At 33.7% G+C, this 72,089-nt stretch overlaps 4 protein-coding genes across 4 annotated transcripts in view; 3 read left to right on the top strand and 1 right to left on the bottom strand.

Annotated features, from left to right (window-relative positions):
- Window positions 1-5,986: 5,986 nt before the first annotated feature.
- LOC132062538 (uncharacterized) lies at window positions 5,987-6,626 on the top strand. Its single transcript, XM_059455088.1, has one exon. It carries the CDS (start codon window positions 6,109-6,111, stop codon window positions 6,361-6,363), a length of 255 nt encoding a protein of 84 aa, XP_059311071.1. The 5' UTR covers window positions 5,987-6,108; the 3' UTR covers window positions 6,364-6,626.
- Window positions 6,627-31,937: 25,311 nt separating this feature from the next.
- Window positions 31,938-32,722, top strand: LOC132062537 (VQ motif-containing protein 25-like). Its single transcript, XM_059455087.1, has one exon. It carries the CDS (start codon window positions 32,012-32,014, stop codon window positions 32,501-32,503), a length of 492 nt encoding a protein of 163 aa, XP_059311070.1. The 5' UTR covers window positions 31,938-32,011; the 3' UTR covers window positions 32,504-32,722.
- Window positions 32,723-49,813: 17,091 nt separating this feature from the next.
- On the bottom strand, window positions 49,814-58,418 carry LOC132063447 (GTP 3',8-cyclase, mitochondrial). The gene is made up of 7 exons (XM_059455989.1): window positions 58,070-58,418; window positions 55,466-56,086; window positions 54,768-54,935; window positions 54,498-54,689; window positions 51,634-51,702; window positions 51,297-51,430; window positions 49,814-50,122 (listed from the first exon to the last, which is right to left on the bottom strand). Exons 1-6 carry the CDS (start codon window positions 58,112-58,114, stop codon window positions 51,347-51,349), a joined length of 1,179 nt encoding a protein of 392 aa, XP_059311972.1. The 5' UTR covers window positions 58,115-58,418; the 3' UTR covers window positions 49,814-50,122; window positions 51,297-51,346.
- Window positions 58,419-71,869: 13,451 nt separating this feature from the next.
- The window catches only part of LOC132063446 (citrate synthase, mitochondrial), an 8,523-nt gene continuing 8,303 nt past the window's right edge, over window positions 71,870-72,089 (top strand). The window contains exon 1 of the mRNA XM_059455988.1: window positions 71,870-72,018. Coding sequence (XP_059311971.1) covers window positions 71,968-72,018 — 51 coding nt within the window. The 5' untranslated portion in view covers window positions 71,870-71,967. The remainder of the gene's footprint in view (window positions 72,019-72,089) is intronic.

Genomic DNA, 72,089 nt, shown 5'->3' with positions numbered 1-72,089 from the left:
GAAGATTGCAAGTGCTGCAGATTTTATATTTGAGATAAATGCTCATGGATGAGATGAACATGAATAACTTGGCTCAAGACCAACCTGATAATTTCCTGGAATCGGAGGAGCTTGCTGGAGGTTCGTCTTTTTGGACTGATTATGTGGAAAAGATGGATCACAAGGCTTATCTTCTCTGGAGTTCGACCTGGAGCCTTTCACCCTCATTTTTTTCCTTGAAAATCATACATCAAGAAGTATCTCGCGTATCCTTATCTACCTACAATGTCCTAATATCATGAAACACATTTGCAATTCCCGACTTCTCTTTTTTTTTTCCTTCCACAGTTTTCTGAGTTAAATTCGTTACGCAGGAACATGAACTTGTCGATCCGTTCGCATGGCAACCCAAGCTGATGATGCTGTCACAATACTTGTTTGGTAGTTGACTGTCGTTAGTTGTTACCACTAGTTTTTTCTTATTGCTGTGGAGTTCTATTCCTGCACCCTTTTTTCTTTACTACATGTAACTAGATAATGTTTCTATTTAGACAATTACTCTTTCCTCTCTAACTACTAGTATCAGTTAATTGATTTTTGACATATTACCAGCATCTATTATATGGGTAAAAAGAAGTCTCAGCAATCATGAATGCTTGTCTGTCTATAATTATTGACTCTGGTTATCCCAAGTTTGCTATATTGGGGGGGTTTAAAGAAGAAGCAAGAACATGAACCACCATAACATAATAGATACAAATACTCCTAATTGCAGGCAGGTGATTTCACTAAAACACACACCGCGCATATGCAGTAAAGCTAATGGAATTTGGAATCACATAAATACTTAAAAGGACTCCTCCAAGGACGGAACTAGAGTACCAAGTTGAAAGGCATGCATCCCGACAATGAATTTAAACATTTATTTAATACCATTTAAGTATGCGTTTAGCTCTTATATATTTCTTTCAAAAAATTCGTACATAATGTCCTTCGTTTTTGCCGAAGCATGTAAAAAAAATTTAAAAAAACACCATCTGTATCCTCATCTTTCTTGATTTTCCACTCGAAATTGAGTGTTATTTCATTATTTCGGGTCCCCCAAATGGCCAAAGTAATATTTGGAGAATATATTCAAGACCCTTTATTGATTTTTAGCATCTTCACTATTTTCATCTATTAAATTCATTATTTTGTATCCCCTCCAAAGTAATTTTTCGAGAATTTATGGAAAACCCTTGACGGTGTAATTGTGTTTACTCTTGCTTATCCGAGCCGCAAAATTGAAGCAATACAAGTTAATGTCAGGTGTTCGAGTTTTCGGGCACTTGTCCTAACAACTTATCAAGTAACAAATTTCTTTGAAAACCTCATTAAAAACCTTATCGAAAACCCATTGTGTCGGGACAAACCGTACTCCTAAGGAAAAGAGTGCAACACGTGACTCCTGCCCTGTAACGTCGTAACGTATTAGGTTTAGAGAGAGAGAGACCTCAAAAAACGTTAAGAGAAAGAGAGAAATAAAGAGAAAGTTTCCATTAACGGGGTTCTTTAATTTTATTTGGCTAATATTACCGACCTCATGAGGTCGGTATATTTAATAATTTTATTTTTAAGTTAAAATCATACCGACCTCACGAGGTCGGTTTGTTTAAAATTATTTTTAATAAACCGACCTCATGAGGTCGGTATTCTTTTAAATTAAAAATAAAAGTATAATATTTACCATCATATTAAATTTCCCTCGTGAGGTCGGTGTTTATTTTTCAAATTTTTTGATACAAGTCCCCAACTATGGAAATGTTTATTTTTTAAAAAAATTGAAAAATAACTATTACGATTTTACCGACCTCATGAGTGCCGATTTTTTTTTCCGACCTCAACGCGGTTTTTTGAAAGTTCATCCGTGAAAATCGAGTTTTTTTAGTCGCCATGGCCTCAAGATTCCAAACTTAAATTCTTCAGTTCGACATAAACTATTTATTCTATTATAATATATTGTCGGTAGGGCGTGGTTCCCCATCTAATATACACAATTATACGAGTAGTAGTTAAGGTCTCAATTTTCCCCCTTTCTATGATAGGATAATTAAGGTCTATAAGGTTAATAGCAACTCAATAAGGTTTGAGCATCAAACACATTATTTTAATCAAGACATACAGATGGTTGTATTTTTCCCCTCACAAGGAAGATGGTTGTTAATTTGTGACTTTGACAAACAGACTACATATCTCAAAAGGACCACTAATCACCCCCCAAAAAAAAAAAAAAAACCACCCTTGGCCTACAGGTTCTGGTTCTTAGTTAGCAAATGGTAATTATGGAGGTTGGGCTTGTACTAGTCATTATCTCAATTTTTAAAATGTCATCACTATTGAAGTACAATTTGTGTTGGTCTTCTCAAGATTTTTAAGCGTTTAGCATATGTTATATAGTAACTATTTAGCTTAAATGAGAAATAGAAACTCGGATGCGAAAATTCTTGTGGTTAATTTCATGTTACGTGGTAACATATTGCTCTTACTTTTTTGTTGTATTGCAAAACTTTCAGATCTGAATTGGACTGGATTGATTTGTCTTTTAAAATTAAAATTTAGATATTTCTTTACTACATGTTAAATTATATAAGTTGCACCTTTCCTTGAATTATAGAAATATTTTATGATGTTGCAAGGTGTTCACACAAATTTAAATGCACATCGACTTATCAATAGGATAACACCCTAGATACAACTTACAAGCACATGTACCTCTAGTAAACTTCATCATGGTGGCCGAACGAATGGACTCATACTGAGCATAGTAGTTGGAACTTAACTTTGAATTAAGACACAGTGGCGGATCCAGAATATTGAAGTCGTGGGTGCTCAATAGGCGGGCTAACTAAAGTTGTCGCGAGTACAACGTATAAATGTACGACTAATTAAAATTAGACCTAAAAATATATTTTAACAAGTAAACTATAATATTATTATTTATTTATTTTATCCTCAGGATTTGTATATGATAGCTAATATATTATATCATCATTGCTTTCACTAGACTTATTTTTAAAATCAAATTCCACAAAAAATTACATATTAGCTTTAGGTTGAATTTTTTTTTTTTTTGAAATTTTCTATTTATTTACACAAAATAATTTTAAACTATACCCAATTAGCTAGTCTATGTCAGAAGATATACAAAAGAAAATGAATAGGGGCAATTATCTTGGCAAGAAAGCCAAATTGTTGAGACCAAACGAGGAAAGAAGAGAAGTTTTGCTTAAAAAAGAAGCTCTGGGGGAGAATTAGTTTAGTTCTATTATTGCGGAAAAAGTAGTTTTGTCTTTTTGGGAAAATAAGTCTAGGGGGCAAAACAAATAAAGAAAACAAGGAAGGGAAAAGAAGGAGAAAAAACATTTCTGTTATGAAAAATAATGAATACGGAAATTGGAAAGGAAAATCAAAGAGGAAAAAAAAATAAAGACAAAGCAAGGGAGAAAGAAAGCATTAGCAGAAAATGACAAAAGAAAGGTTAAGTAGGATTCGATCCCACATTCTCATAGAAGAATGAGCTCCTGTATCCAGCTTAAAACCAAGACACCCACCAGTCATCTTCTGTCTACGGGTGCTTACGTCTAGTATTTGTTCCTTGGTTATCAATTCTCTGTGTAAAAATATGAATTTCAAGTCAAAGCAATGGGTGCTCAGGTGCTTGAGCACTCATAGAGAGCCACATGGGTCCGCCCCTGCTAAGACAATTTTCTTGCAACAAAAAAACAAAGAATAAATTATAAAATAATAATCAGCTTTACTTATTTGAATATTCTCAAGAAGTGAAAAACGTGAAAGATTTTGAAATAGATGAAATAATTCAAAAGTTGGATATGTTACACGCCTTAATCATTTAAAATTGGATTGATGTGTCCTATTTCTTGTTGTTGATGTTCTGTCCAATTAATATGTTGTGGTTGTGGACAAAAGTTAATTAACACGACTACCATATCACATTCGAAGCAAAGCGCTGGCTCAATCAGGACACCAAAATTGTGACATTGATGAACTACTGACTAGATAATTGGTATAGGACTTTTCTTTGTTCTGACTAGTCAAACAATTAATTTGTCTGCTAATTAATTACCCTAAACCATGTTAGAAGAACGTAAAAAGTACTATTGTATCATAAGTTACTGCCAAACTGCTTAGATCATATATATGAATTAAAATCTATCCATTTCGTTCAAACAAGGAGAATACGGGACTTTTGATAATATTTCTTGGTGTTTTTTTTTTCCTTGACATATATTTTAGATCTGTCTTTGATGCTTGAATTCATCCTCAAATTATTTTGATCCAAATAATAAGCTTTAAATGTTATCGCGACTCTATTCTTGATAGATTCAATTTAACTTTCTAAACTTGACTCGACCACGACAGTATTATGAATTTGTCAATTTTGACCAATAATTTGTAATACGTACATTCAATTTCTCCAAACAGGAGTTGGAGCGTGACATATTGATAGCGTTATGACCCTTAGTTAAACAAAGTTTTGGTTAGTTAGGTCCTTACGTATTTATTTGATCAAATTATTTTATTACGCATATCTAATAAATCGATCCAAACCACTCAATTTCGACACCCATACAATTAAAATAGTAAAATTAGATCATTTGGCCACTATAAAACAATATCTTAAGCTTAAATAATTTGCAGCTGCTGCCTAAAACACGACTCATCTTGATTGTCACGAAATGCATGCAAGTTCATGGAAACTTTCATTTTATCCACTCATTGAAGCCAGACAGTTTTATAAGGTAAAGTATACTCCATATATAACTAAGTTCACGTGATAATTCTTCTGCATAGGTGACACGTAAGATAATTGGTACGCAACAATTTTAAACAATTTGGCAATTAGGTGTTAAAGCAACAAATGTCCGTTAAAAAGTATTATAATAATAAGGGCCTTTCTGTTATTGATTGTGAGGGTCAAGCAATCCAATTTCATCGAAATAACTTGATTTCCCATTCAATTCATTCAACAGTGTAATTGTTTATTTTATTCCCGAAAAGGGGAAGAAAGGACCTACAAACGACATGATAAATTAGTGAAATTGAACTTGCTATCTTTTAATTCTTATTTTTATAATGTGGTTTATTTTAAAGGGAACGGTGCTTGCTAAATTGGATTAATAATTTATGACCAACATGAAGCTAAGCAAACATTGTTTTAATTTCACGAAGTATCCTTTCATATTTTCTTTCTTTTTAGTAGTCCTACTTGGTGTAATAAGGTCCAACCAATCAATTTCTAGATTGTTGATAATTATTGAGATAATTAACAATTTCCAAATCATTAAAAATTTGTAATGTACCAGATAATCTTAGAATCCTCTTTTGGACATCTTCATGTTTCTCGATATTCATATTTTAGAGCCCGTTTGGATGGGCTTAGTTTAAGTGGCTTTTAAGCATAAACCATAAATTAGGATTTGTAGCTTTTGACTTATTTTAATTATTTTGACTTAGAAATAAGTGCTTAAAATACTTTTTATTTTATTCAGACGCTACAAAATGGCTTAAAATCTATTTTGGCTTAAAAACACTTAAAATAAACCAGCCCAAACGGGCTCTTAGTAAAAAATTTATGACAAATCTAATAAACACAATTCACTTATTTCCTGGATTAACAAATTCTCAAAGTTTTAATAAGGACATTTTTTAAGAAATTACGTATAAAAATTTTATACTACTAATGCTCCTCGAATTCATACACAATAAATAACCATGTTATTTTTAGTTAATTAGTAGTATTACAATATTATATGTATGGGCCGCAGAAGTGTGATGAGTACGTAAAACCATAGATGGAAAACTCCATGCAGCCGTTAATTTGCTTGAGAAGTTACTTCTTGAAGCCATGTCAAAGACAAAGCCAGGTGGAAGTGGTCGCCTAATTTGAAAGTCACACGCTTCAATAGCTCTGTTTTGTCTCTCTTTATATACAAGTCTCCCACATAACAAGTTTCTCAAATTTTCCTTTCAATTCTAAAATTCCTCTTCCTTCAACTCTCTCCAAATTCATATATACTCCTACTTTTATTCAAGAACCTAGTACGTACCCTATAGAAATTGAAAAAAGAAATGGAGATTGATGCAAATATGTTGGTAAAAATAGGTCTGTTTGTTTTGGTCCAAGCTTTGGTTTATTTGATTCTATCAAAGTCTTCAAACGTATTTTCCAAGACACAAAGATCATACAGCTTCAAAACGGCTCGTTCAGTCAGCATTCGCCGGATCGCTGCCGCACTCGCCGACTTGCCTGCCGGTGGTGAACCATCTCCTACTTCAAAGGACTTGACATCTTCAAATTCTTTCAAGTTATTCCAAGACAACTAGTTTTTAATGGTCTCAAATATTAATATGGCCTCGATGTTATTTTAGGTTTAATTTTGTGTGCTTATAATATTAGATATTCTTTGATTTGTTGTTGGACATAGTTAAACCAGATTATTTGGTGTGAATTTGATATAGGTTTTTTTTTTCTCCCCCCTTTTACCTCGTACGTGTAGATTACAAAATTCGTTGTTTGTTGTAAATATTTTAATTAATTGAAGGTTTAAATAGATATCTGTTGAACCTATATACTGTATATTAATTGAGTTTTGTCCATATTATTGTCTTGTCAAACCTATATACTGTATATTAATTGAGTTTTGTCCATATTATTGTCTTGTCAAAATTTTTGTTTCAACGTGTTACCCCGTGCGGCTGAGCGAATCCCAAAGGAAACCTGAAATGACAATTTCTAAAACTTATCAAATTTACAGATGGCGAAATTAATTTTTTTTTTTCTTAATCAAATATCCACCACAATGAGGGGGGTTTGACAATGATCTCAAGTTCTCAACCTGTAGATAATGAAAAGAAATAAGCATAAGGAGCAAGACATATATAGAACTTTGCTTCCAGAATATGATGGAGGTTCAAATTATTTTTATGGACAGTTGATCAAGATCGCTACTTGCTAGGTTGGACATACTCCTCCATTACACTTTAAATGCAATTAATTTTACAAAAAGATGTTTCATTTCATTGTTAATCGTGTTGACTATCAGTATTAGATTTTACTACCACATTGAATCTACCCCTACTATTGCACAGTTAATTCCTTGTAACATAATTTTGGCTTCATCAGCCATATTGCTGGATTGGCTTCAGCAAATATTGTAATCACATCACCCAGATTATCTCTAAAGATACTTCCATTCTTAGAGCTTCCTGGGTTGAAGGCGAAAATAATTATTAGTCATCAGTTTCTCTAATTAATTTGTCGAAAGAATAGTTAATCAAAGACGAACATTCACTTTACGATGGATATATAGATGCAAATGATTGATTAAATTTGTGGATTTGAAAACTAACCTCTCAACTCAAAAAACAGTAATCACAAATTGCTACGAGTTTTCCTTTTAGGATAAAAGTGTTACTCTTGCAGAGAGCATTTCCCTTCTATATTTTCCTTTTGGGAAAATAGCACTTTTAGTCCTTGTGTTATTGCGATATTCCTATTTTAGTCCTTGTGATATTCAGTTAAGCGCATTCAACCTTCAATTAAGCAATGCGTGTGATTTTAGTCCTTCACCTAGTAGACATCTAATAACATAACGGTCTGTTAAATTGCAAAGGGGCAAATCTGAGTATTTAAATTTCTAATGTGGTTCAATTCCATGAATTCTTTCTAGCAATATATTCTAGTAGGTTAATCATTACGCATGGCAGAAAGTTGAAAACATCACAAAACACTCTACGCACACTAACTTCCATTTGTTATCTTCAAGATTCATCTATAGATCATGTAGGGTATCGGTATTCTTCTTTGCCGGTTTAATTTATCATTTCTTCTTCGTCGTGTAATGCAACATGTTTCTCATTAATCTCAAATTTCTCTATAAGGGTGTCCTAGTATCGGGGCATTGGGTGCAGGGCTGCACCGTGTGTAAGGGTCCATGCCAAGGCAACTATTAGTATGATAGTAACAACCTTCTTTGCAAGATCCAAAAGAGAAAGAAGAAGAAATGGAGGTTACCCCCACTTGCGGATAACAATCTCAACTGCAAATATTTAATTTTTTCTTGAAAGAAAATGATTGATAGAGAGAAACTGTCCATTGAGGTAGACAACGAGAATCAGAGAAACTGGAGAATTAGAACGCAAAGAAAGTCTTTTTCTTTTTAAGTGTATGCATTCAAAATAACATGAAAGATCTTATTTGCCCCTCTACAATTTAACAGACCGTTATTTTATTTGATGTCCGTTAGTTGAAGGACTAAAATCACACGCATTGTTTAATTGAAGGTTGAATGCGCTCAACCGAATATCACAAGGACTAAAATAGGAATAATTTAATAGGAATAATTTAATAACACAAGGACTAAAAAAGCTATTTTCCCTTAAAGGTTGGCTAGAGATTTCCTGTAAAAACACTAGCCCTGCTGAGTTCATGATGAGAATATTTTTATCGTTAAATCTTTTTTGATTCTATGTATATTATTCTCATTATGCACATAAGAGAGGAACCGTATGAGGTGAAAATCTGACATACGGTTCTGCTTTCCTTTTCTTATTTTAATTTAACTATTATAGAAGAGTCAGCTAGAGGATGAGATCACATGTGTGCTTAAGGACAATATATTTTTTCTTAAGGGTATTTCAGACTTTTTATGTCCCTAAAAATTGAAGAGTCACCGCATCAATCTCTGCATCTCTGGAAATTTCTCCATTCTTCTTTCTCTCTCGGTCATACGAGCTGCCCTTAGCATTAACCACAATGAAGCTTCTGAAAACAAAGAGCAAGAAATTCTGATTCCGATAGAGAAGAAAAAGAGTGATGAAATTTTCAGTGAAAATCTATGATGTAACAAAGAGGAGAAGTGCAAAAGAGATGGGGACGGAAGGAAAGATTGAAAGAAAATAAGATGGGTTTCCTTATAAAAACTGAAGGTATTTTCTCGAAGTCGGCAAATTGAAAAAGATGGGTTTGTCTGGAAGTTCTCTTATAGTTGCATATGTGTAATTTTCTTTCAATCCCCCCCATATCTCTTAAAATCAGGAGAAGTAAAAATTAATTTTATCCTCCATTTATTTTGATTTGCAAGAAAGAATTACTCTTGCTTGTGGCATCAAGAATTACTCTTGCTTGTGGCATCCGCAGCAAGCTCGATACTCATCCTACGTCAAAGTTTCAATTTTGGGCAAGGTAACAATGACGACAACTCATTAGTATAATTAAGATTGTGAAATTGGATTATTTTTGCAGCAACAACTCATTTAGTATCTAGAGATGTTGATCTCCACGTACAAATGTTTTATTATTAAATATAAACTGAGGTATAAGGATGTAGAAAATTTCGTGCTTCAATGATCATGCAATACGAAGTGGGAGCTGAGGAAAAAATTCAATGCTGGCTTTAATGTGTTCATAGGTTTTCCTCTTTTTGTTGTGTTTAATGGTTTAGTAATTAGTCATACATAGCTTAAAGTGCTAGCGTAATCGTGTTACAATGATGGGCTGATGCCTATAACATGACTGTGAGATTTATATAGAAAACTTTCAGGTTAATGAACTCCTCTACAAATTTGTGTATCTGAATCTATCTTGATAAACATGGATTGGTTAATCCCTCTATTGTTTACTTTAGAGATTCACTTGACAATTTTGAGGAAGACGAACGAGTTAACCTTGCCCAATAGTCTTTTATTCTTGATTTGTCGCATTGTTCGTAGGAATTTTTTTTTGGTTGATCTCTTGGTCCTTAATCTTAGCAATTTAGGTATTATTGCTTTAGAATGTTATCAAAGAATAGTTACTAAGTTGCTCTCTGTTTAGCACAGGGATAGCACAATGCCTTCTTTTATTGTCTTCTTGAGCTAAGCATTTGAGTATATAGATTATACATATAGATGATGAGAAGGGCCTTCGAGGGGAAACATGAACAAAAACCAGTTTAAATTTTTTTTTTTTTTTTGGGGTCATGTCTTCACATTGTTTGCTCTTAGTTTTTTGGTCTTACTATAGTGTTTTTTTTTTTTTTTCCTTTTTCATGGAGTTGCTGGACTATTAAACTTCATTTAAGTTATAGGGGCTATATAATTGTATATGTAGCTTGAACTAACCAGAAGTATTTATAGCAGTAATCTAAGTTAAATGTTTTAAAGAGTAAACAATGAAATACTAAACAAGAGCAAGCTATATCTCCAGATTTGGTTTATAGTGTTGTGTTATATGATTTTGGGTCATCTGAACTAAATAATAAATTATTTATGTTGTTGCTATATTGCACCTCTAATTTGTTAAATAAGCTACGTATTTGTGGATACTTATCAGTTGATTTTCAATCTTACATTAACATGAGTTTGAATGAACCATGGCCTATAGTAGTTTCAAGTCTTAGATAATTAGTAGTTTCAAGTCTTAGATAAGTATGAGTTTGTATGAACGATGGACTATAGTAGTTTCAAGTATTAGATAAGCATGAGTTTGAATGAATCATGAACTGTAGTAGTTACACCAACTAAAGGCCGAAATACTACTTATGATGTAAATGAGCTTTAGTTTGCTACTGACAGTTGATTGGCTTTTAGTTCCAACTTAATTGACTGACAGTTGATTGGATTTTTGGCTTTCAACAGAACGGATCAAGTCAAAGGTCGGAAACTTCTGTTGGATTTTCTCAACTGTTTCTGTCGCTGATAGCACACAAGAAAAACCAGCTATATATTTCTCACGTTTGATGTAGTTAGGGAATTGGGATGGAAGTGAGTAGCTCACATGGGTTGCTCATATATTGTATACAAGACTTGAAGATGAAGGAAGGATATCGTGACTGGTTGTGGCTTATATTAGTTCTGTAGGTTAGTGATTTGGATCTTAAGCAAATGAATTTAAACATGGGATGTGAATACATATATTGGTATCTGGTGTTTGTTCTGAACCAAGCGGTGTTATTCCTTCTCAATAAGTAATCAGTATGATTTCATTTAATTGGTCTATGTTATAGTGTTATATCCTTCGATTCCTGCTATTATTTGTTATTTTTTGTAGTTTAATTATCGTATTAATTGGTGGTAGTTACTGTTCCTTTTTTCAGATTGCTCTATCATGCTTTTATAATATTTTACCATGGCTTATTCTCTTCCGTTATTTCTTTTTGGAACTTTCCTAAGCACATTTACTATGAAAGAACATGTTAATGTCAATATGCTTATTTTTTTCCTTCGCCGATCACTTCGGCAAATGTCTATTGTTAACATTATTTCACCAGCTGTGCAGGTGTTTTTAGTCTTTACAATTATTTTGTCAAGTACGGCAACAATACTGCTACAATGATAACAGCAAAAACAAGATGATTTTCAATGGCATAGCAGCTGACTGCTGCATATGTAAATCAACGGGCGCTTTTTTAAATTACGGTGCGTATGTGTATGTAATTGTCTTTAAATAGTGATTATATATATATATAGACTATATATTATGTTCAAAACACGATTAATATAATATTGTAATTTGTCTCCGTATCTAAAATTTTATTATATTAATGTTTGCTACGAATACAAAATCGGCAAATTTATTAATATTTTTAAAAGAAGACTTGTTTAAACTATTTTATCTCTTTGAAATAAAACAATAGCAATATTTAAGCATCGAGTTGATATTTTCAATTTTAATTCGATTAATTTAAAGGTGTAAAATACTTATTATTTTTTATCAAATTTTGATTTGGACAATTTAATTCAAATTATTAAATTAATTTTACATGTTTAAAACGAAACAAAATAGAAATTGATTTTCTATTTAAATGATGAAATACTATTTTTTAATTTTTGATAAATATTCTCGGTTTAGGCTCATTTTACGTCGTATTTTGTCTTTTGCATGGTTTTTAAGAAAACGTCGATTAGAATTATAATTTGACTAATTTACTTTATTCATTATTTGATGTCTATTTGATTTTTTTACGACATTAATCTCTTTTCACATTATTATATCTTATTTTAAAATATAAATATTTTAAGTATATTTATTTTTAGTGAACATAACAAATAAATGACATGGCGGGATAGCAAATACAATAGTTTAATATTTAGATTAGATCTCAGGCTAATATAAAAAAAAAAGCGTATGGTTTAGCTAATTTTTTTGGAAAACGGTTTCATTTGCTCCCCCTAATGGATTGATACGCACGTGGCAATGATCGCGTAAATTATTGACCCAATGAGATACTTTGGAAATTAGTGTTACGAAAATAAAGTCCTTTTTTTTTTGGACATTATTTTTTTTTAATATGGGGTTCACTTTTTTTTTTTTTTTTTGATATTCTTGATTTTGTTAATATAGGGTCCATTTTTATATTGCTTGGTGTTGTTTAGTATAGGCACTTACTTTTGGACGTTATTAGTTTATATTTATTTTTTATGCATATAATATATATATATATATATATATATATATATACACATATGTTGAAAACACGATTAATATAACATTGTAATTTGTCTTTCCGTATCTAAAACTTTATTATATTAGTGTTTGCTACGAATACAAAGTACGCACGTTTTTTTGACATTGTTTGTTTTTAATATGGGATTCACTTATTTTTTTTTATATTGCTTTATTTTATTAATATGGGATCTACTTTTTTTTTCCCGTGAGTTTGGAGATAGTGGGTTCCACCTTTTTTACTTTATTTTTTTAATGTTTAAAACCGATTAATATAACATTGTAGTTTTGTGATCCGTATATAAAACTTTATTATATTAGTGTTCGAATACAAAATTTGCACACATTGTTTGTTTTTTAATATGGGACATTTTGTTAATATCCCTTTTTTTTTACCCGTGAGTTTGGAGACAGGCTGCACTTCTTTTTTTTTTTTTTTTTTTTTTTAATATTGGTTGGTTTGTGTTTAATATGTGGGCCCACAACTAAATTGTAGTTTATCATCTAAAACTTTATTATATTAGTGTTTCTTTCTAATCTACTTGGCGTTTTTTTTGACATTGTTTATTTTTTTAATATTGGTTGGTTTGTGTTTAATATGGGGACCTAATTTTTTTTTTTTTTAAATATTAGTTGATTTGTGTTTAATAATATGTGGGCCCACAAATTTTTTTTTGGGGCCCACAGACGGACGACCAAAAAGTGCACCAAAGTGGTGCTTCTATATAGTAGTAATGTGTTCACACACACACGCACACATATATATTGATGGTGTAATCATGGTTATATATATATATATATTGATGGTGTAATCATGGATGCATATATCAACAGTTTAAAAAATTCTTTCTTCACCTGCCTTTATATTATGCATTGATAAGCTTACACTACATTCACACCTTTTGAAACTGCATTCAAAAACAATTTCACACAGGGACATGAAGGTAAAGATTGGGGCCGTGCACGCACGGGCAACCACCATCTAGTTACCTTACAAAGCATGGAACTTGGATAATTGCTGGTGTAATTCTTAGGGCCCGTTTGGCTATAGGGTTGATTTGAAGTAGAAATTTTGCTTGAACATGTTATTTGGATCTCAAAAGTTATATGTTTTCTCATTAACATGAAAATCTCACAATTTGTCAAAACTATCACAAAATTTTTAACTTATATACAATCTTCCAAAATGAGCAATTTCTTTCTATGGAAGAAGTTACTGATCTCTTAACTTTTATTCCTAGTACGTACTTTGCAGTTCGATGACATGAAAATTACTAACCCGTTTGATCAAGTATTTGGGAAGATAAAGGTTCTTATTTTTCTTAAATAAATGTTTATCGTAGAGAGTTAGGATGTTTGGCCAAGCTTTTAGGAACAAAATAAGTGTTTTTAAAGTTAAACAATGTAACTCTTTTCCAATAAGCACTTTTTAGACATTGGTTAAGCACAAATTACTTTTCTAATATTGATAAAAGTTATTCCAAATTGATTAACTAAACACAAACAATTACTCTCTGTAAATACTTTTCCAAAGAATTTATGCCAAAAATCACGTTTCAAATATATATATGTATATATCCTTCAAACACACTGGTCTTTAATTTTCGTCCCTCAAGAGGATAACTTTTATATATATATATATAAAATTTATTCTAGCATATAGTATATCAAATCAATAGCAGTTGAAGTATACTGCTGTAGTATACTACGATACCCACATGGTATCATAAAGGACTGACGGCTCATTTCTTCAAGAAAAAAAACACAATCTACAGCAATCTGGCCGATATATATCATATACTGACAAAGTATCATGAGCTTGATTCATCCCTTTAAGAAAAACACAACTCAATCCTCTATAATACCCATATGGTATATATCATATACTGAGAGGGTATCAAAGAAGATTGATTCATTCCTTCAAAAAATACTACTCAGTCCTCTATGATATCCGCATGGTATATCATATACTTGCAGGGTATCTAGTTCATTCCTTCAAGAAAAATACACGGTCTTCTATGATACCATCTTGGTATATATCATGATGACTGGTTCATCCCTTCAAGAAAAACACAACTCAATCCTCTATGATACCCACATGGTATATATTATATATTTGGAAGATATCATAGAAGATTGATCCATTCCTTCAAAAAATACTACTCAGCCCTGTATGATACCCACATGGTATATCATATACTTACAGGGTATCGTAAAGGACTGTCAGTTCATTCCTTCAAGAAAAACACTCAGTCCTCTATAATACCATCTTAGTATATATCATATACTGATAGAGTATCATAGATGAAAGATTCATTACAATATTACTCAGTCTTTTATGATGCCCACACAGTATATATCATATATTGATAGGGTATCATAGAGGACTAGTTCATTTCTTCAAGAAAAACACTCTTCAGTCCTCTATGATACCCACATGGTATATATCATATACTATATATTGACAAGGTATCATAGGGGTCTGGTTCATTCCTTCAATAAAAACACAACTCAATCCTCAATGATACCCACATGGTATATATCATATATTGATAGGGTATCACATAAATTGATTCATTCCTTTAAGAAAAACACAACTCAATCATCTATGATATCCACATAGTATATATCATATACTAATATGGTATTATATATATAATTCATTCCTTATCAACTAGAAAAATATTTCTCAATCCTCTATGATACCTATATGGTATATATCATTTATTGATAACGTATTATAAAAAGACATATTCATTCCTTCAAAAAGTATTGATTCATTCCTTCAAAAAGCTCCTTAGTCTTTTATGATATTAACATGTTCATTCCTTCAAAAAAAAAAAAATACAACAAATACTAAGCTTAATTTTTATATCATTTTTAGCAAATTAATTTTTAGGTTATAATAAATAAGCTAGTGACTTTAGTATTTTTCTTAATTAGTTCTTGTTGTAGTCTAATTATTTAAATTTTCCTATATACTATTAATCTACAGATTGTTAGTTAATATTTTTATTTTTGTTTTAAAAAGAAATACAAAAGAAAGGACAAAAACAAAAAAGGGACAAAAAAGAAGAAGAAGATAATCTTACCAAAAATGAAAAGAAAATTAACAGAGAACGAGGGAATTGGGAAAATTAAGAGAAAAGGAGGAAAGTAAGACAAATGGGAACTGAAACTGAGCCTCAATTTCGGGAATCTGCTACGTCGATATCCGGGTAAATTAGCTGTTTATAGCCTGTTTGGCCAAGCTTTTAAAATTTGCTTATTTTTAAAGTACTTTTTTTTAAAAAAAGTACTTTTCAAAAAAACAGCGAAAAGAAAATTTGTGTTTAGCCTAATTAATTAAAAAATCTTTTTGAGCAATTCGTTAGTGTTTAGCGAAACTTTTTAAAAGTGTCTTATTTGTATTTTTCAAAAGTACTTTTCAAAAAAGTCTTTTAAAATCGTTTTTTAAGCTTCGAAAAGCTAACCTCTTATTCCCCAAAAGACTTATTTTCTAAAAACGACTTAAAACCTCACTTTTTTTTTTTCAAATAAGCACTTATTAAAAAAATAAGTATTTTTGGGGGAAAAATGAGCTTGACCAAACAGGGTATTAGTGTGGATATTATGGTAGATATTTTATGTGGGGGCATATCCGGGTAATTGGCTTAGGCGGAGGGGGCACTTCGGGTGGTTTCACCAAAAAATTAAAGACCGCCCTGAAATATGGCATTTGTACGAATTTGCACGGGTTTTCCTTCTTTAATTTTTTCCCTTCAAAATCAAATTTATTCCTAGTTGGGTACAAGTTTTTAAAGGCGAGACATCACTTATGGGATATTATGATGTGAAAATATAAATTTATACCCTATAAAAAATATTTGTTATGAGGAGCAAAAATTAAAGACTAGCAAAATTAGGGATGGGACAAAAGTGCAAATGACCCAGTTGCTCACCGCACGACAAATTAAGGACAATTAAAGAATTTTCAAGCCCAATTGTGAAGTTTGAGGGGCAATTTGCAGGACTACCCTTCGCTGGGGGTGGTCTTTAATTTTTACCCCTCAAAATGGTGGTCTTTAAATTTTTCCCTTCAGGCAGAATTTACATGGTCAGATTTGCAAAATTCTGTCTAATTCTGCCTCGCGAAATTCTGCCTTGCGATTTTTTTATTTATTTTTTACTGAGCTGGCATTCGAACCCACGACCTCGGGGTATTAGGCGAAAGGCAAAACTTAAAGACCACCAATTTGAAGGACAAAAATTAAAGACCACCCCAAATGAAGGGTAATCCGCGCAAAAAAAAAGAAGTTTGAGTTGTGGTCGGTTGTCTAGAGTTATTGAGTCAAGGATATTTTACAAAAAAAATTCTACAACTGTATCATTTTTTTTGTGCGGATTGGCCTTCTTTTCTTTAAATTTTGCCCCACAAATTACTGGTCTTTAAATTTTGTCTTGCGCTTGAAAAGGTAGCCAAAAATACCCTGAGGTTCTGGGTTCGAAACCCCGCTCAGTAAAAACAAAAAAGTTTTGCAAGGCAAGGCTTTGCAAAAAGTTCTGCCTTATGTGGACGGTATAACTAAAAGCATACTATTGGCGAACTTTTCATAAAGCGCATAGACTTTGCCTTATAAGGCAAACTTTTAGTTACGCCTTATGGAAAAGTTCTGCCATATGGGGCAGACTTTTAGTTAAGGCATAACTAAAAGTTTGTCCCATACGGCGAAACTTTTCCTTAAGGCATATATTTTGCCTTATAGGTAAACTTTTAGTTATGCCTTAAGGAAAAGTTCTGTCTTATGGGGCAGACTTTTAGTTAAGGCATAACTAAAAGTATGCCCCATAAGACAGAACTTTTCCTTAAGGCTTAAGTAAAAGTTTGCCTACGGTAACTAAGCTCGCCGGAAATTGCTGACCGGACCTAAGGCCTTATCATCTCAACCAAAGGATCCATGTTTGCGGTCTCTCCCATATTGTTAATACATCTTTTTAAGTTCAGTTTGGTCAGTTCCATGGAGATAAGCCTCAACACATAAGTTTCGTAGCAGAAGCATGCAAGGTGTTCGATTTATTTCCTTTGAGAATTTAGAAATATAATCAACCCCATTTCAGTCCAACAAAAGAGAACAGCTACTCCTAAAACCTTTCTGTAAGCAGGTGACCATTGTGAAAAAGAGAAAGCGCCTCACGAGCGGTTAAAGATTCCCAAAATTAGACCCAATTGCTATGAGTGCGCCGCTTTCTGCTGGACAAATTCGGCCAAATGGAGAGATTCCTAACCCGAAGAAGACGAGGCTTCAGATCAAACCTCCGGAGATTTATAAAGGCAAATCGGCTACTTTCTTCACCCGTCAAGAAGAGGAGGAACTAGCCAAAGACTGTCGATTCACAATAATTGGGAAATTCTCTCATGGCAAACCTATTCTCGATGATATTAGGCGAGATTTCGCAGCTAGATTTCCTCTCAAAGGTACGGTAACCATTGGCCATTACAATCTTAAACACATTTTCCTGGATTTCTCTATTGAAGAAGATTATTTGAACATATATTCTAGAAGAAGTATTTGGTTTTATAAATTCGTTTAATGAGAATGGTTACTTGGACCATAGATTTTAATCCGGAAGAAGAAACGTCGGTAGCCCCTGTATGGATTACTTTGCTAGGCCTCATTAAATGGCATTATTTTAACTGGGATGCTCTGCTTCGTATTACATCCACTTTTAGTACTCTTCTAAAGATTGACAAAGCTACTGATGCTAAAACTAGACCTAGTTCGGCTAAGGTTATAGTGGAGATTGATTTAGCTGTACAAAGAAGGGATTCTATTTGGGTTGGCATCAAAGGGGAGAATGGCAAAGAGATAGGAGGTTTCTCGTAGGTGATTGAGTATGAATTTGTGCCGGATTACTGTTTTTCTTGCAAACACCAAGGTCACATTGAAGATGTATGCTTAGCCTATGGGAAGAAAGATCATAACAGGGCATTTGGCACTAATACTACCCAAAATATTGCTTCTGTTATATCCGCATTTTGTGCGTCGGAATATTTCGAGATCGAGTAAATCGAAGAAAATAAGTTCGACGAAAATTTGGGAAATCTTTGGCGAATTTTTAAGTCAACTATGGAGGCGCATATCTCATAGTATATGTGGAGTTTTAAGGTGTTTTAAAAGCCTAAAATGAAGTTCGTCGAGTCTAGTTTGTAATGCAACAAACCGTTCATTGATAGGACATCGGAGTAGAGAATTATAGACGTTACAAACTGAACCGCGACGCTAAGGATATTCCCGTGGTGCGCTGCAATGCACGCTACGATCGTATGCTAGCTACGATAAACCGACGTTGCGCAAGTTTTTTAAAAGGGACAGAAACTTCATTTTATTTGGATAAAAAAGCTCCACAAATTTCCGTAAATTTCAGCAAGAAAGAAGAGAAAAAAAAAGAAGAGAAATCTTGAAGCCTTCAACTTTGATTCAAAATTATAATTTGTTTGTATTCCTACTAAGTTCAAGATTCTCTACAAAGTGGTATAAATATCATGGCAAGAAAGAGCTTCTTTTGGCAAGTGGAAAAGTTGGAAAAGGGTAAGAATTTAGTCTCAAACTTTTATATGTTATGTATGGTTGTGTATGTTGTGGTGTGTAGGAATGAGGAAATTCATGAAAAATATGGACTATATGTTGAGGCCGTGTGGTTGTGGTATAGTATGGAAAGGGATGAATCAATTTTCTTAAGTATTTTGGTTGTTGTTACAATGGAATCTATGATGAGAAATGGAAGTTTGATAATTCTAGTTCAAGTTGTAGTTGTCGGGAAGTTGTTTTAGAAGTTAAAGTGAATTGAATATAGTGTTCTTGTGTTTATGGAAACTAATGTTGTTAGTGTGAATTGTTGGTGTGATTTATGAAGTTGAAAGAAAGAAATATGTTGTCATTATTCTTGTTGAGTTTGGATAATTTTAGGTAGTGTGTTGGTTCGGCCGCTTGAAATGTCGAGCGGACTATTTGAAACATTCTTGACCATTGTTTGGAAGGTTTCGAATTGGTATTTGAATATGTGAACAATTATGAATTGAATATAAATGAGATGCCATGGAATTGTAAAAAAGAATTGGTAATGTTAGAACGTATTTTGAAATAATTGTGAAGTTGGAAGATATGATTGTTGGTATTACTATTGTTAAATTGGCCGAGTTGCATTCTCGGGTTGTTGTTGTTAAATCGAGCCGAGTTAGATTCTCGGGGATGGAGCATTTCAGGGGAAATGCTACCGAAAATTTTGTAGACGAATGTTAATTCAAGATTGAATTTCTAAAGGCTCTAATTAATGTTTGGTAAATGTGACCATTTATAGATTTTGGAGAGTTTTGAACTTGGATTTGGAGAAGCGTAAGAGACGGAAAAGGTATGTAAGGCTTACCCTTTTCTTTCTTTGGCATGTCCTAGATGTAATAAGCTTGAATACGTCTTCCTGGATCCTTTCCTAATTCTAGAAATCCGAGGTTGAGTTCATTTGTTACTATTCATTCAAGAAATTGAATTAAATGGCTTATGCTTCTTTGTAAATAAATGTTCAAATGCTCATAATTTTTGAAAACGAAAGAGAAATGACTTGAAATCTTCGAGGATAATTTAATGAGACATAATGACCACATTTTTAGGTTCGTTACACGATTAGATCCGAGATGGGCCTGACACCCGAGACCTATGTATATTACTTTGTTTGTCTTATTTCCGTACGATTCTCACGGGAAACTTTTGACTAATGTTACTCGAGTTTGTTATAAGTGTTCGGTAATTCGGATATGAGCGTCCGGTTCGACTATTTGGATATAAACGCTCCGATACGAATGATTTGATATGAATATTTTGATATAAGCGCTGACGATGTAAATATTCGAAATAGAAAATCCGATATAAGTATGCAAACATAAAGTGATATATAAGCTTTGGGTATAAGTAAGTTGATATGAATATTTTACACCAAGTCTTAATGTTCTCCATACACGACCCGGATCGCTTGGAAAGTCCGAAGAGGCTTACGTATGTTAAATACTTATAACTCTCCGATGCTAACTCGTGAGAACCCGAGACTTGTTCGAATCTTCAAATGTTGATAAGCGTATGTATTCATCGAGTCCGATTTCATATGCGTATGTTTCGCACTACTAGAGAGAAGCCGCGCGCGACTCAATGTAGAGAGAGTCCGGGCCGGAGGCATGTTATGATTTCGTGTGTACGTCACGATACGATTGAACGATTGTTTCGAGTGCGGGCCGGGACATGTTCTCGAGCACACACTTCTGACATTATTCAGGAGTCCCTCGTAGAGAGAGAGAGAGACACGTTAAAGTATGTGATCATGATGAGATGTTGTGGGGACGGTGGCCGGGATGGCGCATGATTATTATTGTGAGACCCGCGATAGAGAGGTCGGGACACGTTATGTACATATGATTCGGTATGATGATTTTATCTCAGAGCCCCTTAATATAAGGGATTGTTTGGGACACGTTGTTTGCATATATGACGGCCTTTTCTTCCTTGATATACATGATCCTTTTCACCGAGTCCCTCATCGAAGGGGCGGGACACGTCAATAGTATGAGATTTATGATTTTGACATGCATTAATTTAACGTATCAAAAGACATATGTCATCTTCGTTTACATGCGTTCGTGATCGTCCGATGTATGTCGATAGAAAATAGTGGATTTGTTCGTATTTCGTCCGTAAAAATATATGATATCATCCGGGCACTCCGTAATTTAAAAGCTCCGATATACGAAATGGGTGTCAACATTCGCGGCGTTTGATATTCCGTTCGATATATGATCCCGTGGACGAATGTTACGAATGGAGAGATTACGTACTTCCGACTCGACGTGTGACATCACCGGGCGTTACATCAAACCTGGAGATTCCGCAAATCGGCTACTTTCTTGACCCGTCGGTCCGTGAACTGCAAATTAAGCGTTTTAGGTATTTTGGTTGACCCTTTATTCTCTCATACACTTTTGGCTTATGAACGGGTATGTATGAATTGTGTACGAAAGGTATGTGTACGGTAACCATTGGAGTTATATATGTATACTTACTTGATAGTTTCTCTATTGATAGTTTTGGATTATTTGTATTGCATATATTACTAGAAGAGTACATATTCCGCATCGACCCCTTTTTAATGAGAATGGTTTCTTGGACCGCGAGTACTCCCGTACGAAGAAAGGAAGTGATTATAGAAGATGTTCCTTTGAAGATGGCAAGCTCCACTTTCTTGGGATGCACGAGTCGCAGTACGTCCACTTTTGATTTTACGGATTGACAGAGACTTTGCGAACGACGTCGTGGTTATGATATGTCGATTTCGTTCGGCTCCATCGACATGTTGATTTGTGTTATGTAGTAACCTTGTATAATTACGAGGTTTTTGTCGGACCTATAAGGTTCATTATGTATTCCATGATTATTCGGTTTTTCTTGAAAAAAATTTATGTGCGTAATAAGAGATGTATGCTTCGCCTATCGAAGAAAGATCAGTGGGGTTTGCCACTAATGCTACCAAAATCGGGGGTGTGACGAACTTTCTAGCAATAATTCTACTGATGTGTTCAATACTCATAAGGTTGGGTCTAAGGTAATTCTTGGTGATGTAGTTGCTACTGGTAATCTGGATATGAAGAATGTTGGTGTGAACAATTCTAAGCCTGCTGAAATTGCTTAGCCAAAAGATGTTACCTCAATTTCTATGTTTGCGGGAAATTCTGTACAGAAGGAAGTGAATCAATCAAGTGCTAATATATCTATTACTTATACTAGTTCGCAGGCTCCCCAAGCTGATAACAAGTTGAAGCAACATGAAAACTAACAAAATTTCTTTTATCATAAGAATTTCAGGCTCAAGAATTTGTTAAGTAGACAGAGGATACAACAAGGCATAAAGGCTAAGCTGAATAGAAAACTTGTGATGAAATGGGTTGCAAGGCCACCTAAGGACAACAACCAACAACAGAATCAGGCACAAGCTACTGAGGTTATTCAGGATATTATGCAGAACTATAACGCTATAATAGTGGATCAGGGAACCACCGATGGTAGTAAAGAGGTTGAGGTTGGTAAGGTGCACTCTGAATTTCATTTTCCAGTAATTAAGCTTGTTTCAACTTCCAATTCTTTTCAGCCTCTTGAAAAGGATATTATGGAAAGAGAGCTAATTTCTTCTGAGGGTATGGTAAAAAATAACACTAACTCAAATATTGCTTCCTCTAACAATACTTCTGGGGCCAATTTGTTCAAGAAAAGGGTTGGACTTCATTTTTCATTAGCAGATGTTAATACAATTGCCATCACTTAAGATTTTGCAGGAAAGCCTAAGCTTGATAATGATTCTGCCAACAAGATGCGGACTGAAATACCTTCTACACTTAACAGTTCTTTTCCCAGTATATCCGGGACTCTACTAAAAAAGGTTCACAATGATGTTCAAGGTATTAACCGTGAAGTTCAATTATGGAGTCCTAGTGTTTTAGTTGATGCTCCACTTCAAATTTGTGCTCCACTTGATGAGAATCCTAATGGGAAGCAAGTCAATAATGAAGACATCAATGAAGATGAAGAGAGTGAATATGATTCTGATTATCTTTGAAGAGCAGGAAAGTGACATTGAGGAAGATCTTGATGAAGAGTTTGAAGAATGTGAATCTTCTGATGAAGAGGCTCTTATTAATGCCTTTGCTCCCAAAACTTCATGGAAAGGTGAAAAGATGGAAGATGCAGTGTCTCAACATAGATAGACTTTGATCAACAATGGCAATCTATCCCCAAAATCAGTAAACAGGAATGGCAAAGAAATTAACAAAGATTTGATAAAACCAGGCCCTGTTACAAGGGCAATGGTGAAAGCATCTCAAATAGGGGGAACATCCTCTAATAGTCTTAATGATTAGTACAATTATTTGGAATATTAGAGGAGTAAAGTCTAGAGGGGCTTTTTAAAGATTAAAATTCTTATCCCAAATTCACAACTCTCATATTATAGCTATTCAGGAACCTTTTGTTGATGCTTGCCATATTGACAAATACAGAAGAGGTCTCGGCTTTAAGGGGTGTAGCTCAAATTGCAATGGTAAGATTTGGATTCTCTGGTCTAGTGAATTTCATGTGGATGTAGCAGAAGATGATGAACAACAACTTACTATCAAAATGACTAATAAGAATAATGCTGAGGTAATTTGGTTCACTGCTGTATATGCTAAATCCAAGCAACATCAGAGACTTCCCCTTTGGGATAGTCTTAGAAATTGTAACAACTTCATTGATGAACCTTGGTGCGTTTGTGGGGATTTTAATGCTATTATGAGTCTTGATGAAAAGAAAGGGGGAAAACCACACAGAATGGAGAAGAGTTGGGATTTTATTTCTAATATGAATGATTGTGGTATGGTGGATGCCGGTTATAAAGGCCTCAAGTTCATATGGTGTAATGCTAGAGAAAGAAGCAAGAGAATTTGGAAAAGGTTGGACAGAAGTTTTAGTAATCATCACTGGACTGACAACTTTTCCATTATTGACATTGAACATTTAGCAAGCACATGATCTGACCACACTCCTATGATTGTAAAATGCTCTGCCTCAGAACAATCTAAAATCAGGTATTTCAAATTTTTGAATTTCTGGATTGATCAACCGAACTTCAAAGATGCGGTACAACAAGCATGGAATGAAGAAGTAGAGGGTAACAGTATGAGAAGACTACAACTCAAAATGAAGAACGTGAGTCGCAAGCTTAGCATTTGGTCCAGAAAGCAAATTGGGAATGTGTTTGATAAAGTCAAAGAATGGGAAGCTAAGATGCTGGATCTTGAAAATGATTATATTGACAATGATAATGATGATTTGAGACCTCAAGTTCATAAAGCTCAGGCTGAACATACTAGTTGGTTGAACTGTGAACAATCCATTCTCAGGCAAAATGCAAATATTAGATGGTTAGAGGATGAGAGACTCCAATTCTAAATATTTTCATGCTGTTATTAACGAAAAGTGAAGGAAAGCTACGATTCAGAGGATCCAGTCAGAAAATGGTCAAAGGATCATAGGGGAAGAACAGATTGCTAAAGAGGCCGTTGATTACTTCAGTAAACTTTTCTCTGATGATCAAGAAATTGAACTTCACCACTTAGACTGTATAAATCGAAGAGCTAATCAGGAAGACAATAATATACAATATCTTTGGAGGCTATTCCAAATGAAGATGAAATCAGGGATGCTGTGTTTGGACTCAATGCTGACAGCACTCCAGGGCCTGATGGTTTTGGAGGTTCTTTCTATCAAATTTGTTGGGAAATCATCAAACATGAGCTGATTGAGGTGATTCAACAATTTTTTGGAGGGACAAGTTTGACTAAATTCTTTACTAGTTCTTGTCTTATTCTCTTGCCTAAAATTGAGAATCCTAGCTCTTTTAATGAAATGAGACCTATTATTCTCAGTAATTGTTCTAACAAGATTATTTCCAAAATCATTAGTTCTAGGCTTAATAATATTTTGCCTAATATTATTTCTGAGAATCAAACAGGTTTCCTTAAAGGTAGGTCTATTACTAAAAATGTTTTACTTGCACAGGAGATTATTCATGATATTAGAAAGAATAATTTTGGAGGTAACATAGTCATTAAATTGGATATGGCTAAGGCTTATGATAGGGTTAATTGGAAATTTCTTCTTCATGCTCTTAAGAAATTTGGTTTTTCAGATAAATGGATTGCTATGATTAGAAGATTAATATCTAATGTCTGGTATTCTATTATTATTAATGGGGTGAGAAAAGGATTCTTTTCACTCTACTAAGGGGCTTAAGCAAGGTGATCCTCTATCCCCCTCTTTATTTGTTCTTGGGGCAGAAGTCTTATCTATAATGTTGAACCAACTGCCCCACATTCATCCATATAGGGGATTCATTTTGCCCTATAATGGTCCACACATTACTCACCTTGCATATACAGATGATGTTATTATTTTTACCTCTGGCGGTAAGAGATCTCTTGAATTGGTTATGCATCAACTTCAAAATTATCAAAAGTGCTCTGGACAAAGGATAAATATCAACAAGAGTTGCTTCCTGGTGGAACCCAAGGCTTCTAACAACATCATTCAGAGAATTAAAGAGGTAACTGGTTACAAACATTCTAACTTTCCCATTACTTATTTGGGTTGTCCTTTATATGTAGGGGAACAGAGAATTGCTTACTATAGTGAGATGATATCCAAATTGGTGAAAAGGACTACAGGATGGCAAGGTAAACTTCTTTCGATTGGGGGCAAAGCTACTTTAATGTGCATGTCTTGCAATCTCAACCAATTTATCTTTTGTCTGCTTTAGAACCTCCTAAAACTGTTTTGTTGCAACTTGAAAGTTACTTTGCTAATTTCTTTTAGGGTTCTGTTGAGGGTAAAAATAAATATCATTGGAGTTCTTGGGATAACATGTGTTTTCCAAAAAAGGAAGGTGGTCTAGGTTTTAGAAGTATTTTTGATGTTAGTAAGAGTTTAACTATGAAAAGATGGTGAAGGCTTAGAACGTGTAAATCTCTATGGGGTACTTTTGTTTTAGCTAAGTATTGTTCTACTCATCCTGTTGCTTCTACTATTCAGCCTACTCATTCCCTTGCTTGGAAACAATTGGTCAAAATTAGAGATCTAGTGGAAGAACTTTTAATTTGGAAAATCAATAAGGGAAATAGTAATTTGTGTATGGATAACCGTGTGAAATGGGTGTTGTAGCTCAGTTATTCATAGAAATGATTTTAATTATGCCCAAATTGTCAGTGACATTATTACTAATGGGAATTGGGATATAGATATGTTACAGCTTCCTGAATATCTTACTGAACACATCAACTCCATTGAAACAGGTAATCCGGATCTAATTGATATTCCTATTTGGATGCCTAACGAAGCATTTGGTACTTTTTCTCTAGCTTCCTCACTCGGGAGACATATTAGACAGAAAAATGAGGTTTCTTATTTTTTAAAGAAGATTTGGCATAAGCATTTACCTTTTAAAATGTCCTTCTTAATGTGGAGATTTTTAAAAAGAAACTTTCCTTTTTTAATGATACTATTGGTACTAGATTTCGGATTGCCAGTGATGCCAGGTGTTTTTGTTGCCCTAATGATCAAAGAGATACTATGCACCATACTTTCATTGGTGGGAAAATTGCTGAACAAATGTGGAATTTCTTCGGAAATCCTGTTGGAATTTCTTGGGAGTATATACCTATAAGGTGTATGCTTCAAAAGTGGTGGAATATCAAACCAAAAAACTCACTTCATCAAACTATTCTACAAATTACTCCTGTAGTAATTTGTTGGGAGATATGGAAAGCGAGATGCTCGATCATATATAAAGGTAACGAGATGCTATACTAAGAGGATTCAATATAAGATTCTTTCTCATCCGAAATGGGTTGTCTCCAAAGCAAAGAGTAATCGAATGCGGCTGTGTGGGAATTTATGTATCAACAAAAAGGGCCTTACTCCTAAGATTGAATGTACTGTGGTTAAATGGTTGAAGCCCTCTGAAAATTGGGTGAAGATCAACACGGATGGAAGTAGGGATGCAAATGGAAGAGCTGGAATTGGAGGAATTTGTAGAGATCACAGAGGAAAAATTATCATGGCATTTGCTTGAAGTATTGGAATGGATAATAGTAATATGGCCGAAACCAAGGCTGCTCTAAATGGCCTGGAATGGTGTTCTCAAAATGGGCATATCAAAATAATTTTGGAATGTGACTCTAAGATTATGGTTGAAATGATCAAAGGTAACTATAATATCCCTTGGCAAATGAAGAACATTATTATTCGTATTCAAAATATCTCAAGTGCTATTACTTGTGAGGTTAGACACTGCTTTAGAGAAGCCAACCAAGTCGCAGATGCTTTAGCTAAATGGAGTATTACAAACGACGAACTGATTATTTTTGTGCAAACGAGTCTCCCATCCATACTACTGGATCTTATAGACTATACCTCATGCAAATGGAGTCTCTAAGGCATAGGCAGAGAGAATATTTTTGTATAAATGCTACTGTTTTTTATGCTGTTACTACTGAATTTTGATGTTGGACTGCTCTAGTAGTGTTGTTTTTCATGCTGCATCTGTTTGTTTCAAAAGCCCCTGATGAAGTTCAGATCGATCCCCAACATATTGACGGAGGATTGATTGGTGATCACTATAGCTATCTCTTCCAAGATGTGTGGAGGTTCTACAATGTATGCAAGTGCAATGGCTAACAAGGTTATTGAAGTTTTTGCACAAGGAACTTGCAGCCTTTGCACCAAGTTGCAACCATTGATTAAGTTGCAGATCTTCAATTTGGTCATAACAATATTTCTCTGGTTTGTTGAAAAAAAAAAAAAGATGTGACAAGTCTTAATGTTATTAGTAAGTTATTTTGTGTAGTTGAGACAGTGCATATGCAGGTAATTAATACAGTATTTGTAATGCAACACAGTCATTTTCTTTGATATACTGAGTTAGGCCATCCCCTACTCAAGTGTAATTCTAAGTATTGGTATGAAAACCCAGATGCTACTGGGAACTTTAAATAAAAATAAAAAAAAGTAAAAGTTTGCCTTATAAGGCAAAGTTTTGCCCTCTCCGGCAAACTTTTAGTTATGCTTTAAGGCAAAGTCTGCCTCATAAGGCAGAACTTTTTGCAAAGCCTTGCCTTGCGAATTTTTTTTAATTTTTATGACAAAGCCGGAGTTCGAACCCAGAACCTCGGAGTATTTTAGGCAAAGGGCAAAAATTAAAGACCAGCAATTTGAGGGGCAAAAACTAAAGACCACCCCCAACAAAGGGAAATCGTGCAAATTGCCCCAACTATATTACCTTGTGAAACTAGATGTATGTGGTACCGAAGGGCGAAAGGAAAAATATTTTACAATACATAACTAATGTTACGCTGACTTTATGACATTTGATAAGTAACTAAAAACTATATCCTAAAAACTTTTATATATAATTTAGCAAACACTATAGGGTCGGGATGGGGTGGGATGAAGGGTGCAGGGTGGGGTTGGGACATGGATGATTTGGCGTTCGAGATCGGATGTTGGGGATGGAGAGGAGACAATTAGTGTGGAACATCATTTATATGAAACTTGTATTCTCTAATTCTGTTTGGGAAGTCATTTTTTTTAATTTTTAATGCTCTAAATTCCAAGTACCAACTAAGAATAGCTAAGCTTTCATTTATCACGACCCTTGCCCCAAATGAACTAATTGATGATATAGGCCAATAAGAAGTTATTTTTTTCAAATAAAAATAAAAATGCAACTTACGCTTTTGGTACATCTTCCCCAAAAAGGTTTTTTCCATATAAAATTAGTTCCTAGAACGTGTAGACCTTCCCACCATCACTCTACAGTTCTCGACACTTGCAATATATATGTGGGTTTAGTTAATTAAAATACAGCGAGGCAAGAACGTCATCTATATAACATCAGCTACAACTTTATTAGTAAACAAATCGATAAATTATTTAATCTATAAAGGAATCAGCATTTCATGATTAAATATTCCTTATGATCTACATATATTATTATTTCCTACTTGGAGGTGCAGAGCACTTCTTTGATCATGATAAATATTATTACAATATAGAAAGCTTAGGAGCTAAGAAGTTCTTGCCTGCTGCTTGCTGTTTATTTCGCTAGCTAATTTCCCTTCTTTCTCCCGTCCACGACGTAATAAAAAGAGAGAAAGATAGCCGATGCCGGGTACTTCTTTGTAATTATTCAGTTAAAAGACCTGCTCTGAGTTGATTCGAAACTATAATTATGCAAACAGAAAAAACTTAATGAATGGCTTAGTGATATACGTCCCAAGAAAAAAAAAATAGAACGAGGAGGAAAACCTCCTATCTTCCGCATATCTTGCTCATCCAACAATTATATTATCTATATATTATTATTATCATTATTCCCTACTTGGAGGTGCAAAGCACTTCTGATCTTTTATCTGATATCATGGTGAAGCAGCAGGCATTTCTTATATCAGTAAGTATACAATATCAATATCAAATGCATTATCAAAGTAGGAGCAGTTCTTGTCTCCCACTTCCTAGCTAGTCATCTAAAATATTGATTATATTGATCCAATCTTATCCAGCTACTTGAACGGGGAAGATAATAAAGAAAGGAAAAATTAATAATGTTTGCTAATAATAAAAAGAGAATCTAGAAATCTGATGATCAATTATTGTTCGTCAACAATGTTGGTGTTATTCCAACAGTAGGTAGGTATTCTCACTTCTAGGATTTCAACTAAATTAATTATCGTATGAGGGAATTTCTGTTTAAGAAAGGTAAAATCTGTAATTAAGTTAGATTGGCCCTAAGTTCCACCAATTTTGTAATTTTGGGTCAAAATGGAATATTAATAGGCTGAGAAACGGGGAAATATATATATATATATATATATATATATATATATATATATATATATATATATATATATATATATATATATATATATGTACATATTGATGCAATTAAAGATGATATTTAAGTTTTCCAGTTGTAAATCTTTGTAAGACTTTAGGGATCAACGGGTTCCACAACAGCATAATGTGAACAATAATGTGTTAGCAGAGGAATTTTGGGATTTAATTTTTGACACTAGGAGTTTACTGAATATATTATAAGTAGCATTAAGTCTTTGAGATTTAAAAAGTCAATTAGTTAAATAAAAGCAATTTGCAACCAAGAGGCTAATTGCTAAACCTTAATATACTAGCTGACAGCTATACTGCAAGTTGCTTTTAATACTCTCCAATGTGGAAAAGGGAAATGAATTCACAAGACGTGGAAATAATATTATAACTCAATTTGTCAAATTTAATTACTCACTCCATTTCAATTTATGTGAACCCATTTGACTGGGTACTGAGTTTAAGAAAATAAAGAAGATTTTTAAACTTGTGGTGTTAAATGAGTCATATATATTTTGTGTGATTATAAATTGCATAAAGATAAGTTATTTTCAAATATAGAAAGAGATCATTCTTTTTGGCACGGATTAATAAGGAAATATGTTCACATAAATTGAAACATAGGGAGTATTACCTACAAGCAAAAAAAAAAAAAAAAAAAAAAAAAAAAACTATATTTCAGATAATTATTTCATCCATTGTTGTGAAAACTCAAGAGTAAACCTATCAGCTAATAAAGTCATTGCACGTGATGTTGTTACAAATATTTTCCTTCCTTCTTTCCTATTTATGGCACCGTTAGCTAAGAAAATGATTCATTTTTATCCAATAGAAATTAGTGTACCCTAAGCTATGAAAATGATTCAGTTTTTCTTTACCGAAGTAGCTAGCGATAACGTCGACATGTCAAATGAGAGGGGAACCTATCATTATCATTAAGTGAGAATCCCCATTTAAATTTATGTGGTATTTATATACGCCGCAATATTTGTGCACGTAAATATAAAATTTTGTCACTAAGCGTGAAATGAGAAATTTAAATTAAATTATTTTTAAATTTTAGAGAGTTATCATTATCAAATTTGGGTCGGACTAAAAAGAATATATTGCTACGTACATTTTTTTTTGGATTAACAACGTACATAATTTAGAATGAAGGCTGGAGTATTATAAAAAGACACTATGAAAGTTAAACTCACCATGTGCATCGTCTAATATGCGCGAGACTCTCACCGACACCATTAAACCGTAAACCTTGGGTGATAACGTACAAAATTGTAGAACCACAAAAGGGATCTTGATTTTGAGTTCTAAGAGATCGAGACTTTTTCCACTTTTAAAGCTTGAATTTAAGATTTTTGAGTAGAGGAATCATATCCATATATTCTACTATATTCCTCGATCGTTACATCTCAAAAGTTCAATTACATGGCAACGCACGTAAACTCAACAAATTATATTTCTTGGGGCAAAGGAGAAGAACAAAAAAGTTGGAAAGTTAAAAAAAAATGAACTAAGAGAATCCCAATTCTATACATAAAACATTGATTATTAGATTACTACTACTATACTATTTAATACTCTCTCTGTTTCAATTTATCTGAACCTTTGACTATTTGGGAGTCTACGAGGTGGTTCTTTGACCACACTTTCCTTACATTTTTTCTAAATTATTTTAATTATAAATTACCATGACTTATAGTATTTTTAATGTAGTTTCTAAATATATAAATTTTATTTTTACAAACTTGAAAAATCTATGTCAAAATTTAAGGTCAAAGTTATGAAATTTGACCCTCGTACTTCGAAATACTTCACATAAATTGAAACGGAGGGAGTATAATACTTAGGTGCAATATTTTAGCCTCTCCAATGAGAGAATCCGTCCAATTCATGCTTCCAAAAGGCAAAACTTGGATCTTTTTCTTCCAAACCAATTTCAACCCTCAAGTACTACTCCTATTTAAATACCTTCTCACTATTCTTCCAACATTAATTCCAACAATATCCTCTAATTTCTCTCTCTAAATTCCAATTTTTCCTTTTGCTCAAAAGGGAGAAGATGAAGCAAGTGATCACAAGTGCAACCATTAGCCCAAGTTGTTCTAAGCATAACATACATAGAGATTCACACACAATATCCAAATTGAAGCCGAAAATCCGAATAATTCATATAATAGCACCAGAGATCATCAAAACAGACGTTGAGCATTTTCGCGATCTTGTACAAAGGCTCACGGGGAAGAATGCTGCACAACAAGTCAAAGGAAAAAAGACGAAAAAGGACATAAGCCAAAGGAAAAAGAACATAGAATCATCACCACCAGATCATCATCAACAACATCAACACATGAACATGTTACAAGATACTAATTACAGGATGAAAGAGGAAGTAAGTGAAGATACATATGGAAGTGTTGAAAATTCATCAAATGGGTTTTTGAGTGGTTTTGGATCAATGGAAGGATTTATTCAAGACTTAGGTGAATATCCTCTATTTCCTAATTTCAAGCCTACTCAGATTAATATGTTTGGTGAGATGCCCCTTTGCTAAGAAGAAAATTTTTCTTAAATTCTATGATATTTCTTTTAACTGAATAGCGTGCAGGAATTGGGTGACCATGATGACTTCTTGATTATATTTTCTTTTGGGTTGGATTTGGAGTGGGGATATAGACATATAGTGTGAGGGCAGATGCTGATTGACTTTGTTTTCTCCATTTTGTAGAGAAGATTCATACATGTGAATATAGTGTTTCTTCAATTGTTTGTATTTTTGTTAACATCTTTGTGATTCTTTGATATACTTTTTTCATTACCTCTTCTTAAATCTTATCTTGTTCTCGAAGCATTGAAAGCTCCTGTTATATAAAATGCCCTAGTCTTGGCAAGAACTACTAGAAACATGCGTATTCTTAAGAAATTTCCAATGGAGAGATTATCGACGATATGTTTCAGCAAGAACGTCCCTAAAAAATCTGCAGATTTCTAGTAGTTTTAGTCCAGGGGCAAAGGGTTTCAATATTTTATTGTCTATTTCAAGAATCAACAAGAAAAAACTGGTAATGTAATTACGTACTATTGAGCATGTATAGCATTTTTCACTCACTGCAGTGATGTTGGTGAAAACTGAAACATAAACTAATCTGTGCATTTATTAACGCTGAAGGTTTTTAGGACCTTTTTCTAGAAGCAACTTGGGATTTTAGCATGTTCTTTCTCCGATATAAAGAACCTTTAACAAGGAATCCTCGCATATTACATGGGTTGGCAATGTACATGGAAATATGCTCGTTCAGTGAATTAATGATTACATATCGTGGTCCAAATTTTACATGATTTAAATCTTCGATGGTCAAGTCAGTTACTACAGTATTAAGATTTTACGCTACATATATAAAAGTCCAACAAAATCTACAATAAAGAATAATCGCGTATTTTTTTTATTGTAAATTTTAGCCTAGAATAGCAGAGGCAAATTAATAGAGCTTTTGCACATTTTCGTTAATTCATGAACAAGATCAATATATCTTGATAGGATCGATTAAACGTAACATTCCATTAGGTGGCATGGTCTTAATTACTCTGGGTAGTATTCATTCCAGCTCATTCATACTTTGCGGAAGATGCGTGAATTGGCCTGCTTTTTCCCTTTCATAAGTATTTGCAAGTAAGAAAAAGATGGAATGCTCGCAGACCTGGAGGAAGAGAATTATTAGAATTCTGGTCCCCCCGTAGTTGAACTTTCTTGCTTATGGATTTATTATACACTTGTTATATATTGAGTATACATCCGCGACGACCACAAACCGTTCTGACTAGTGGCGGGTGACTTTTTTTTAACCGCCTAGCTAAAAATTTAAGATCCCTTAATTACTAATTAAGTATTTTCATCAACTAGAGTTAAGTTATATTAATTATTATTTTCAAATTTACAACTAGAGTCAGTAAGTGTGGATGCATGAAAATGTACTTTGGAATTTTCTCATCCATAAAATCCAGGAGTTAATAATGACCTAACTAATGCAAATTGATGACATAGCTAATGCAAATCTGGTGAAGTATATAACTCTAAATTAATCTACTGTTTGTTAATACTTTAAAATGTTAGGGGAAGAACTAAATGTCAGAGTTAGTCACGCCTAAATGTAATGACATAGGCTACTATAATAATCTTTAATTTGGATCGAATCCTGAGTAATTTGAAGGGAAAAGGGAATAATAATTAAGTAGATAAATGGGCAAAAGAGTGTTTCAAGCATCCATTTCTTTTTCCTAAGAAACTTAGTTGTGTGAGTGTTCGTTAAGACTTTAAATTAATGGAAATCAAGGGGTTCCACCACATAATAATGTGGATAATATATAATGTGTAAACAACGACTTTTGGATTTAATTGTTAACACTACAATTTCTAGAGCATTTTATAACAGAAAGTCAAGTGTTCGCAAACCGGACACCCTGCTTGAACCTAAAAGGTCAATTAGTTAAGTAAGAGCAACTTCCAGCTAAGAGCTTAAGTACTAAACCCAATTCCAGCTTATAGCTCTCCTACAATTTGCTCCACTCCAATATGAAAAATAAAGAATGAATATACAAGACGAGAAAATCTGTGTATCAATTACATATAAAAAAAAAAAAAAACAAATTAATTATTATCATCGCGCCATTGAAAAGAAAAACATACGTTTCCGGAGATAGTTTCATCCATATATTGCTCATGTAAATAACGAGTAACCTTAGCGCCAGCTAGCAAATTTGTTATTGATATAAAGGCTTTTTCTTTTAAAAAAAATGCTTCGAAAGACACACAATATGTACGTACGTATGTATATTACTTATTAATAGGAACGTGTTGTAAATAATATTTAATAGTGAATGTCCATATATCATTCAAGTACTTTAGTGATCACCAAAGTAAATTTGTCTTTTAGTTAGTGATCACCAAAGTAAGTTATCTTTCAGTTAGTGATCACCAAAGTAAAGTTATCTTTTAGTTAGTGATCACCAAATGTATTACTAAATTAGTTTTCCTATAAATAGGACCACTCATATCCTATGGAAGATACACACAAGTGAAAGGAATCATATCAGTCTTCAAGTTTCTTTTATATATATGTTCTCTTGCATTTTAATTTTGTTATTTTATAACACGTTATCAGCACGAGACTCTGCCATCTCGAGCAAATACTTTAAAAGCCTCGAAGGTATTGACTCTCTTTCCCTTAATTAAATGGCAAATCTGTCTAAACGTGAATTTGTAGCCTTGGATATATCCGACAATAGCTACCTGTCTTGGGTACTTGATGCCGAAATTCATCTTGATGCAATGGGTCTAGCAGACACCATCAAATATAAAAATCAGGCATCAAATCAAGACCTTGCAAAGGCAATGATATTCCTCCACCATCACCTTGATGAGGGCTTGAAAATGGAATATCTCACTGTTAAAGATCCTCTAATATCTCACTGTTAAAGATCCTCTTACTCTGTGGAATAATTTAAAAGATAGATATAACCACCTGAAGATGGTCATACTTCCACAAGCACGTTTTGATTGGCTCCATTTAAGGCTACAAGATTTTAAATCTATTTGAGCGTATAATTCTGCCATGTTTAAAATTATTTCTCAGTTAAAATTATGTGGTGAAAATATCACTGATCATGATATGCTGGAGAAAACATTCTCCACTTTTCCTGCCTCGAGTATGCTCTGGGGAGCAATGCGAGAGATGAAGTTCAAGAAATATTCGATCTAATCTCACATCTTTAGTGGCCGAACAACATAATGAATTATTAATGAAAAATCATGAAAGCCGACCTACGTGCTTTGCCCCATTCCCTGAAGTGAATGAGGCAAATTTTCGCCATTCTAGGCGTAGAAGAGGTCGTGGCCCTAGTCGTGGTCATGGCCGTGGTCGAGGAAGGAATTTTAATCATGATTCTCGTCTTGCACCAAATAATACCCTTCACCTCCAGCAGTGTAAAAGGAAGGATGAAAAGCATGAAGGTTTGTGCAAAAGAAAAATTCGAGAAAATAAATGCTTTCGATGTGGAGAAAGGGGCCTCGGTCACGTACCTGTCGTACGCCAAAGCACCTAGTTGAGCTGTATCAAGCCTCCCTCAAAAAGGCAGAAAAGAATGCCGAAGCAAATTTTATTTCTGAAGATAATGTTGAGCCCATGCATCTAGATGTGGCAGATTTCTTTGAACTCCCTGAAGGAAAAATAGATCATTTGGTCGGTGATGGATCTGTAATAGTTAAGATATTTTCATCCATGTTGTTACTATTATCTATAATAGTTATGTTTCCATAGTTATGTAAATAAAGTTTGTGTAATGTTTTGTTTAATAATAGTATCTACTTTCATGTTCACTTTGTCTATCCTTTCATTTTGAAGAATCTATGGAAATTTCTCAAATTTTATTTGGATCAATGACCAATCATAAAGATATTTGTGTGATTGATAGTGGAACAACGCATGCCATATTCAAAGATGAAAAATACTTTTCTCACTTGCGTAGAAAAAGGGGAAATATTAGTACAATTTCTGGCAATTCGAAATTGATTGAAGGCTCCGGAAGAGCTACTATATTTCTACCTAAGGGGACGAAACTTGTTATAGAAGATGCATTATTCTCTTCTAAATCCCCAAGAAACTTGTTAAGTTTCAAAGATATCCGCCGTAATGGGTTTCACGTTGAGACATTAAGCGAAATAAATGATGAATATCTTGCCATTACAAAGAATGTCTCGCCGAGAAATATGTTTTGGAGAAATTACCAACTTTGTCTTAAGTACGTATTATGCGAAATTAGAACAATTGAAGCACACTCGATCGTAAACGAAGTTTAATGATTCAAGTACTTTTGTGCTTTGGCATATTTGAATAGGTCACCCTGGATCAATAATGATGAGACGAATTATTGAAAATTCAAATGGGCATCCACTTAAGAACACGAAGATTCTTAAAAGTGGTGAATTTTCATGTCTTGCGCTTGTTATCGGGGTAAATTGATAGCTAAGCCATCACCGATGAAAGTTGACGTTGAATCTCCCGCCTTTCTAGAGCGTATACATGGGGATATATGTGGACCTATTCATCCACCTTGTGGGTCATTTAGATACTTTATGGTCCTAATAGACGTATCTTCAAGATGGTCTCATGTGTGCCTCCTATCGTCTCGCAACCTGGCGTTTGCGAAATTATTGGCACAAATAATACACTTAAGGGCACAATTTTCGGATTATCCCATTAAGGCTATACGCCTCGATAATGCCAAAGAATTTACGTCTCAAACTTTTGATGATTATTGTTTGTCAGTTGGGATAAAAGTTGAACATCCTGTAGCTCATGTTCATACCCAAAATGGCCTTGCTGAGTCATTTATTAAACGACTATAATTGATAGCAAGAACACTACTTATGAAAACACGGTTGCCCACTACCGTATGGGTTCATGCTATCTTACATGCAACATCTCTTATTCGTCTCAGACCGACTCATTATAATAAATACTCCCCGTCACAATTAGTACTTGGTCATGAACCAAATATTGCTCATCTCGAATCTTTGGTTGTCTTGTATATGTGCCGATAGCACCGCCACATGACGCACTAAGATGGGCCAAAGAAGGTTAGGAATATATGTTGGGTTTGAATCACCCTCCATTATTCGCTATCTTGAGCCATTGACGGAAGATTTATTCTTGCCGATTTCTAGATTGTCGATTTGATAAAACAAATTTTCCAGAATTAGGGGGAGAGAGAAATGAAATCAAAACAGAAATTGCGTGGAAAGTTTCATCATTATCTCATTTTGATCCACGTGCCCCTATATGTGAACAGGAGATCCAGAAGATCATTCACTTGCAAAAAAATAGCAAATCAAATGCCAGACGCATTTACTGATTTGAAAAGGATAACTAAGTCACATATCCCTGCAGAGAATGTGCCTATCCGAATTGATGTCCCAAAGGGACAATCTACTAGTGTCATCGCCTCTGAATCTCATACACGCCTGAAGCGTGGTAGGCCATTGGGTTCTAAGGATAAAAATCCTAGAAAAAGAAACACGAAAAATGATCAGAATGACACTATGAAAGAATATCATGAAGATATTCAAGATCTGATTAATCCTGATATTCCTGAAGATATTAGGGAACCTGTGACTCAAGTGAGTAAAGAACTATCATTGAGTTCTTCTGGTGATGGGATAGATTTGAATCGATCGAAGATTATGGTGGATAATGTTTTTGCATATAATGTTGCACTGAATATTATGAAAGATACTGAGGATCAGGAACCTCAATCTATCGAAGAATGTCGACAAAGATATGATTGGCCAAAATGGCAAGGCGGTTCGATCGAATTGAATTCACTTGCCAAACGTGAGGTTTTTGGACCGGTAGTCCAAACGCCTAATGGTGTGAAACCAGTTGGCCACAAATAGGTCTTTGTGCGGAAAAGAAATCAGAAAACTGAAATTGTGAGATACAAGGCACGCCTTGTTGCACAAGGATTCTCTCAAAGACCCGGTATCGACTATAAAGAAACATATTCACCCGTTATGGATGGCATAACATTTCGATATCTCATCGGTTTAGGCATGTACATGAAAACCTTGAAATACATCGATGGATGTTGTTACGACTTACCTTTATGGCTCACTTGATAATGAAATCTATATGAAAATTCGAAGGATTTAAAATGCACGAGCAATTAGCTCAAAGTCTCGGGAAATGTATTCAATCAGATTACAAAGATCGTTGTATGGTCTAAAACAATCGTGGCGCATGTGGTACAATCGCCTCAGTGAGTACTTGTTAAATGAAGGTTATATAAATTATGTCATTTGTCCATATGTTTTTATTAAGAAAACAAAATCAGAGTTCGTTATAATTGCTGTTTATGTTGATGACATAAACCTAATTGGAACTCGAAAAGAGCTCAAAAGGCGATTGAATAGTTAAAGAAAGAATTTGAGATGAAAGATCTGGGAAAAACAAAACTTTGTCTTGGTTTGCAGGTTGAACATTTAGCAGACGGGATCTTTATCCATCAATCTGCTTATACCGAAAAAGTTTTAAAATGATTTTACATGGACAATGCGCATCCTTTAAGTAGTCCAATGGTTGTTCGCTCACTTGAAGTAAGTAAAGATCCGTTCCGACCTCAGAAAGAAAATGAAGAGCTTCTTGGTCCTGAAGTACCATATCTTAGTGCAATTGGTGCACTTATGTATCTTGCTAATGCTACAAGACACGACATAGCGTTCTCGTTAATTTGCTAGCAAGATATAGCTCTTCTCCTACACGAAGACATTGGAACGGAGTTAAGCATATATTGCAATATCTCAAGGGAACTAGCGATATGGAGTGCGTTTTATACTAACAAATGTAGTACGGATCTTGTTGGTTATGCGGATACGGAGTTATTTATCGATCCACATAAAGCTCGATCTCAAACGGGCTATCTTGTTTGCATACGCGGAATCTTCTATATCATGGCGATCTACAAAGCGATCCATTGTTGCTACTTCTTCAAATCATCTTGCGAGATAATCGCTATTCATGAAGCAAGAGAGAATGTGTGTGGTTGAGATCAGTGATACATTTCATCAGAGAAAGATGTGGCTTGAAGTGTGATACAAAAATACCTACAGTATTATATGAAGATAATGCCGCATGCATAGCTCAATTAAAAGGAGTTTCATAAAAGGAGATAGAACGAAGCACATTTCACCAAAGTTATTTTTCACACATGATCTCCAGAAGAATGGTGATATTGATGTGCAACAAATCCGTTCAAGTGACAATCTGTGCATTTGTTCACCAAATCTTTGCCAACTTCAACTCTTGAGAAGATGATATTCAAGATTGGAATGTGAAGACTCCAACTTCTGAATCTTGGTCTTCGTCAGGGGGAGTGAAATACGCGTTGTTCTCTTTTTACCTTAACAAAGTTTTGCCCCATTGGGTTTTCTTGATAAGGTTTTTAATGAGGCAGCTCTCAAAGCGTATTACTAGATATGTGTACTCTTTTTCCTTCATTAGGACTTTTTCCCACAGGGTTTTTCCTAATAAGGTTTTAACGAGGCACATTATATATTAATAGACATTCAAGGGGGGAGTGTTGTAAATAATATTTAATAGTGAATGTCCATGTATCATTCAAGTACTTTAGTGATCATCAAAGTAAGTTATCTTTTAGTTAGTGATCACCAAAGTAAAGTTATCTTTTAGTTAGTGATCCTTGAAAGTAAAGTTATCTTTTAGTTAGTGATCACCAAATGTATTATTAAATTAGTTTTCCTATAAATAGGACCACTCATGTCCTATGGAAGATACACACAAGTGAAAGGAACCATATCAGTCTTCAAGTCTCTTTCATATATATGTTCTCTTGCATTTTAATTTTGTTATTTTATAACAGAACGTTCCTAGCATGATTTGTCCCTAGACATCATGAACATAAGGTTTCATTACAAGTCTTGATAAGCGTTACGTTGATTCCTCTTTTTTTTATAAGAGTTTATTCTTGTTCTTCTTATCCTATTGTCAGCTCTAACCTCTAGGGGTTCAGATAGTAAAGATAACATTTATTTAAGCGTTTAAGATTAATCAATAGCAATAATGTATAATTCTAGTCAAGTTTTTTTTTTTTTTTCATAATACAATTAAGTCTAGCTAGTAAATGTAAGTTAATTACATATGAGAATGACATTGCAACATAATCCTTTTGAACTTAATTGACATAAGTTAATTGCATATGAGAATGACATTGCAACATAACCCTTTTGAACTTAATTGACATGATAATTGAACTAGGAAACACCGCCTACTCCTCCACATAAGCAAGAGATAATCATCAAATGGTATAACAAAATGTAAAAAATTGTAATAAGTTGAGAAGATGGTAAAATTCCTCCCTCGTGCCATTTTAAGTTGACTCCATGAGGAGGGAAAATCCATCACCTTCTTGGCGGTGCTTTAATTTTTTTAAAGATATTATAAAAGTCTGTGTTCTATGACATATTAAAGATATACTAATAAATAAAAAGGATAAAGATGAAAATTTAGCAGATTTAATATAAGTTGACTTGAGATTAACAATCTATTAAGTAAACATCACTATTAGTTAGAAAGTCGACTGCCATCAAGTCAATGTACTATATTTCTGGGCGGAAAAGCAGAAGAAGAAAAGGTTGGTTAATTTAAATTTAAAATAATAATAAACAAGATAAACCTCATGTACTTAACACAAAAACTTGGATTAATTAAGTAGTGTATTGTCTGTTAGTCTCTGAAAGGACAGAATTAATCTCATTCATTTCTTGGTTCCAAAATGCAACACTCAGAGCTTTATCTTCCAAACTATTTATTATGTTTTCTAGAGTCAATTCTTCAAATGGTTACTCAACTTAGGCAAATTACCTATTAAAGTCATTTATCTTTTTTCTTTTTTCCCCCTCATATGGGATGTTTTAACTCAAAGTCCAACCTTAAGGGACTACTTTAACCCTTTTTCTTTTATTTTGAAAGTGACTTTTGGCCCTTGTTATTTTTTAAGGCAAATGTATATACTTGAATAACCATATGAGAAACAAAAATATGATAAGTGACATTACTATAGATAATTTTCTTAAGTTGAGTCATATGACGAACCAAAAAAAGATATACACTTGCTGCCGATTACGTACTTCCTTCCTTACCAAGATAAATTTATGTACTTCCTTGCCAAATATAATGATTCATTCAAGGTAATAAAGTATTTCATAATGATTTTAATTGGAAAAAAAAATAATCATGTGATGTTTGTCAGGCACAACTGATTTAATGATCATTTCTTAATCATATAATTATTCATTAATTAAGTTTTCTAATCAAATCATTAGATAAATTACTAAAAAAATTATTTATAAGAAAGCAAGTTTGCTAGGAAATAAGAAAATATCAAAGGGACAAAGATAACTCGATGTTTAGTAACATAATTTAACGTATGCAAAATGATTTCACACGGGTTATAATAATAAATTGAAAAAAGATATTTTAATATTTTATGAATTTGTGATCATATAATTTCTAGATATAGGTAGAAATAGATGTTTTGGTATTTATTGATTAACTACTTATAATTTCATGTGACTAACAATTTATGCTAGAAAAATATGGGGATTAAAGTCTAGGTTTAGATGAAATTTAGAAAAAATATTAAATTCGTTAAAACAAAGTTTAAGAATGATTTAGTTTGGCATTGACATTATCTAGTTTGGCATTGACTCATTCATACTTTATTCTCAAAAGAAGATTCTCTTACCCAACCAATTAAGAATTATACAATTTCTAATAAATTAAATTGTTTGCAAGAAAAAGAATATCTTTATTTCAACAGTATTTAATAAATGTGGGATTGAGGAGTTGATTACTTGATAAACACTTTTGTCTTTTTCTTTTTTCTACCTACACTTAATTAAGCAAATTGAATAAAACTTAAAGGTTCCTTTTCTATTATGTCCAGTATTCTAATCTATTGATTCTTAAAAAAAAAATTAAATTTATTTTCTAATTGTGTTAAACTATTAAACCTAAATTTATTATTTTAAGATATTTTTTTATTAAAAATAAGATCGAGAAATTTAATAATAATTTAGAATTACTAAGAAAATTTGATAGACGGGGTACTCTCCCACCAAATGAGTTCTTCAAAGTTATTATTATTGTCATTTTAGATTATCTTTGTGCAAAGTTATTTCTATTAGATGACATCATCACCATTTCTCAACTTCTCAGGCATTTTAAAGGGCTCAAAGTTTATTATAGTTACCAAATTGATTGTGGCAACCTAAGTAAAAAAGAAATAAAGTAGGGGCAAAAATGAGTCAAGAGAAGAAACAAATGGAAAATATAAGGGCAGATTTAGAAGAGCAAACACTTTTGATTGGCAAGTTAACCATATATATAGTTACAACTAGTGTCAATTGGCCCGTGCTAAGCCCGGGCCCAAACCGACGTAAAAAATTTAATTTGTAGATATTTTTGTAAAAAAATTCGCTCTTGGTTCTTTGTTTTTGTAACATCAATTTGACACTTTTAAAAGACTTCTAAAATATTAAAGTACAAAAACGTATCTGAAAGTGAAAGGAAAACATTTTTCTTAGTTTATATATTAGATGTGTTTTTAAAAATAAAACAATTGAAAGCACTTCTAATTTCTTTTTACTTAATATTTTTTTTTTTGGAGATTAAAGTCTCCGATGAGCTTTTCATATGTTAAGTTAATTTCATTTGTTTTTTTGAATTGAACCCACATTGGCTAACTTATTTTTTACCAAAAGATATTATAGCATTCAATTAAATTAAAGTCAAAAGTATTTAATGCAAAAATATTGTTGTATGATGAAATCACTAAAGTTAACTTATAAATAAATATAAATAATTAAAAGCCTTGATATTACAAGCAGAGGCGGATGGAGCACTATAGCTTGGGGTTCAATTGAACCCCAATCTTTCGATGCAGGATATAAATTTATGTGTAAAAATTTAATAAAATTACAATAAATAGTAAATATAAACCCATAACTTTAGAAATATAAAGGTTTAGTGCTAAAATTTAAGATGTTAAACTCCTAGAACTTAAATCCTAGATCCGCCTCTGATTACAAAATATTTTTGTAGATATTCTTTCAAAATAAATCACATAGAAAATACTGAAAAGTTAATGAAATTAAATTGTTCTTACTTTAAACTTTCTTTTTTCCTTCCAAATGATGCATGTTAAAAATAACATTTTTTTCTTTTTAATGAACCATTTTATGAAATTTACATTGTAATAACTTTTTTATGTTGAAATTAGCTATTTTGTCCTAAATTACATAAAACATTGATTATCCGTATTTTGTAAAATATTTTAATATTTAAAACTTTTGCAATTGTCTATATTGTTATTGTTTGGAGATGAAATAGTGTTTTCTTTAACTACAGTATTTTTTCAAATATTTTCAGAATTTATATAAAAATAATATTTCATAGTTCCTCTTTTAATATAGTAATTTATTAGATAAATTTTATGTTAGAAGTGTGCGCATGTAAAATTTGATTATACCATACTTCGGAGTTCATTTTTCAATTGAGACGAAATGACTATAATTTATATTTTTGACACATTTTTAAAGTATTTAACAATGTATAAGTTTAACTATATTTATTCTTTTAATTTAAAACTTAATCCTATCTTAAGTGAAATCTTTATCAATAACTTAGTTTTGCGAGCATGTATGACGTAAAATTACAGGAGAAAATAAGAAAAAAATTACGTTTAACCATGCGAATAAAAATTTAAAATAGCAAATGAAAATTGGTAAATAACTTCAAGAAATAATAAATATTATTATAAGAAAAATATCTTAATTCAATAATCAAGCCTATATTAGGATAGAATTTAAATAACAGGATAATTCTTTACGTGTCTATAATAAATTCTTAAGGTAAACTACAATTTAAAACAAGTTTAATAATATTTTCTCATGACATCATCATTTTTATTGGCATTAAAAGATTCCTTATGTCACGACCCGACTAGGGCCATGACGGGCACCCGGGGGCTAACCACCGAGCACCACTCATTCTATTACTCATCTGCTTTCATTCATAATTCTTAAGCTCGTAATCATGGAAAACTATTAACATTTGAGACATATTCACTTTATAAACATGAGCCCCCATATATATATATATATATATATATATATATATATATATATATATATATATATATATATATATATATATATATACATACATGAGAAACTGTGAGACCATACTACCCATAACTGCGCATTTACGAGCCTCTACTAGAGTACTAGACATATAGACGGGACAGGACCCCGTCGTGCCCAAAACATACATACACATATATACTAAAAGAATAATCAATGGCACCTCCGAAAATGGAGTGCTCTCAAATCGCCATAATAAGCTCCTACGAGTCCGGATCGCCTCCCCGTCTACTTGTGGGGTACGAACACGCGTCAAAGAAAACGGACGTCAGTACGAACATTGTACTGAGTATGTAAGGCATAAACAACAATGAAATATCAATGAAATGAGGAGGCATCAAATGAGGAGCAATCTGTAACTGACTGTGAATCATAAAAGAAATAATGCATGCTGGCTTACTTCGTAATCATCATCATATCATGTATGCATAAATGTATAAGCTGCCCGACCATATAGGTACGGTGTGATAATCATTAGCATTAGCCTGCGTCCGGAAGCCTCCCGCGTCCGGGTACCATCTCATGCCGCCCACTAGTGGTGTCTGCCCATGCCATTTGGCCATGGTGTATACGCTGCCCGCTTTAGCGGTGACTGCCCGGCCATATAGGCGCGGTGTAACATCATCATTATGTACTCATCATCATATACGCATCATAACATACTCATCATAATGTATGCATGGAAACTCAAAGACAATTATACTCTATCGGGGTGACATAAGGTCGTGAACCCCCGATTCCATTATGGGGCATTCATAAACATTCTGCCTCACCTTGAAGGGACTAGCATAAGGTGAGTGTATATAATGATCAACATCAATAGATTATAGATATCATCATTAGCTTTATAGGAATCATCATATCATGGACTCTAGAATCTTTAGACTTAAGCTTATCATCATCATTATCGTACTCATAGTGTATCTCTTATCTCATATGGCTATTCATGAACAAGGACTCTTAGTTTTCTTGAAGATGGGACATTCATGAAGAAGGAGGAAATTCATACCATAAGATTCATGCCTTAGAAAGAAAGGACTAGCCTCACATACCTTTGTCGTTTAACTAATCTATCGCTTGCTTGTTCTCCTCTAATGCACACGTTCAACCTTCAAGAGAATTCGTATCGACATTAGCTAAACAATTATAGGAACATGCTTACTAAAGCTAGAGAAAATTGGGCAGCATTTCCTTTGTTTATACGACTTTCCTCATATTACATATCAACTCCCAAATATCCATAACAACAATCATAATATCATAAACAACAATCATCATTCATTTACTTTATTCACATTTCACAATTTCACTTCAATTCTCCATAATCATGATCATAGTTCACTATCGTGTTCTTTCACATACAATGTTTATTCCAGGTTCTAAATGTCATTCATAACCTACTTACAATCACAACATATCAACATTCATGATTCATTCCAATCTATGGCTCAACAATGACACTATTCCCCATTTATGACCCATTTTCTATATTCTTCTACAATCCAAGTGTTTCAACTCTTCAATACCTCAAACATCATGAAAAGATCACAAATCTTACCTTAGATATTGTAGGAACAAGCCTTGAGTGGCAATACTCTTCTAGCACCAAAACCCTAGTTCACTCCCAATGGCATTTCTTGACTTAGATGAACTTAAATGGGTTTCACACTCTTGATTCTTGTTGGTTTGATGAAGTTGATCATCAATTTCCTTTGTGTTCTTGTGGATGAAGTATATGGAACCTTATAGAGGTCTTGAGAGAGATGAAGAAGTGTGGGAAATGAATTTAGTGAAGTGGAATCACATATATATATAATTGAACTTATTCAGCTCGTCGGGACTTCCATGGACCCTTATACGGTCCGTGGAACATTTCACGGCCCGTATAAGTGGTCGTGGTTCACCACTGGCCAGACCTCATCTCTGCTGGGTGTTATACGGCCCCTTATATGGATCGTATAATGTTATACGGACCGTATAAGTCGGTCGTATAACCCCTTTCTCCTGAAATGGTCCCCGTCGTTCGTTTAATCTCCAATCCTTATGGAACCTTCTTAACACTTGTTTAACACTTCATTAACAATCTAAGGGACGTTATAACTCTTCTCCAAAGTATCATTAGAATGTCATTAACTCGATACTCGAAATCCTTATCCGACACACAACATATGACTTGCTTTCCTTAACAACTTTCTTTCCTTACCTTATATGCCTTTAAAATCTATATTAAGGTCATCAAATGTCATTTCTTACCTTTCAAAACACCGTATACGTTATTCCCTTCGTTAGTCTATTCACTGTACGCTAACGGGAAACTTTCCGAGGTGTAACACCTTAAAGTTCTTAAAATTTATCAAAATATGTGAGAATGCACAAAGTCATAAAAACTTCAATTAGGGATAAAAAAAAAAGACAAAAAAAATTATGCGAGGACTAAAAAATTGTTATTCTCCATTATATAATATATAGTAGTAATTATGTAACTATGGACTACAAAACTCTATGTATCGTCCCTTGTATATTGTAATTTCTGGTTGCACTTGAATGGCTTGTTGCTGCATTGTATAGGTGTTCACTGATGAGGATCTTTAGCTCTTCTAAACTTTTGTCTTCATATTAGGAATATCCTAATTAAGGGAAGAGGGTTTTGGTTGCTTAGTCTTATTTCAAAGACAAATAAAAACAGAAAAAAGAACCACAAACTAAATCTTAGTTCCTCTCTCTATAGAAAATTCAAATAATTGAGCATCGCAGAAGTATGAACATAAGTTTTTTCTTGCTTCCAAGTATGAATAAAAGTGGATTAGGTAAATGTAACAACAATAGAGCATGAAGTAATATTGTAAATTTAAAACCCGGAGATCAGGTATATTTTGGTATATGAGAAAGTTAAAGATGACTTTGTTTCCGAAGTCTTTGAGCCCCTTGGGTACAGAGTCACCCTTGTTAGGGAGGGCAAAGTGCTTTGCCCCCCAGTGTGGGACTACCCGGCACGAATCCGGATTAGTTACGTGCCAATGCGAGTACCGGACACCGGAAGGAAATCAAAAAAATAAAAAAAAATAAAGAAGCGTTCATCAACCAGCTAAAGTTGATGTATATTTTACTTGGATTCTAACTTCAACTTCAACTCTTCGAGTGCGAAAGATGATTTGTACGCAGTAGTTGCAATTTGCAAATATACAAACAAGTCCGATAGTGATTTGGATCCATCACAATTTGCAACATGTCTATTTGATGGTGTTATTTTCCTTGAATGGCATATGCTATCTAACACGTTACCTATTCATGTGGTTTAATTTCCTCATATTTTATCCCTTCTTGTGACATGACAAACTTACGGGACAAGAAAAAACATAACTTAGCTAGCGTTTGGCCATAGATTTTGGATCAAATTTTTAAAAATTATTTTTAAATATCTGTTTGGCCATATATTTTGGATCAAAGTCAAAAAATCTGTTTTCAAAAAAATTTCAAGTTCCAAAAACTAGTCCAGATCAGTTTTTGAGTTTTCGGGACTTCCACTCACAAAATTTCAATTTTTTTCAAATTTTCAAGTTTCAACATTTCAAAATCTATGGCCAAATGGGAGCTTAATATTATTTGCTTGATGCATCAATGAATACATGACAAATGTTCTAACGTTGTCTGCTTGATGCTGGCATCAAATCCATGGGAACATGACATGTTCTAATGCATATGCCGCCCCCTAAACTTGTCTCTTTTTTTCATTTTGGCACCTCAACTAAGTGTTGTTCCTATTAAACCCCTGACTTGACCTCAAGTGTGTCTATCAAACACAATCCGACTTACATAGCATATATGGTGATTTTTTATTTTTATTTTTAGCCTTACGCGTGAATGTCAATAGCATCCTACTTGGAAAATTCAATCAATTAAAACATCACACTCATTTTAATTATACACATCAGATAGGAAGAAATGTGCTCCTGTGTTATACAAGTGAAGAACCACCACTTGAACCAATCAAATAACAAAATTGGTAAATAAGAAATCAAAATTGGAAACTAAAACTGAAAAATAAGAAACCAAAATTGGAAAATCAAAAATTGAAAAATAAGAAACCAAAACTGAAAACTAAAAAACCAAAACCAAACTTAATATCTGATGTGTATAATTAAAATGGGCGGGGTGTTTTAATTGGTTGAATTTTCCACGTAGGATGCAATTGATACTAACGCGCAAGGCTAAAAAAAGTAAAACTCACCATATATGTTATGTATGTCGGACACTTAAGACCAAGTTCAGGAGTTCAATAGGAACAACACTTAGTTGAGGAGTCAAAATGAAAAAAAAAAAAAAAAATCCAAAAGTTTAGGATGCCGCATATGCATTAAGCCTTATATATTTTTCTTTGTGGTTTATGAGACGATCTCACCTCCCTCGTTTTACTTCTCTTTTTTCCGGGTAACAGATAACATAACCTACTTATCATTATCATAGAACTTTTGCAATCTAACTAAGCGAGATTTTCTAACTATACACTCACTTAATGCTTATAGTTTAACATTATGAATACCATCTTGAGAATTATTTTAAATTTAAGAAGAAAAAAAACTAATTTTATTATGCCTTAAAGAACGATTTTGCCGATCTCTTCACCTTCACTGCAAAATGGGTTGGTTTTCTCGGGATCACGGATCACGGATCAGCTGCTCGTTAATGAAATGGAGGAAGCTCGTATTTTGAAGTGCTAATAATTCAATGGCTGCTCGTTAATGAAGATTTGGAGAGAAAGCAATGATTTGAGTTTGGTGTAAAAGTATTATTTGAAGTGCTAATAATTCAATCATATTGGGAAAATAAAGGGGGCTGGAAAAAATAATTGCAAAACGTATACGAGACAAAACTATAAAAAATAAAATAAAAAATCCTTGTCCCTAGAGAACAAACAATGTTTCAATCAAACATGACCAGTACATGCATTCATCCAGGAAAAAGATTCTCGGGACAGAACTGCTACACAGTACAAACATCTAATGTTTTCGTTCAATATACGTGTGTTATGTTTTCGTTTTTCTTAAGTAATAGCATAAAATTTTAGCGAAGAAATCAGTGACGGAGACACGATTGAGATCAGAAGGATTACATCACAATAGCCTGTTCAGATGTGGTACATGTTATGGCACAGGTATACATATCTTATTTCAACATGGCATACAAGAGAAACACTATAATTTACGGATACACGGGTTCTTTCTGCGTAGGCTTTACTAATTTTGGTGGTGTTTGAAACATGCTCATATACAGCGTCAAAAATCCAATTGATATTTTGCTTGCTTAAGTCGAGCATTTGCACCAATTTGGTCGTCTTCCTCTTTCTTTATCTGGCCCTTCTCCTGTGTCTCTCTTTTTCCTGGTGCATCTGAAGCCGCGTACCTGAAAAGCAAAGTGAAAAAACTGCATCATTATTGGAAGTTGAAAGATGTTTGATACGAGAAAAAGAGCAAATCTGAAATGGATAACGCATATTAGTAAAAGAAAGAGAAAAAGAAAGTGCACGATAAAATATTTCTGACAGACTCCATATGTTCGCACCCAGACTTCATTGTCCAAATAGTGCTGTTAACCGTGGTCATGGATAATATTCACTCACTTCAGCCCAGAATAAAAATGCAATATATAATACAATTCAAGTCTTTTTAGTAATAAAATCCCCGAGGGTCAGTAGTGAGTGGTTCAAAACTCGGCGGATGATGGGTTCCCTCTATCTTTCTCCACTTAAATAACAGGCTTTAGTGTGTAGCGGGATACGAACCCATGACGTGTGCCTAATCCACACATTATATGTTGAGCTCGTACCACTAGACCAAACCCCTGGGGCGCTATACTTTGAGCCAAGTTGGGCAAGCCCTTCTACTCAAGCACCCATAATGTACACAGCACCATAAAAAATGCCAATGAAAAAGAAATATGTTCATACATAAGCAAAGAATTAAATCCACCAAACCCATTCATTCATGTATTTCCTTGAGAGTCTATCTTTATCTCACTTAGATAAGCATAAATACAAACATAAAACCTCGGGTGACAGGCTCAGAAGGCTCTAAATTAAACATCTCACAATTCACTACGCCGGCCAAGAAAGGAATTTTCTAATATTTCCAATTTACCAGTTCACATAACTGGTCAAATCAATAAGGAGCATCAAAAATGTGATATTGGAAATGTGGAATTGCATTTTTCTTGTTTTAATGCCAAGCTCTTAATATCCAATTAGTGAGACAACTTGACTCATGAAATAAGAGTGCTTCTCAAGTTTCCAAGAAACAGTTATCTACAACCGCAACTAAAGCAAAATCTTAAGAGCAGTTTAAGACATAGATCACAATCAAATAACTACAAAACCTCTAAAGATTGCCGAGACCTTATGCAGGCAAACTTCACTATTTATGATTTACTACAACTGTAGTCAGCAAACTGCATTTCTAGCATGCAGTGGAAACCTAAAAATGACTCGAATCAGATGAGGACACCAAAACTCCAAATGAAGTATTCTCAAGCAGAAATTACGGGAAGATGCTTCAATTGATCCAAAAGAAAGCATACGTACATCATTGTAGAATTCGACTATGAGCATCGAAACCCAATATACTTCATCCATCATCCACCAATATGTATCATCGGTCTATTTGGAGTTTTGGCGATTTCAAACATCCCAGCATGAGAAGCTTTCTTCCTTTTGACCTGAAAAAGGACGAACGAATCAAAAGAAATGCAGATAATATTGCAAACATAGCATGAGTCTTAAATGCTAAACGATATGGAAGGAAGTTAGTCTTAGCCTGATGAAGGCATGCGGCTACAAAATAAGTGGAACAAAGAAAAAAGATACAAATGGCAAAGATGCAAGCAACAAATAGTGTTGGAGTCTATTACTAGCTACATACCGCTGCCCCAATGATCTCCCTGAGTTTATCATCACCCTCACCAAGACGAAGAGGATCCCTCAAGCTCACCTGGAGAAAGTAAAAAAAATAGATGTAATACAAGGAAGCACATATATTTCATCATTGATGCATGCACCGGCTAGTGTGACTAAAAAGCTGGAAACAATTTGGAGGAATTTCTTTTGGGGCGCCGCAGATGAAACTAAGTAATATCACCTAGTCAGTTGCCAGTTGAGAGGCCATCACATCCCCGAGGAAGTATGGAGGACATAGAGTGAAAGACCATGGGATGTTCAACAAACCTTTGCCTATGGTTATGGAGATTTGGGATGAGGAGCATGCTTGTTGGAGGGAGGCGGTTGCAGAAAAGTATGGTACCAGCGATGGGGTTGGAGGACTCAAAAAATCACAATTTCATTTGGATGTGGGCTTTGTAGGAGTATTATGATGGGATGGGAAGAGTTCAGTGGCCACATTATAAACAAGGTGGATGGTGGAAGCAAAATTAGATCTTGGGGACACAAGTGGTGTGGAGATAAGGTGTTGAGACTTGCCTTCCCCAACTTAAACAGAATTTCGAGCTAGAGAGAATCGACAGTGCAACAGATTCGGAGAATACATGTGTTTGTGGTTGGGTGGGGTGGGTGTGGGGGTGGGGTGGGGGGATCTAGAATCTCACATTTAGAAGAAATCTACTTGATTGGGAGGTGGGTGAGTACTAGAGCTTGTAGAATTACTCTACAAACAGAATGTATCACATAGCAGCATGATAGGTAGAGATAGGAGACAGGGAAATGGACAGTTCTCAGTTAAATCATATTAACAGAAGCTTCTTTTGGTGAGAGTTGAAGTGGATTTTCCGCATCTTCCGATATATATACCTAGGGCGCCTAGCAAAGCATGCTTCTTTGTGGGGTTGGCAGCAAAGGGAGCGATATTGACAGCCGAGAATCTAAGGAAGAGAATGATCATACATGTCAGTTGGTTTTCTATCTGTAGATCCTCAGGAGAAGACGTGGATCATCTCTCATTACATTGACTACGAGTCTGCCGAGTTCAAAGGGATTGCATAGTGGAATTTCAAAGGGAGTAAAAGAGGACCCAGGGCATGGGATGTAGTCCCACTAGCTCTTATGTGGGTTGAATGGAGGAGGAGGAGTAGAGGAGCGTCTAAAGGGGTCAAGAGAGATTTTGCACAGGTGAGGAATAGCCTCTTGGCTCTAATTTCTTTTTGGTGCACCCATGAGGTCCTTGCTTGTATCGATGAGTGGGTGACTTTTGTGGAGAACCATAATTGGTGTAGGTTTCCCTACTGTTCGGTATAATCCTTGTGTACGCAGATTCCCCCAACATTAATAAAACTATTTACCTCATAAAAACAATGATATCTACTAAAAAGTTATGTCTAAGTCATGGTAATAAGCCATAATAGTAATCTCAAACAACAGAAGGAGGTAGAGACCATGAATCCAATAGTTACTGAAGCTACAGTTTAATCTCATTTATGAAATTGGATCCCTTGTATTAATATGAATGGAAAAATATAAGGCCTAAAACAAAGGAATATAGAGAGCACTGATGGGGCCAATTTATAGAGGAATTTCACGAAGCTGCATTTACATAATATGAATAGCATGGTTCAACTAACCAAATAATTCCTTCTGGTAAGTTCTTCAACTGATCGGGATAGATAGAACAGGAATAAGGAACAGGTACTGCATGGATGATGAATTGTATCTAAGAAGAATAAGAATCACAATACTAACTTATAATCAAAATAGTAAGTCGTGTGGGAAGACGATGCAACTTTTACTATTTGAAATGAGGTTTACAGATATGACAAATATATAGTTGATAGGACAAAACTAGGAGTAAATTGTACAGCTATTTGAACACTTAATTTCAAACAAAACTCTACAATTCCATGAGACTGGAAAATCGAAGATAGTCAATTATGGATCTTCATACTCATGTTTATAACTCCTTTTTTCTGCCTAGGATATCCCTAGTGACTGGAATTGAACAAGTAACTCCAGTTGATATTCTTGTGGAAGAAATCCAGAAAAGGATAGCATAGACAAAAGGGAAAAAAGGGACATCCTGCATCAATGCTACCACTCTGTCCTGTCTTGCCTCTTTTTTCCTCTTCTTTTTTTCAGCTGTGGAAGATAGGACTTGGTAGTACTGGTGGATCTTTTGGTGACAGGAATTGTAGTCCTTCTAGGTTTTAGATTTTTTGGACACTTTATTCCCTCCAGTTTGGCCTAAATAGTAAAGACCATTAGTTTTCTCATTCACTAGTAGCAGAAAAGTGAAAAACACCTTATTCTCTCCCCTAGTTTCTCATTTTTTTCTCTTTATTGACTCTTTCACCCAATTTTTATTCTTTATTTTCTACAGCGGCAGAGTAAAAGTTCTACACCAAGCTCCATCACTCCACTCTGCTTATTTGCTTGACTAATGTCTCCCTTCTCTTACCAGCTACTACTTTTCATCTCCTGCATCTAATGGTTGGAGGTCCCTGCAAATTCATCTTCTTTCTCCCCTACTTTTTCACTCCTCCTTGCCAAATTCACCAGCGAGAACAAATGTTAGACGAAAGGACTCAAGCTGATAAAGAAGAAGATAGTAGGAACTGCTAGAAGAGAAGAAGGAATTATTTGGTTAGTAAAGTGAAGACAAGGAAACGTATAATATAGTAAACTTCTCCAATAGTGGCGAATCTAAAATCCAGCCGTTACATTTTTTGTTCAAAAGGAAAGGGAGCTACGAGTGTTATCTGAAGTAGCAGGAGCTTGAGACCAAAGGAAAAAATTACAAGGCGTTATGTGCTCATATTGAGAAAAAGAAGATATGATATTCACCTCTGAGGAGCCGAACAGGCAAACTTTAAAGTTTCCATCAGCTAAAAGTCGCAGTCTGTTACAACCAGCACAAAAATGCTCAGTCATTGATGTAATAAATGAAACAGAGCCTTGATGCCCATCTATCCTGAAATTCTTAGCAGTCTCTGAGGGATGATCTTGAATTCTCTGAAGCCCTGTAAATTTTTCAACCTGCTCCGTGTTATTGAGTGACTTAGGTAATGTAGAAAACTGACTTAAAGGAGAAGCGTCTGTCAAAGTCTACCGTACCACTTTGTCAAACATTTCAGCATAAGGTACTAGCTTCTTGACATTCCAGACATTCCCATCAAACGGCATAAACTCAATAAAACGGACATTGATTGGCCTTTCGCGCGTCAACTCAACGAAATCACAAATTTCATCATCATTGAATCCACGCATTACAACACAATTTACCTGATTTAGAACACACACCAAAAGAAAACATAAATAATATAACACAAAGCAGACTATAAGGCAGAGTTGAAAACTTCTATCATCAGGAAGCTAGTTTTTCAAATCAAGTCCTCACTAAGATCTTCCATTTCCATACGTACAATTCAAAGAATCTCAAGCAAAAGCTGTAGATTTTTCATACATAAAGTAGTACTAAGAAATCATCAGGACGCAAAACAGGATATTGCTGCCTTAGTCCCATTTTTTCAACTTTTTACAATTTAGAAAATCAAACATATCCTACTTTTACCATGATTTCTAAATTTCTTTTGTACTGCTTCTCAGTTCTCTATATTAAATTGGTAGTTTTAGTTATTTCCACAGTCTCTAAATCTTTAATTTCGGATCGAATAAATAAATTACCAAAATCTGGTACTAAACCAAAAACTTGATCAAGCAAATCCTCAAGATTCAAATTAAGTAAGCTGACACAGGAAGGAGTATCATTTGACGGAGAATACAATAACATAATCATGCTAGAGAGAACTCACTTTGACAGGATTATATCCCAGCTCTACTGCAGTATTAATTGACTCCATTACTCTTTCGTGCCCTTTGCGCCTAGTCATAAACTCAAATTTTGCTGGAACCAAAGTGTCTAAGCTTATGTTTACCAAATTAAGTCCAGAGTCTTTCAGCTTTGGAAGTTTTTTTCCTAGAACAATCCCATTTGTAGTCATCGCCAGGGTTTTAACGCCCTTCAAGTTTGATAGTTGCAAGCAAAGTTCTTCAATATCTTTCCTAATAGTTGGTTCCCCACCAGTCAAACGAATTTTATTCACTCCAGAGCTAACAAACAAACCTGCCAAGCGAACAATCTCATCCTGAGATAGAATTTGAGGACTAGGAGTGAGTTCTACACCCTCCGCTGGCATACAGTAGTGGCATCGTAAATTGCAACGTTCAGTCAATGATATTCTCAAATATGTGTGCCTCCTCCCAAATGAATCGACCAACATGTCAGAAATAGGTCTATCTTTGGATGGATTTTCGGACAATGTCTCACATGAAGTTGAATACATCTTTGAAGAGGACCCATTGAGATGACTAGTAGTTATACTTTGACCACTGCTGCTTGCAAATAGTAATGATGCTCTACATGAAAAGCCAGCCTGTAGATTAACTATCAGTCAGTTGCAAGTAAACAATTGAGGAGTAGTTGGAGGAATAGTTAAAACTGCACAAACAAATGGAGAACAAAAGTGAAGGACAAAGAAAGAGGGCCTGGATGCTGGCAGCCAGAAGTAAAATATATCTAGCTGTCCTATTTATTTTACTAAATGTCGAAAAAAGCAGGAGGTACATGAAACACCTCTGTTAGCTGCCTGAGCTCAACTTGTCCATTATTAATCAACTTACAACAGAGCTCAATCTGTAATACAAGCAGTTGAGAAACTGTGAGGCACTAACGCCTGCTCTTGCAGCATAGAGCTGACCAGTGGCTTCTCTACCAAACATATCTGTCAAGCACTACATTTATAACAAAATAATATAATAGACTGATTTTCCATCACTCTGATATAAAACAAAAAGCTAATTGTTTCAAACCGAAACATAAATAGCCACTAGCAGCTTCACCATCTCCGTTTCACGCATAGTAGCTGCTACAGCTCCTTATTTCCCAATATTTCTCAAAATCTTAACATATAAAGTAATCCTTTCTTTTTCTCATTCCTCTTCTAACATAACTTAACAAAGTTATTTTTTTAATAAATTCTCCTCACTCTCTCAATTGCAACTTGTGGAATAGTTCATCAGCTTGAAGGTCCCAATTATTCGGCACCATTCTCTTTCTTGTATGTCTAAAACACCTAGAACATTTCTATGATTAAAAACACTTCATTTTTCACATTCTCGTTTTGTCCTTAAGAACGTGCTCTTACAGGAATTGACAGGACTTGTTATAGGTCCTCTGGATCAAGTAGACCGGTACTACAGTTCATATTTAATAAGGTAAATAATTTTATTGATAATGGAAAACTCTAGGATATACAAGCATTATACCAAAAAGTGGAGTATCTATAACGCGACACTCATTATTCTATACACATTGGAACCTCATGGGTGCACCAAAAGGAAATTGGGAATGAAAGGTTATTCCTCAAATGTACAAGACTGTCACCAAGGTTACTTTTGGAGTTTTATGCGTATAAACGTTATATATACAGCCTTCTTTTCTTTCTTAAAATCCTTATCTAGTCAAATACTACGAAATAAATAAGGACAAGAGTAGTAATAGATATTGAAATTAGGACAGGGAGAGAACTAGATATGATTTAATAATCCACGGCAAACATAGAAATGTAAATATAGACCAACTAGGACATCTCAAGATTTAAGATCACGTTCATTGGTTTCTGTACTAACAGTATCAATTTTAATATCATGGTTTCAACTTCCAGGAAGTCATCTGCTTCCAAGGACCAAAGAAAATATGGCATGTTCACCCTTTTCTGTTATCTAGTTTCACATTCATGATTGCATTTTCAATTAACAAAATCTTACTTGTAAGCGTTATTAAAACTCCTAGAAATTCTATTTGAAACAATAATTTTTCTACATTTAAATGATGACTAATTCAAACTCAAATTTGTTTCTTCAAAACAATAGTGGTTATATGTGAAAATGGTTGGTAAAGCCCAAATCCATAAAAGAATAGCAGGTGGGACTTTCTTAGACAAGACAGATAGATATCTCACTCAACAAGGGCTCTACCATCCACCTAATTTGAGAAACCTACTCATAAGTAATTGACATAGTTTTAATTTCAAAGCAGCATAGAAAAGATTATTGATCTAAGATAATTAGAGTTCTAAATTGGAGTAGTTCCAGGGGGAAAATAATCAGACTGCTAGAAAATTTATCTGGAACTCCAAGTTTTATTATAATCAAAACTCACATAACTTGACTATGTAACAGAAACTTGAGGTTGATCATGAAACAGATAAATATAATTCGAAGGTACAAAATGATGTCCGTGCAGCTATCAACAGCTGATTTGTTCAACTTCAATTAAAATCACAAACCTATCAAGAACATAGTTTTTCCTGTGAAAAGTAAATTAAAGATGAAAAGGTAAAAGGGAAGGAACATACAGAGGTTAGAGGCCATTGGAAGAATCTAAAGATAGAAGGCCGCATTTGGAAGAGCAGAATAATTCAACCTTTCTTGATGAATGAATCAGTTAATAAACCTTATCGTTCAGTTGAATTTGGCTGAAGAGAAAAGAGGAGAGAATTGGAAATAGTTTATATAGAGTTTAAAAATGGAGAGGGAAATAATAGGAAAGGGATAAAGACAAGAGCATTGAGGTTATTTGTGAAGTTGTTGGACCAACGGCAGTGAGACGCCCGTATATTGCAATTTGTGAACCGCGATGGAGGGATATAGGTAGGTAGCAGCTAAGCAGAGAGGATCTTTGTCTCTTGCGATCCGCTGAAGGTCAGCACTACCCCACCCCCCTGCCCCGCCCTTTTTTTTTATCCTACTTACAAGCATACGTCAAATGAAGGAGAGCTTGGCAGAAGCGATAAATTTATTGTTATGTGATCAGAAGATCACGAGTTTGAGTCGTGAAAATAGTGTTTTGCAAAAATATACGGTAAGATTGCGTACAATAGACCCTTGTAGTCTGGCTTTTCTCCGGATCCCGTGAATAGCGGGAACTTAGTGAATCGAGCTGTTCTTTTTACAAGTATACGTCAAATCGTAAGGAAACGTAATAAATTAGTGCACATATCTTATTTATATATCAGATTAAAATTAATTGCTTTAATATTTAAACTTATCATTATTTTCTCTTTATAAGTCAATTTGTAGTACTCCTCTTGTATATAAAATTCGAAAAAAGGGATCAAAAATGTCTTTGGACTATTAGAAAAGGTATACATATACTCTTTGTCCATCTAATTGGCTAAAATAACCCCTCCGCTCGCCTTTTTGGCTCACTTATGTCCTTTGACTAACGATCAACGCTGAATTAAAAAATATATATATATTTAAATTCCACGTTGCAACTTCTTATTGGCCGAATTAAAATACATGTGATCCCATTAAAATGAACCACCCATATGTACTCATTTTTCAGATTAACCCGCCCTAAACACTAACCCTTTCCGAATAAAAAGTCTAATTGAAAAAAGAGACCACCACTCACATCAAACTCCATGGAAGCAAAAGCACCATGGAAGTTGGAGAGCCTATACCAAATCGTTTAGTAGCACATGGACAGATGCGATGGATTTCGAATCGTTTTGTACAGGTCATATTTATGAAAACTTCAGATTGGTTAATTACATAGCAAAAGATAAATATAATGTTAATTATAAATAATAATAAAATAATCATAATTATAATAAAACAAAGAAAATTGAGAAAAAAATAAGTGACAACTTTAAATTAATATAAGTAGAATAAGATGGAAGGAGTTCTTCTTATTATATTAATGTAACTTATGAGTAGCATATTCTGGATTCAGAAAACATTACTGAGCAGTAAAAATGTGCATATGCAAAGTATACCTTCTTGATTCGTGATCTCTAACCTTAGCATCGTATTCCTCGTTTGGAGAAAACTTTGGTAAACTATATGGATCACAATTTTTCGTGAAGAACTGAAATGTGAAAACCAAAGAAGAAAGATATAAAGCTTGATTTCTTTTAGTAGTGAAATTTGTAGGAGATAATCAACGTATTCTAATAGATTGAGCAAATGAGGTCTCCCAAAATGGATGGCTTGACAAACAAATATTATTTGTTCTGCATGCTAGCACAAAACTACAAAGGCATAGACTTTGTTATTCTAACCCAAAAAGCTTTTCAAATGCTGAATTAGTTTGAGGATATCGTAATTTTATTTATAGAAATTATTCAGATAAGAAAAACAGAGAGACTAGGATGAAGGTTTGCATTGTATTATAGGGTTAGAATCCGAATATAGAGTATTCTAGGTAGGGATTTTTATTTTGGAATAGTTCTTGATCACAATATTATTTTTAACATAGACGTCGCTTGATTGTTAATCAATTATTCACTTTCATGTAATAAATGTGGAAATTATAATTTGAATTAATTTTTTCATTTTAATATTTGTCTTGAAAATCTAAACAAAGTAAAAATTATAAAATGGAGTAAACAATATGCAGATCCAATTAACTTTGGATTCAAGGTACGCTTAATTTTAATTTCCTTATGTAGCAACACTTAGAAACCTTTGTTTGGCAATAGAATCCTTATAATTACTATGTGACTAACTTTTTGTAATATAACTTTGATTGCAAATTTTGCATCAGCTTTATTTTAGGAATGTAATTATTTTCTGCAATCATATTTCATATATTAGACAAATTACATAATTATAGTAGATGTTATGCGGTATTTTCGAATATTGAGCGACAAATTAGGAACAAATTGTTTAGGTAGAAGTAGTAGAATATTTGTAGCTAAAAAAATGGAAGTGGTTACGGTATATAATTTCAATTACGGTACTTTTACCTTTCAATTCAAAGTTAAATTTAAATTGACTTTTAACCATGCTTCTTTGATAACTAATTCTTTCAAATCAAATTTAAACCATATTCTATATTTCAATTTAAACTTTCAAAACTTAAATTGGATAATCAGATTAGAAATATTAATGTTACATTTTTACTTAGCCGATCTTTCTGAGATGTTATTTAAATATTCACAAACATTAATTTTAACTTTATATTTCATCATTATTAGGTAAAATTTTTGCATTTCCGTTGGATGTTTCCACTTTCTGATAGGTGTAGTTAAAACAACTAAATTGCAACGATAATCTCTAAAGTTACATATTTGTGCACCAAAATAAATTATACTATGTTATCATTTGAGAAGTTAAATATTATATTGACTGCTTTATAAGAATTTTTCACAATATTTTTAAGTATAAGTGTAATAATACATTTATGATTTTAGAAAAACTTTAAATTTATTAATTCAAACTGATCTTCGTAATATTATCCTTCACCAATCACCAATACTTTTTGACGTGTTTTAGAAAAAATATATTCTAATTCTAATTATAACTGTACTTGATTATAGGAATCCTCCCTATAAAAAAGAAAAACTTATTTTTCAACAGCTTTTGGAATCTATTTAGTATTTACTATGAAAAGAGGAGTCAATCTTACCATTTAAAGGAGTATTCTTGACTATAAATTAGATCCAAGAATATCAATTTAATATATTTCTCTAATCAAATACACTAAATTAGGTGAGTTCATTTAATAATGTTAATTCATTTCTTTTTTAAAATTGATATAGATAGCATTTATTGCTAAGTGACTTATTTATATTACACCACTTGACTTAATATTAAACTAGACTACCCTCTTTTTAATATAATATATAGATATATAGATATAGATTTCTCACTCTTTTCTCCAATTTTAGAATATTCCAACTATCGGAAATGGTACTCATTTTATTGCTACAATATTAATATTAAGCATAGACTATCCTCTTTTTAATATAATATATAGATATAGATTTCATATATCACTCTTTTTCAATTTTAAATACTAAATTAATAAAATATCCGACCCATACACTTTACCCACCCACAACCATAATCTAGTTGGACGTGTCATATATGGTATTGTCTTTAATGAAATATTGGCATAAATAGTAAACTATTAATGACATGGAGTTCGATGACATAAATGAGCCATTTCCTATAGTTCAATGGCATAAATCTGAGTGGTATAAATTTTTTCGATAATTAAATTTTTTTGATTTATAAATTACACCTACCTTCTGAAATTCCCCGTGCAAAACGAAGCTTCTTTTTTTCCAATATTTTTTTATGAAGCTGATATGATGGTGCAACTACTAATTTAGATTTACATATTAAAAAATGTGTATGACAAGATATCTCACGATACTCAGAAAAGTCATTCGGCATAAAGGTAAATATCACTGATGCAAACTAAACCTAAGCTTCCACCAGGCATCACTTCAATAGGTCTAGTTTGAAACACTTCGTCGATCTGTCATACAAGCAAGGGATGATAAATATTTTTTAATACAAATTTGGTTACAAGGATTAAAAAAAATATAACTATTTTGTGCCATAATTATTTATATCAAGTTGAAATTTAATCAAACGCAAGATAAAATAGTTAATTTTTATCTTTATGTTATTATTTTTATTCTTGTAATCAAACGGCCCCTAAAAATTTTACTTGACAAAAGAAGAAAAAAAGAGGAATTCAAATACTCCAACAAGGTATAGAAAGCAGTGAAATGTCCGCTTTTATTTGTTCAGTTCAAAAAAATCAAGAGATAATTTATTATTTTATACCTATTGTACTTTTATTATTAAGTACTTCTTCCTCCATCCTAATTTAAGTAATATAATTTTACTAAGCACGGAGTTTAAGAAAGAAATGGAGAGTTTTAAAACTTGTGGTCTAATATAAGCCATATATATTTGTGCGGCTCATTTCATTAAGGGTAAAAGGGGATTTTTAGGTTAAATTTTTTTCTAAAAATAGAAATGTATCATTCTTTTTTTATATAGACTCAAAGGGAAAGTGTATCACATAAATTGAGACATGAGTAATTATTTGCAATCTATTTTGGAATTCAAATAATAAGGTTTAGAGGGTAAAAAAAACGAACGATATTTCGCCAAGGTGCTTCGTGCCTTTAATATCATGTTGATAGATAACCATGTAATTACATATTTAAAAATAAAATAAAAGTGTTGAAAATATGTGTCCACGCCTTTTTATTTTGGTTCAAATAAGTGTACACTCACATAATCAAGAAGGAATTAATTTTATTTTTTTTTCAGATTTTTCCTTATTTACTTAAGGCAATAAATAATTCAGTCTTATTAATTAAGGGTAATTTAGTCAAAATACATATTTGTTTCTTAGAGTTAGTATTTTCTTAAGGCGTGTGTTAAAGACTAAATAAATACTTATTTTGAACCGGAGGAAGTAATGAATAACAATTGTTGCTATTCGATAAAAAAGATACAGTTAAAATGACTTAAATTTTCTTAGATTATTTTTTAAGAATGTATATTACAAAAATATCTTTTTTATATGAAGGGGGACAAATGATCATGGAACTAAAATAAAGTGAGATTTAGGAGCAGTATCAAAATGCCCTCATAATTATCTTTCTAATTGTCCTTTTTCGTGCTTCCACGTCATGTCAATGAGGTTTAGTGATTTGTCGGGAGTAAGATTCCAAATTTGAAGGACAGAGCACTTTATCATTGCACATGCTTCTCTATTTGTCATGACCAGAATAAGGCATCTGGACATCTGGTGCTTCGTCATGGAAAAGGAATTCATACTTGTATTTGTCTCTTTCACCATCGTGTAAAAGAATTCATACTTAATTTTAACTTTTATACACACCATCGTGTAAATAATTTTTACTTATTATAATAATTTTCTTTTAACATATAAATTTCACTTGTTTTGAAAAATTATTTGTAGATAATATAAATAAACTCTATTTATTTTTGTGGCATTTTTCTTTTTAATAATGCAACCAAATAAAGAATTCATGTGGGTTCCTTTTTTCCAACTTTTTTTTTGTCACATGTGAAAGACAAAAGACTCTCACTGATCGACCCGCCCCTGCACATGAAATATGATTTTGAAAAAAATCATTTTAAACATATTTGAACCTACTGGAAGAGTGTCCAAACATGCTTAGAAAAGGTAATTTTGTGATTATGATTTTTATTTTTTTATGCTTAGAAATTGATTGAGAGAGCTATTAGTGTTTCTCATAACATTCTTAAACACTGTTCGGTGAATTAAAGTGAAAAAAATAAAAGCTCTATTATTAGAATTTTCAAAAGCTTGAAAATTCACAAATGAGTATTTGTGAGTTGTTGAATTATTTAACAAGTTGATGATTCTCTCTCTCTCTCTTTTTTAACCCTTCCCCTCAGGAGCTTGCTTTTTTTCTTTTTTTCGGTTGGTCACACGCCCTCTTGTCAGCAAATTGATGATTGGAGTTTGTTGGAAATGTCATTTTGAAGTTGTGGTTAAAATTTGAAGTTATTCGATGAAAATTTTAGTTATTTAATGATGCTTTTGACGTATTTCGGATGGAGTTTCGTAGTTGAAGTTCATAGAAGATGAAACTCAATTTATGTATAAGTTTCTATAATATTATGTTATTTTGTGTACCAAATTTATAATCACGATTGTGAAATTGATTATGTGAGTGTAAATTGAGAATCTAACTATGTAGGTGTAATTTATTGTGTTGAGCTATACATTTTTGAGAAATTTTTAAATTTAAATCATGAATCCGCTTCTGATTCTCGGAAAATTTGTCACTAGATCACAACAAGATTTTTGGCTTATCGCTTCTCCTTCCCAAGACATGATTTTTGGATGGGAATATATTTCAAATATTGGGACATTTAGAAATAGTTTTGAGAAATATGGAGTCTCCCTTCTTTAATTTCATTATGCAAATATGAGGATTTTTTTTTTTTTTTTGTAAAAGACAGAAAAATAAGTTTGAGTTAGACCTAGGGGTGGGCGTTCGGTTGTTCGGTTCGGTTTTTTCAAAGTTCGGTTCGGAGAGCGAATTAGTTCGGTTCGGTACGGTGTTTTGAAGTTTGGTTCGGTTCGGTTTCGGTTTTCTAATTCGGTTTTTTGGCATTGGTTAAGCAATAGCCACCCGTTACTAAATGATTCATGTTATTCGGTGAGCAAGAAACCGGCAGCTCGGCCCGGCCGGCCGCGGCGGCCACCGGCGACGAAGCAGCAACGCGGCGGCCTCGGCCAGCAGTTACCGGCGGAAAGACCGGCCCGCCGTAGCTTACAGCGGCAAAGAAATTTAATAAAGTGAAAAAAATAAAAGGCCGTGGTCTATTATCATTTGGGTTTAAAGGGTAGTTCACTTCTCTAAAACACGATATAGCGACTCGTGCTATAGAAAAGGTTCATCAATCGCGATGTTTAATTAGAAAATATAACCTAAGCGATGGGCACAAACAGTAAAAAACCGAGGATATAGTGAGTTCAACTCTTCAAGAGCCATTCCCAAAAATTTTAACGAGACAAAAGCGACTAACTATAGATAGGCGGTAAAATGGCTCTCTCTCTTACTTTAATACATCCTTTCGAGTGTGCAATGCCAAGATATTACTCCTTTATCTAACCGCGACCGCGGCCGGCCCGCGGCCGCGGCGGGGCGGCGGCCCGGCCGGCACCGGCGCGCCAAAGGCCCGGCCACAGCCCACCGGCCGGCGAAGAAATAGAAGCCGGCCGGCGGCGGCGGCCGGCCAATCCGTAAATAAAATCGGTACCTTAAGTCCTTAACAGAGGAAACCGGTAAGCGGTAACAAGTAACGGCAAAAAAACAGGGCACACGGTAAAAAACTAAAAACGAGCAACACAAATAACATAAGTTTAAAACAAGCGACATCCAAACAACACAAATTTCTTAAAATCTAGCTCCAAATACAAAACATTAGTCGTCACGAACTAAGTCTTAAATCCATCGTCTTAACACAATACTAGCAATCACAATTTGGTCGAAATTCACCAAATTCAAAACATAAGCTTACATTTGAAGGCGAATTTGCCTCTCTTGTTGACGCTCAAGACATTTCTCAACATGCTTCAACAAGGAACTTGTGCCAGTCACTCTTGGATTATATTTAATTATCATTTGAAATCTTTAAAATTTGCCCTTCGGCTAACACCCATAGGTTCGGGTTCGAACCGCGCGTAGTCAAAATTTTAAAAAAAAAATTCGCAAGGCAAGTTTAAATTTCGCTTGATATTTTTTGTTAAGAATTATCAAAGTTATGCGGACCAACATACTTATCTTATTTTGCATAAGTATGTGGTTACTTTGATAATTTGAAAGTTATTATTCGTAACTTTGATCATAACTTTGTGAGGAACACAAGTTTTAGCATTTGGTTAGTCACCATGTAATGAATGTTATAATCTTTCATTTTCCGGGATCAAGGGTAGAACATATGATTAGGTAATACTGGTTTGATGTTTTTCAATGAGAAGTCAATGCAACATCTCTTTGATGGAATTTATGGGATTGATTCAAGTTATGAAAGGTTCACTCGACATTGAGATGGACAACCTCTTGATGTGTATGAAAGCGTGACTTTGGACCAACTTGAAAACCCCTTTATAATTACCAAAGTTATATTTTTGTTAAGGAATTATCAAAGTTATCGGACCGGCATACTTACCAAATGGGCGGACTTGGCATAAGTATAATCACATAACTTTGATAATTCCTTCACAAAGTTATCTTGGAAATAAAAGTTTGCCCATTAAAAATATGATAACTTTGATCATAACTTTGTGAGGAAATTGCTTTGCTTGGTTAGTCACCATGTATCGTTGAATGTTATAATCTTTCATGGGTCTTCTATCGGGTAGAACATATTACCGTGATTCCGGTTTGATGTTTTTCAATGAAGTCAATGCAACATCTCCTTTGATGGAATTTATGGGATTGATTCACCTTCGGGTATCTTTGTTATAGAAAGGTTCATACACTTTGAACGACATTGAGATGGACAACCTCTTGATGTGTAATTTCGTGACTTTGGACCAACTTGAAAACCCCTTTATAATTACCAAAGTTATCGGACCGGCATACTTTTGTTAAGGAATTACAAATTTTATCGGACCGGCATACTCATCTTATGGGCGGACTTGGCATAAGTATGCGGTTATGCATAACTTTGATAATTCCTTCACAAAGTTATCACGGGTCCCGCATAAAAGTTTTCGGCATAAACTTGTTAAGGATTTACTAAACTTATGCCGATGGGGGCATACTTATGCCTTATGGGCAAACTTTGCCTTGAAGCATATATATGTATTTTTTCAAGCATATAAACCAAAGTTACATGGAAAAGTATTATCCGCAACCAAATGTCCATGGATACAAATTCACACTTTGGGCAATACAAAGTAGTTAGCAATTGTTGATAGACTTTAAATTTGGCATTCAAGTGCCAACGATTTTTGACCCAAGAAACTCGGTTTACGATAGACTTTGAGAGATTGCACAACATATTCACATCAAGGCGGGAACAACTTCAAATGGCGAGAGAGCTCTTCTGCTATGAATTGCTATCCTAGCTAAGTGTAGTTGATTTTTTTTTTTTTTTTAATGTAATAGTTGCTCCTAGTTTGACTTATACAAGTTAGTGAGTAGGAATTTTACCAAATAAAAGTTTTTTGGATGGAATAAAATAGACTTTCAACAAAAAAAAAAAAAGTTTGCCTTATAAGGCAAAGTTTAAAGCTAGACTTTTAGTTATGTTTAAACTAGGATTTTTCGAGAACTTTTAGTTATCTTGCGGATCCCGCATAACTTTAACTTTTTCTTAAAGATTGTATCTTGGATCCGGCATACACTTCCCGATTCTCGCCTTGCGAAATTATTTTTTTATTTTATGCCCGAGCGGGGTTCGAACCCCGGAACTTCATGTATTCGCTCATCTTTCCAAGCAAAGGGCAAAATTTAAAGACCACAAATATGAAGGGCAAAATTTAAAGACCACAAATTTGAGGGCAAAATTTAAAGACCACCCCAAACGAAGGGCAATCCGTGCAAAAAAATGTAATTAAATTAATTACTAGTGAAATGGATTTGGGCTTGGGTAATTAATTGGGCCTCATAGAATGGACTGAGAAGTGAGAAGATATCTCTTGTGAAGTGTGAATTTGTGATTCATTGAAATTTTAATATATATTGGTATAAAAAAATATTATATTAAAATTTCGGTTAAACCGAAAAACCGAATATTCAAAACCGAACACCGAACCGAACACCGAATTTGCTATTTAAAAACACCGGAACCGAACCGAAACACCGAAAAACCGAAAATCGAAAAACCGAATTCATTCGGTTCGGTTCGGTTTTCGGTATTTATGCCCACCCCTAGTTAGACCTATTAGCTTCAACTAGGTTCGAGAATTAAAATGTTTTATTTTGATCCCACTTGACCAAACTTTCAAACATCTATTTATTTTAAGCAGCGATTTTATCAAATAAATTTGAAAAGAATATACCACACCGGTGACGGATGAGAATCCTGTGCTCCTTATAAGACTTGAGCAATTATCCTCCCTTTTAGCTAACTCACACCCCAAAAGCTAGCTAAGATTCTTGGTCTCTTTGAACCCCTCTGTTGACCCTTCTTTGATATTCACATTGTTGACAGTGAATCCTCCAAACTGAGTTTTGTTTTGCTCCTTGATGTTGGACATGTCATTTGCTTTGTATGTGAGTTTGTTGGTCTCTTTTAACCCCTCTGTTGGCCCTTGTGTCGACGTTATTGCTGTTGTTCTCTTTATTCTTTTCTCTGTTTGCTTGAGAGTTTGTAAAATTGCAATTAGCAATGAGATGATCCTGGATGTTGCAGTGGAAGCAATACTCAGGTAGCTCAACTTTTTGATTAAAAGTTTCCAACTTTCCTTAATTGTTTCTGATTTGAGGGGCCTTATGAGGTCGATTTTCACTCTGAGCTTTGCAGTAGTTGGCCTGGTTTTACCTCTTGTTGCTTTGTCCATTACCATGGGGAATCCTGTAGGACTGACTATTCGACAGAGGGCATCGCATTCATAGTAATACCATGGCAGATCCGGGAGATTGATCCAAACCGGGGCCAGTGTAGTCTTCACTTCTGGTTTAAAATTTGAAGTTCATTTGATAATTTTCAAAGTGTTTCCCCCTGTCTCTCCCATAAACATTGTTATAATCTTCTTCGTTTGTAACATAATAAACACATGCTTCAAGTCTTTTGCCCCAGTTTTGACGTTGCTTTTTAGAGGAATCATTTTGTCAAATTCAGTCCTAATTTTCTCAATAGCAAGACGGTTACAATTGAACTTACCTTTAATCGGCCATTTGCAGGTTTCTACAAGCAGTTTATTCTCTTCTTCGGTGAAGACCACAATTATTTTTCCTTCAATAACTTCGTGCGGTCTAGACTTAAGCCGAATTCTTCTCTTTTGTGTGTTCCCCGTATTGACGTTCGGAGCACCAACATATGATCCTTTTTGTGTCGCATATGAAGCGGCAAGCTCGCTCGGTTCACCTTTTTCCAGCAATGGAAATTAGGTTTGAAGATTTAGGATTTGAGGTAAATTGGGTTTTTGGGTGCCAATTGTAGACATTGTTCTCTAGCTGCGGGGGTGGGGTGGGGTGGGGGGGTTGGTGGGGTTTCTGGGGGACAAAGAAGAGGGAGACCAGAGAAATCGACTGAAAGGTTCATAGTCGGGTTTGATCCCAGTTGGAACTAGCCGTTTTCGGCGAGAAAATAGCCGTTGATGGCTGTTAGACGAGGAGAGAGAGAATGGAAGAGCACTTTTGTACGGAGAGCTTTTCGCTGATTTCATTTCTAATGAGAAGTTACAAACTTATGCTTCCTCACCAGCTATCACAACTGATAAATTACTTTTGCTACTATTTCTTTTCAGTGTATTGTTGTTGTTCATGATAATTAGATTTCATTATTTCATCCAAAATTTGGCCAAACACTTTAACGTTTCAAAATAAGTGTTTTTGAACAGCTACTTCTAATTTTATAGAAGTTCAACAAACAATCTATAATTAAAGGGCAATTATACTCAATCTAAATAATATAAGGATCAAAAGCGAAATAAACTAATAATTTAAGGACTACAAATGCTATTTTCATGATTTCAAACAAAGGAATGTAGGAGAGAGGAGTGTAGGAGCCTGTTTGGATGGACTTATGCCTATAAGTTAAAAAAAAATAAGTTCAGTCTAACTTATTTTTTTTCACGTTTTTACTTGAACATAAAAGCCTCGCTTTAGATAAGTTAAGTCAAATGAATTATTTTTTTGAGCTTATTTTAAGACCATTTTTTAACCAAACAAAAAAAGCCGAAAACGAACATAAGCAACTTATAAGCCAATCCAAACGGGCTCTAGGTAAGATTTTTATTTCACACATGTCATGGGGTTGTGGTATGAATAAGTTTTTCCATTTTTAATTAGAGATATCAAGTTTAGATTATGTGAATGAAAAAAAACTGTTATAGATAGCGCATCCTCTCCTTTAATGGATCTTATGCAACCTAAATTCAAATTAACCAAAATTTCAAAGAGAATATCAAATACTGAATATGAAAAACGATGAAAATCTCATTTGTTTTTCTTTTTCAATGCAAGGATGAACTCATAATAATAGTACAAAAAAAAAGAAGACAAAAAATAGAAGGATGTGTTTAGCAGAAAAGGAAATTTCTTCATTGGTTTTGGTTCTTTAAAAATTGATAAAATGACATACGTATACGTTCCAAACACTTTAGTGGGCACAAAATAGGAATACCAATAAATTTGGCACAACTAGTGGTTTGATAAATTAATCTTCAAAAGAGAGAGTTGATCATTGAAAAGTCATTATTCTTTGTCGGGTTTGGGACATCGAAAAGTCATAATGAAGTGCTATTCTGGCGGCTATCCTGCAGCCCATTTTTGCATTATATTATTCACCATTTATATTTTGTTCTTTTCCTCCTTTTCGAGCCCCAAATAATGGCACCTCTTCTCGAAGGTTTATTATTTGTCAAAATTGTATTTGATTTTCCATTAACAAACAAAACTAACTAAAATATGCAAGATAGAGTTGATTGGTTTGGCTGAAAAAAACAATCTAAATCAAGAAAAGATTAATAATTTTTACATTTAAAACACATTAATTTTCTTTTGCCAACAGTAGTGACCGGGGACGTTTAAAATGCTGATCATTTCTTATAAATATTTCATAAGCTGCTTGATATTTTAAACCTTGCAATGTTTAAGTTTTGTGGTATGTGGACACAAATTTAGTCTGCTGCATTTGATTTTTGTTTTGCTTAAAAAAATATACTTATATTGTACTATCAAAATTACTAGAAAATAGAACACTTCAAAAAAAAAAAAAAAAAAAAAAAAGCGCCTGAAAAATCTAAGATTTACAAAGGAAAACCGAGACTTAGCTCGTTTGGTACAAGGGATAAGGATAAATAATTTCAGGATTATATTTGAGATGAATTCATCCCACGTTTGGTTGGATAAAATAGTGGTATAACTAATTCCGAGATTTGTTATTCCGGGATTGTAGTATTATTTTATCCCCGTGGGAGGGTGGAATAACTAATCTCGGGATTAGTTATCCTGGGATAACTTGTTTCCAACCAAACGACTTGGTACAAGGGATAAGGATAAATAATCCCTAGATTATATTTGAGATGAATTTATTCCACGGTTGATTGGGATAAAATGGTGGTATAACTAATTTCGAGATTAATTATGCCGAGATTATAGTGTTATTTTATTCCTATAAGAGGGTGAAATAACTAATCTTAAAATAAGTTATATGGGGATAACTTATTTCCAACCAAACGACCCCTAAAGTCTTACTTGTGCTTCCTCTTTTTCATTTTACTGTGTTACTAAATTCACATGCTTTTATTTTGATTGTAAGATTGTACTAAAATAATTATTTTCTATTAATTGTACTTTTTAAGAACTTTTCCTAGTGTAAAAACTGTCTTCAAATTAGCACTATTTTGCCTTTTCCACGCCTTCAATAGTTGAAGTCAGAGACCATTTGGATTGACTATTATCATTTTTGTTTTTAGAAATTTTCTTTTCCATGCAGAAAAAGATTATTCCAGTATATAATAATAAAATAGAGTAAAAAGAACCTTTTGCCAATTGCCAACCAAACAACACCGCTCTTTGAAGGAGCAAACTTCTTTTTCTTTCAATCACCCTACTTGAGATCTAAAAGTTACGCATCCTTCTTTCAATCTATTGATCTTTATTATATGCTTTTGATGATTTTATCAGTCAATTTATCTGCTTTCAATTAATCAATTGGTGATCTATTTCGACATTTGGCTGTTTTTTTTGTTTTTGTTTTTGTTTTTAATTATCAATTAAACTTTGCGGTGCAGTTAATATTTTGATTTTTGAGAGCAATGGTGTTCTACCGTGGCGTTTCACTGCTGTCAAAGCTGCGTTCTCGAGCGGTAAGTTGCAAAGGAAAAAACAAATATCTTGTTCTTGTGATGGATTAACGACTTTAATAGTTTTTTTTTTA

This window comes from Lycium ferocissimum, chromosome 7, assembly GCF_029784015.1.
Source record: "Lycium ferocissimum isolate CSIRO_LF1 chromosome 7, AGI_CSIRO_Lferr_CH_V1, whole genome shotgun sequence".
NCBI classification, from domain to species: domain Eukaryota; kingdom Viridiplantae; phylum Streptophyta; class Magnoliopsida; order Solanales; family Solanaceae; genus Lycium; species Lycium ferocissimum.
This window is presented reverse-complemented; position numbering and strand designations above follow the sequence as displayed.

Coding starts and splice junctions, on each gene's coding strand:
- LOC132062538 (XM_059455088.1), top strand. CDS start 6,109: ATGGAGATTGATGCAAATATGTTGGTAAAAATAGGTCTGTTTGTTTTG.
- LOC132062537 (XM_059455087.1), top strand. CDS start 32,012: ATGAAGCAAGTGATCACAAGTGCAACCATTAGCCCAAGTTGTTCTAAG.
- LOC132063447 (XM_059455989.1), bottom strand. CDS start 58,114: ATGCGGCCTTCTATCTTTAGATTCTTCCAATGGCCTCTAACCTCT. Junction 54,936..55,465: donor TGGGATATAATCCTGTCAAA/GTGAGTTCTCTC, acceptor GTTCTAAATCAG/GTAAATTGTGTTGTAATGCG. Junction 54,690..54,767: donor CTGAAATGTTTGACAAAGTG/GTACGGTAGACT, acceptor AACACGGAGCAG/GTTGAAAAATTTACAGGGCT.